Genomic DNA, 72,089 nt, shown 5'->3' on the forward strand with positions numbered 1-72,089 from the left:
GTGTTGGTATTATTCTTTATATATGAATTCTGCTTTCTATCCCATACTATCATTTTATATTTTTCCTTTTGTCTACATGAGTATTCAGTTATAGAAGCTTTATTATGTCAACACCTTGGAGTATAGGATAAGACAGCCCATGACAATCCCTTTATATTCTTTTCCTGAATAATAATAACAATAATAATACAATGCATTTTAAAGTGAAGCTATATTTTTCTCAATACATCAAACCGTCCATTATCATATCCTCATTCTGTGCATTCTCACTAAATAGTAGAGTGTTCAATTCAGAGTCATGAAGGAAATTTGCAATAGGATATTTAGTTAAGATGTAGAATTTTTGATTACTGGTATATAATACATCATAATACTATGAAGTTTCTTGCTCTTTTTTTCCCCTTACATGTCTGAGTTCTCTTTTCACTCACTTCACACTGTTTAGCAAACAAATATTGCTGTTGGTTATTTAAGGCAAATTCCAATGCTACTGGGAAAGCTTGTGAAAGTCACAGGAATGAATATTTCTTTTGCTATTTCTCAGGACTGGAGGAAGCAGGCTGAAGAGCTTTTAAACAGACATCACAGTGACACATTTTGTAATCAAACTTATGGCAAGTCTAGTGTATGATCGATATTTCAATCATAAAAGTCATTGTTCTCAATAAACAATCCTCTATAATTAACACTGTGTGTACACTCTTTGATCTGTAAGTTTTTTCTTCTTCTGATGTTTTTGGTTAGAGTGATGAAAATATATCCAAGACTCTAAAACATCATTTCAAGCTTTCCTTCCTAACTACTTATCCACGTTTATTTTACCCAGTCACATTTAACTTATGTTCACAAGATTTGTAGTCCCATTTGCTCCTTTCTTTTCAATGAATTCCACTCTGTCATGGATATCTAATTGTTGAATAGAGTGTGTCTTTCACTGAAAGTGAAAATTAACATATTGTATAAACAGCTACTTGCTATTTTATTAAATAAAATACTGGAAATGATTTTTAGGACACTTCTGCCATTCCATATACGTTTTGAAAAAAGAACAATAGCATTCCCCAGATTGTCCAATTTAAAAAAACAAGAATTTTTAAAACCTACTAAAGATGAAGAGATTGTTTTCTTACTTTGTAACAATTAGAAGAAGAGTAGTAAAAGCACCATGATTCCACAATATAATTGGAAACTAACTTTATCATCCTGCACTCTCCCTTTAAAGAAAGTTGTGAACACATATATTCAAGGAAATTTTCACCCACAAATTAGTACACAATTTTCCAATTCTCTTTCTCTCTCACTTGACACTCCTTTTCTTGGTGTTAGATTCAGATGTGAGGCTAATTTGTCAAAGAAGAGAACAAAATATTGGTTTAATGTGGTATCTTGAGTAACAATTCGGTTTTATAACAACCACTAACTTTTTTTTCTGGAATGATTCACTCCATTCCTGACCATGTTTGCTGACAGCTAATGTCATGCAAGAACGTCATGGTGACTGAATATAAAAAATCTCAAGAAGAACCAATTTAGGGTTTTTTTTTCAGATTATTAGTTTAGTAATGTCTCAGAATATTCCTCAAATTGGTTCAGGATCTTGTTTCCCTGAGTCCCGTGGAAAAAAAAAAAAAGAATCACCTTGTTTTTTTCCTAATAGAAAGGGAGAATTTGGATCCCAATCAGATCAAAGCATCAACCAGTATGAATAGGAATAATGAAGGAAAGCAGTAATCATATAAATTACTCTCAAAATCTGTGGGTTTTCATAGAGATATTCTACATATATCCTGATTATCTCAATTTGTTAACTAGGTATCTATATTTGGGGATAATTTTTAATGTAAAGAAGGAAAGGGATTCTTAAAAAACATAAAGTATTAGAACTTAATATGTGCTTATAATAAGTGATATTGTTGGGGCATTTGTGGGCTTTGCCTTCAAAGAGAAATGGATTAAAAATGCAACTTAGTCACATGATAGTATTGTGACTTTGGACAAGTTACTTAATCTCTCTGAATTTTACTTTTTCCTTCATTTAAAAGTGGGAATAATATGTCATGGAATAATCATGAGGGCTAATTTAAGAAAAAGTAAAATTAAATTATACAAAATTTGTATAAAATGTACTCCCAGATAGTGGTTAATATTATCTTTATTCTCCGAAAAATAAAGTCAATGAACATATTTGAGGAATACAGTCCCACTTTAAACACCAAAACTGGGGCACCTGGGTGGCTCAGTGGGTTAAAGCCTCTGCCTTCAGCTCAGGTCATGATCCCAGGGTCCTGGGATCGAGCCCTGCATCGGGCTCTCTGCTCAGCAGAGAGCCTGCCTCCCCCCTTCTCTCTGCCTGCATCTCTGCCTACTTGTGATCTCTGTCTGTCAAATAAATAAATAAACAACAACAACAACAACAACAAAAAACAAACGAAGAAAACCCACCAAAACCATTTTTGAGATTGAAAGACTATATGTGCTTATCTCATTTACTCAGTATGAGTTATCTCTGTTAATTTGAAGACACTGACAATGAAAGAGATTAAGTATAATAAGCAAGATCAGACATCAGATGTTAATTGATAGTAGAATTGTAATTCCTAAGTCTTTCTGCCTGAAACCAGAGCATTTACTATTTATTAAACATGTATTCAATGAGGAAGATCAAATTGAGTGACAATAGTTTTATGAAAATTAATAGAGGAATAAATTATTATGACAAGCAGGAAAGGTAACCTACTCATTTTTCATAATCGTTGATAAATACAGCTGATATAAGAAACCCAAATTATTCTATGAATTCCAATGAAAAGTTAAGATAAACATTAATGAGTCCATACTAAGAAAAGAAACTTTCCATTGGCTACATCTTTACAATCTTACCTCTATTTGTCACAAAAATGACATCATCAGCTGGTTGAAATGGTTAAAAAAAAAGGAAATTGATAACTATTTCAGTTTTAGGTTAAGAGATTCGGTATTTTAAAAATCAGTCTTTCTCAATACATTGAAGTTACTTTATTTCTATAGCCAATATTCTTTTACACATTTTTCACTGTAGCTATGGGAGCAAAAATAGTGAAGAGAAGTTAGATTTGGAGTTACTTTGGGCCTTTCTGGAAGAAGATTCTATGTGGATTTTCCCCTGCATAAAGCACATGTTTTATTTACCATATATGCCTATGTCTCAGAGCTAATACTCCAGTGAATTAAATGTGCCAACAAGGACCTAGGGGAAATACACTAAGGATTGTACAAATGTTATCAACAGTTGCACCAATATTGGAACAAAAAACTTTTGGGATAATGCCCAAAGAGATAGAAAGCACATAAGAAATCAGCCAGAAGAACATGGAATATTTTGCATATATTTCAAATGAGAAAATAACTAAATGTGCAAAGCTTTTGGAGGATGTTTCCTGAATTTACTAAATCAGGATTTCTCTCAAGAATAGAATCTTCCATTTCTTCTTTTGCTGAGTAAAATACTGAGACAACTTAATCTTATATGAAAACATTACATTTTTATCATATACTAAAACATCTCCATAAAAGTGGCTCTCCAAGCTAGTAGGTATCAAATAAATTATTCAAAAGCACTGAATATAAAATGATAACAAGAATGGGAAAAGAATATGCAGGGAATGATCCCAGTCTTTTGGTACCAGTTGAAAACTGATTTGTGACCCAAGATGTGATCTATTCTGGAGAATGTTCCATGTTCACTAGAGAAGAATGTGTATTCTGTTGTTTTGGGATGGAATGTTCTGAATATACCTATGATGTCCATCCAGTGTGTCATCCAGTGTGTCAATAAAAGGCCTTTATTTCCTTGTTGATATTTTGCTGGGATGATCTGTCCATTTCAGTGAGGGGGGTGTTAAAGTGCCCTTCTATTATTGTATTATTGTTGAGTGTTTCTTTGATTTTGTTATTTATTGGTTTATTTAGTTGGCTGCTCCCATTTTAGGAGCACAGATATTTAAAATTGTTAGATCCTCTTGTTGGACAGAGCTTTGAGTATGATATAGTGCCCTTTCTCACCTCTTATTACTGTCTTTAGCTTAAAATCTAATTTATCTGATAAACGGATTGCCACCTCAGCTTTCTTTGATGTCCATTAGCATGGTACATTGTGTTTCACCCCCTCACTTTAAATCTGGAGGTGTCTTTGGGTCTAAAGTGAGTTTCTTGTAGAGAGCATACTGATGCATTTTGGTGTTTTTATCCATTCTGATACCCTGTGTCTTTTGATTGGGGTATTTAGGCCATTTACATTCAGGGTAATGATTGAAAGATATGAATTTAGACATGCTATGCCATTGTATTGCCTGTAAGGCGACTGTTACTGTATATTGTCTCTGTTCCTTTCTGGTCTACTACTTTTAGGCTCTCTCTTTGCTTAAAGGACCTCTTTCACTATTTCCTATAGAGCTCATTTGGTGTTTACAAATTCTTTTAGTTTTGTTTGTCCTGAAAGCTTTTTATCTCTCCTTCTATTTTCAATGATAGCCTAGCTGGATATAGTATTCTTAGCTGCATGTTTTTCTCATTTAGTGCTCTGATATATCATGCCAGTCCTTTGTGGCCTGTCAGATCTCTGTAGATAAGTCTCCTACCAACCTAATATTTTTACCATTGTTTGTTACAGACTTCTGTCCTGGGCTGCTTTCAGGATTTTCTCTTTGTCACTAAGACTTGTAAGTTTTACCATTAGATGATGGGCTGTGGACCTATTCTTATTGATTTTGAGGGGGAATCTCTGTGACTCCTGGATTTTGATGCTTGTTCCCTTTGCCAAATTAGGGAAATTCTTTGCTATAATTTGCTCCAATATACCTTCTACCCCCCTCTCTCTCTCTTCTTCTTCTGGAAACCCAATTATTCTAGTATTGTTTCATCTTATGGTATCATTTAACTCTCAAATTCTCCCCCCGTGGTCCAGTAGTAGTTTGTCTCTCTTTTGCTCAGCTTCATTATTCTCCATCACTTGGTCTTCTATATGACTAATTCTCTCTTCTGCCTCATTTATTCTAGCAGCAAGAGCCTCTATTTTTTATTGCACCTCATTAATAGCTTTTTTAATTTCAACTTCATTAGATTTTAGTTCTTTTATTACTCCTGAAAGGGATTTTATTTCTCCAGAAAGGGATTCTCTAATATTTTCCATGCTTTTTTCAAGCCCAGCTAGCACCTTGATAATCCTCAATCTGTGCTCTAGTTCTGACATATTACTAATGTCCATATTGATTAGGTTCCTAGCATATAATACTGACTCTTGTTCTTACTTTTTTTTTTTTGTGGTGCATTTTTCTGCCTTGTCATTTTATCCAGATAAGAATAGTTGAATGAGAGAAGAGAACAAAATACTAAATAGTATAGCAATGACTCCAGAAAAATATACACTAACCGAATCAGAAGAGACCGAACGTTGGGGCGGGGGAAGAAAGGGGGAAAAAAAGAAAAAAAATATATTTATTACTGCTGAATAGAACAGAATCACACATTTGATTTTAGTGTGTTTTTTTTCTGTTAGAAGAAACTACCTCCCAAAATTAAAAAAAAAAAAAACAAAACATATAAATACATATATATATATATACACAACACATATATATATGTATATGTATATATATATATATATATATATATATATATATATATATAGAAAAGGGTATGCATGATGAAGGGATGGAATATGACTATAAAGATGAAAATTTAAAAAGATTCTAGGGGAGGAGTCAAGATGGCAGAGGAGTAGCAGGCTGTTCAGGTTGAAGGAGTTCAGTTAGATAGTTATCAAACCAGGTTGCAGGAGTTCAATTAGATAGTTATCAAACCATCCAAAAACCTACAAATCCAACAGGAGATCAAGAGAAGAAGAAAGAAAATTCTAGAAACAGAAAATTGACTCCTTTCTGGAAGGTAGGAACTGTGGTAGAAGTGAATCCAAAATGATAGGAAGATAGACCGTGGGGGGAGGGGCCAGCTCCTGGCAAGTAGCAGAGCAACAGAGCACAAAATCAGAACTTTTAAAACTCTATTCTACTGAGGGACATCACTCCAGAGGCTAAGTGAGAGTAGAGCCCTCGTGAGGACAGTGTGGTCTCAGGTCCCACGGGGTCACAGAAAGATCGGGGGTATCTGACTGTAGCAGAGTGTGCAGGTGTTAGAGCAGGGAAGCCAGCTATAGAGACAGAGCCAAAGAGTGAGCTCTCAGCTCAGGGTTACCTTAAATTGTGATCTGTGGCATGGTCAGGCCACTGTTCTTTGAGCAGGGCCTCCACAAGTGGCAGATCCAGGGAGACCCCCCTGGAAGAGCAGAGTGGCAGGAATCTGCTGGGTTTGGAGACTCCAAATGGGGTTGTGTGTCAGAGACAGAAACACTCGGTCACAGGTTGGGTGAGCCCTGAGATGGATGGAGGACCGTGGAGACGGCAGTGATTGAGTGCTTTTCTCTGAGGGCACACTGAGGAGTGGGGCCCCAAGCTCTTGGCTCCCTCCAGGCTAAAGATTGGTTGGCTGCCATTTTCATTCCATTCTCCAGAGCTCTACGGAAAGCATTCAGGGAACAAAAGCCTCCCAAGAGTGAACCCGAGCAGATTATTTAACCCAGCCCCTGGCAAGGGTGGTGCAATTCCACCTTGGGCAAAGACACTGTGAGAATCACTACAACAGGCCCCTCACCCAGAACATCAGCAAGAACATCCAGCCAAGAAAAAGCTCACTGATCAAGGAGAACAATGGATTCCAGAGGAAGGGAAAGTAAAACATGGAATTCATGGCTTTCTCCCCATGATACTTTAGTCATGCAAAGTTAATTAATTTTTTTTAATTTTATTTTTTCTTATTCCAGTTTTTACTTTTATTCTTTCCTCTTTTAACATTTTTAACTAGTTTATCTTAATAATACCTTTCTTAAAAAAATCTTTTGAACATTTATTATTATAGTCATATTTTATCCTTCACTGTATCTAACTTTACTTTTGGTATACATATAGAGTTTTTCTTCCAAAAAATTTTGGGATACAACTTCTTCTAATAGATCAAAATATACCCTAAAATCTAGCACAGGGCTTTGTTTTAGTCTCCAGCCTGAGTAAATTCTCTCCACTTTCTTTTTCTTTCCTTTCCAACCAACTTATCCTATGAACTCCTTTTTTTTTTTTTTTAAATTTTTTTTATTTTTTTCAGCATAACAGTCTTCATTATTTTGCACCACACCCAGTGCTCCATGCAATCCGTGCCCTCTACAATACCCACCACCTGGTGCCCCCAACCTCCCACCCCCCACCCCTTCAAAATTCTCAGATCGTTTTTCAGAGTCCATAGTCTCTCATGGTTCACCTCCCCTTCCAATTTCCCTCAACTCCCTTCTCCTCTCCATCTCCCCTTGTCCTCCATGCTATTTGTTATGCTCCACAAATAAGTGAAACCATATGATAATTGACTCTCTCTGCTTGACTTATTTCACTCAGCATAATCTCTTCCAGTCCCGTCCATGTTGCTACAAAACTTGGGTATTCATCCTTTCTTTTTTCTTATTTCTTTTTTTTTTTTTTTACAGCTTTATAAACATATATTTTTATCCCCAGGGGTACAGGTCTGCGAATCGCCAGGTTTACACACTTCACAGCACTCACCATAGCACATACCCTCCCCAATATCCATAACCGCACCCCCTCTCCCAACCCCCTCCCCCCATCAACCCTCAGTTTGTTTTGTGAGATTAAGAGTCACTTATGGTTTGTCTCCCTCACCATTCCCATCTTGTTTCATTTACTCTTCTCCTACCCCCTCGAACCCCCCATGTTGCATCTCCTCTCCCTCATATCAGGGAGATCATATGATAGTTGTCTTTCTCCGATTGACTTATTTCAGCTAGCATGATACCCTCTAGTTCCATCCACGTCGTCGCAAATGGCAAGATTTCATTTCTTTTGATGGCTGCATAGTATTCCATTGTGTATATATACCACTTCTTCTTTATCCATTCGTCTGTTGATGGACATCTAGGTTCTTTCCATAGTTTGGCTATTGTAGACATTGCTGCTATAAACATTCGGGTGCACGTGCCCCTTCAGATCACTACGTTTGTATCTTTAGGGTAATACCCAGCAGGGCAATTGCAGGGTCATAGGGTAGTTCTATTTTCAACATTTTGAGGAATCTCCATGCTGTTTTCCAGAGTGGTTGCACCACTTGCATTCCCACCAACAGTGTAGGAGGGTTCCCCTTTCTCCGCATCCTCGCCAGCATCTGTCATTTCCTGACTTGTTAATTTTAGCCATTCTGACTGGTGTGAGGTGATATCTCATGGTGGTTTTGATTTGTATTTCCCTGATGACGAGTGATATGGAGCACTTTTTCATGTGTCTGTTGGCCATCTGGATGTCTTCTTTGCAGAAATGTCTGTTCATGTCCTCTGCCCATTTCTTGATTGGATTATTTGTTCTTTGGGTGTTGAGTTTGCTAAGTTCTTTATAGATTTTGGACACTAGCCCTTTATCTGATATGTCATTTGCAAATATCTTCTCCCATTCTGTCAGTTGTCTTTTGGTTTTGTTCACTGTTTCCTTTGCTGTGCAAAAGCTTTTGATCTTGATAAAATCCCAAAAGTTCATTTTTGCCCTTGCTTCCCTTGCCTTTGGTGATGTTCCTAGGAAGATGTTGCTGCGGCTGACGTCGAAGAGGTTGCTGCCTGTGTTCTCCTCGAGGATTTTGATGGATTCCTTTCTCACATTGAGATCCTTCATCCATTTTGAGTCTATTTTCGTGTGTGGTGTAAGGAAATGATCCAATTTCATTTTTCTGCATGTGGCTGTCCAATTTTCCCAACACCATTTATTGAAGAGGCTGTCTTTGTTTCCATTGGACATTCTTTCCTGCTTTGTCGAAGATGAGTTGACCATAGAGTTGAGGGTCCATTTCTGGGCTCTCTATTCTGTTCCATTGATCTATGTGTCTGTTTTTGTGCCAGTACCATGCTGTCTTGATGATGACAGCTTTGTAATAGAGCTTGAAGTCCGGAATTGTGATGCCACCAACTTTGGCTTTCTTTTTCAATATTCCTTTGGCTATTCCGAGGTCTTTTCTGGTTCCATATAATTGTAGGATTATTTGTTCCATTTCTTTGAAAAAAATGGATGGTACTTTGATAGGAATTGCATTAAATGTGTAGATTGCTTTAGGTAGCATAGACATTTTCACAATATTTATTCTTCCAATCCAGGAGCATGGAACATTTTTCCATTTCTTTGTGTCTTCCTCAATTTCTTTCATGAGTACTTTATAGTTTTCTGAGTATAGATTCTTAGTCTCTTTGGTTAGGTTTATTCCTAGGTATCTTATAGTTTTGGGTGCAATTGTAAATGGGATGGACTCCTTAATTTCTCTTTCTTCTGTCTTGTTGTTGGTGTAGAGAAATGCAACTGATTTCTGTGCGTTGATTTTATATCCTGACACTTTACTGAATTCCTGTACAAGTTCTAGCAGTTTTGGAGTGGAGTCTTTTGGGTTTTCCACATAGAGTATCATATCATCTGCAAAGAGTGATAGTTTGACTTCTTCTTTGCCGATTTGGATGCCTTTAATTTCCTTTTGTTGTCTGATTGCTGAGGCTAGGACTTCTAGTACTATGTTGAATAGCAGTGGTGATAACGGACATCCCTGCCGTGTTCCTGACCTAGCGGAAAAGCTTTCAGTTTTTCTCCATTGAGAATGATATTTGCGGTGGGTTTTTCATAGATGGCTTTGATAATATTGAGGTATGTGCCGTCTATCCCTACACTTTGAAGAGTTTTGATCAGGAAGGGATGCTGTACTTTGTCAAATGCTTTTTCAGCATCTATGGAGAGTATCATATGGTTCTTGTTCTTTCTTTTTTTAATGTGTTGTATCACATTGATTGATTTGCGGATGTTGAACCAACCTTGCAGCCCTGGAATAAATCCCACTTGGTCGTGGTGAATAATCCTTTTAACGTACTGTTGAATCCTATTGGCTAGTATTTTGGCGAGAATTTTGCATCTGTGTTCATCAAGGATATTGGTCTGTAGTTCTCTTTTTTGTTGGGATCCTTGTCTGGTTTTGGGATCAAGGTGATGCTGGCCTCATAAAATGAGTTTGGAAGTTTTCCTTCTATTGCTATTTTTTGGAACAGTTTCAGGAGAATAGGAATTAGTTCTTCTTTAAATGTTTGGTAGAATTCCCCCGGGAAGCCGTCTGGCCCTGGGCTTTTGTTTGTTTGGAGATTTTTGATGACTGTTTCAATCTCCTTACTGCTTATGGGTCTGTTCAGGCTTTCTATTTCTTCCTGATTCAGTTGTGGTAGTTTATATGTCTCTAGGAATGCATCCATTTCTTCCAGATTGTCAAATTTGTTGGCGTAGAGTTGCTCATAGTATGTTCTTATAATTGTCTGTATTTCTTTGGTGTTCGTTGTGATCTCTCCTCTTTCATTCATGATTTTATTTATTTGGGTCCTCTCTCTTTTCTTTTTGATAAGTCTGGCCAGGGGTTTATCAATCTTATTAATTCTTTCAAAGAACCAGCTCCTAGTTTCGTTGATTTGTTCTATTGTTTTTTGGTTTCTATTTCATTGATTTCTGCTCTGATCTTTATGATTTCTCTTCTCCTACTGAGTTTAGGGTTTCTTTCTTGTTCTTTCTCCAGCTCCTTTAGGTGTAGGGTTAGGTTGTGTACCTGAGACCTTTCTTGTTTCTTGAGAAAGGCTTGTACCGCTATATATTTTCCTCTCAGGACTGCCTTTGTTGTGTCCCACAGATTCTGAACTGTTGTGTTTTCATTATCATTTGTTTCCATAAATTTTTTCAATTATTCTTTGATTTCCTGGTTGACCCATTCATTCTTTAGAAGGATGCTGTTTAGTCTCCATGTATTTGGGTTCTTTCCAAATTTCCTCTTGTGATTGAGTTCTAGCTTTAGAGCATTGTGGTCTGAAAATATGCAGGGAATGATCCCAATCTTTTGATACCGGTTGAGACTTGATTTAGGACCAAGAATGTGATCTATTCTGGAGAATGTTCCATGTGCACTAGAGAAGAATGTGTATTCTGTTGCTTTGGGATGAAATGTTCTGAATATATCTGTGATGTCCATCTGGTCCAGTGTGTCATTTAAGGCCTTGATTTCCTTGTTGATCTTTTGCTTGGATGATCTGTCCATTTCAGTGAGGGGAGTGTTAAAATCCCCTACTATTATTGTATTCTTGTCGATGTGTTTTCTTTGATTTTGTTATTAATTGGTTTATATAGTTGGCTGCTCCCACGTTAGGGGCATAGATATTTAAAATTGTTAGATCTTCTTGTTGGACAGTTCCTTTGAGTATGATATAGTGTCCTTCCTCATCTCTTATTATAGTCTTTGGCTTAAAATCTAATTGATCTGATATAAGGATTGCCACTCCTGCTTTCTTCTGATGTCCATTAGCATGGTAAATTCTTTTCCACCCCCTCACTTTAAACCTGGAGGTGTCTTCAGGTGTAAGATGAGTTTCTTGTAGGCAACATATAGATGGTTTTTGTTTTTTTATCCATTCTGATACCCTGTGTCTTTTGATTGGGGCATTTAGCCCATTAACATTCAGGGTAAGTATTGAGAGATATGAATTTAGTGCCATTGTATTGCCTGTAAGGTGACTGTTATTGTATATTGTCTCTGTTTCTTTCTGATCTACTACTTTGAGGGTCTCTCTTTGCTTAGAGGACCCCTTTCAATATTTCCTGTAGAGCTGGTTTGGTATTTGCAAATTCTTTCAGTTTGTTTGTCCTGGAAGCTTTTAATCTCTCCGTCTATTTTCAATGATAGCCTAGCTGGATATAGTATTCTTGGCTGCATGTTTTTCTCATTTAGTACTCTGAATATATCATGCCAGCTCTTTCTGGCCTGCCAGGTCTCTGTGGATAAGTCTGCTGCCAATCTAATATTTTTACCATTGTACGTTACAGACTTCTTTTCCCGGGCTGCTTCAGGATCTTTTCTTTGTCACTAAGACTTGTCAATTTTACTATTAGGTGACGGGGTGTGGAACCTATTCTTATTGATTTTGAGGGGGGTTCTCTGCACCTCCTGGATTTTGATGCTTGTTCCCTTTGCCATATTGGGGAAATTCTCTCCAATAATTCTCTCCAATATACCTTCTTCTCCCCTCTCTGTTTCCTCTTCTTCTGGAATCCCAATTATTCTAATAGTTGTTTCGTCTTATGGTGTCACTTATCTCTCGAATTCTCCCCTCGTGGTCCAGTAGCTGTTTGTCCCTCTTTTGCTCAGCTTCTTTATTCTCTGTCATTATGGTCTTCTATATCGCTAATTCTTTCTTCTGCCTCATTTATCCTAGCAGTGAGAGCCTCCATTTTTGATTGCACCTCATTAATAGCTTTTTTGATTTCAACTTGGTTAGATTTTAGTTCTTTTATTTCTCCAGAGAGGGCTTTTATATCTCCCGAGAGGGTTGCTTTAATATCTTCCATGCCTTTTTCAAGCCCGGCTAGAACCTTGAGAATCATCATTCTGAACTCTATATCTGACATATTACCAATGTCTGTATTGATTAGGTCCCTAGCCTTTGGTATTGCCTCTTGTTCTTTTTTTTGTTGTGAATTTTTCCGCCTTGTCATTTTGTCCAGATAAGAGTTATGAAGGAGCAAGTAAAATACTAAAACGGTGGCAACAACCCCAGGAAAATATGCTTTAGCCAAATCAGAAGAGATCCTGAATTGTGAGGGGGGAGAAAGGGGATAAAAAGGGGTTCAGAAAGAAAGAAAAAAAAAACTATTAAAAAAAAGCAAAGCCGATAAAGAAAAAATATAAAAAGAGGAAAAAATATATATATATTAGATAAACTATTTAAAAAACGTTAAAAAAAGAAAACTGGTAAAAGTTAAAAAAAATTTAGCAGAAGAAGAGAAAAAGAAAAAAAAATTGAAAAAGAAAAAAAATTAAATTAACTGCAAGGCTAAAAAATCATGGGGAGAAAGCCATGAGTTCCGTGCTTTGCTTTCTTCTCCTCTGGAATTCCGCCGTTCTCCTTGGTAGGTGAACTTGGTCCTGGCTGGGTTTCCCGTAGATTTTCTGGGGGAGGGGCCCGTTGTAGTGATTCTCAAGCGTCTTTGCCCCAGGCGGAGTTGCACCGCCCTTACCCGGGGCGTGCTGAGTCATCTGCTCAGGTTCGCTTTCGGGAGCTTTTGTTCCCTGAGCGCTTTCCGTAGAGTCCGGAGGACAGGAATAAAGATGGCGGCCTCCCGGTCTCCGGCCCGGAGGAGCCGAGAGCCCGGGGCCCCACTCCTCAGTGCGCCCTCAGAGAACAGCGCCAAATGACTCCCGTCACCCTGGCCTCCGGCCGCGCTCCGAGCTGACCGAGCCTGCGACCGCTTCAAGGCAACCCTGAGCTGAGAGTCACTCCTCGGCTCTGTCTCTGCAGCTGGCTTCCCCGTTCTAATACCAGGTAAGCTCTGCGACACTGAGACACCCCCGATCCTTCTGCGACCCTGCGGGACCTGAGGCCGCGCTTACCCAGCCTGGGCTTCACCCCAGTTAAGCCTCTGGAGCGATGTCCCTCAGCGGAACAGACTTTTAAAAGTCCTGATTTGCTCCGTTGCTCTGCCGCTCGCCGGGACCGGCCCCTCCCCCCGCGGTCTATCTTCCCGTCGCTTTGGATTCACTTCTCCGCCAGTCCTACCTTGCAGAAAGTGGTTGATTTTCTGTTTCTGGAATTGCTGTTCTTCTTCTCTTCAATCTCCCGTTGGATTTGTAGGTGTTTGCAATCTTTAGATAAGCTATTTAGCTGATCTCCCGCTACCCGAAGTAGTCTCAGCCTGCTACTTCTCCGCCATCTTGACTCCTCCTCTGAACTCCTTTTTTTGAGTTTTTAAAAAATTTTCATCTTTACAGTTTTATTCCATCCCTTCATCATGTTTACCCTAATTTTTGTGTATATATACACACACACGCGTGCACACACACACACACACATATATATATATATATGTGTATATATATATATTTTTTTTTTCTTTCTTTAAAATTTTGGGAGGCAATTTCTTCTAACAGACCAAAATCACCCAAAATCAAGTGTGTAGCTCTGTTTTATTCACCAGTCTAATATATATGTGTATATATATATGTGTGTGTGTGTGTATGTAAACAAATGAAAATGAAAATGAAAGCACAACTGTTCAAAATCTTTGAGACACAGCAAAGGCATTCCTGAGAGGAAATTATGTAGCAATATAGGCCTTTCTCAAGAAACAAGAAATTTTCTCAAGTATACAACCTAACCTTACACCTAAAGGAGCTGGAGAGAGAACAGCAAAGAAAGCATAAACACAGCAGGGAGAGAGAAATATTAAAGATCAGAGCAGAAATCAATGAAATAGAAACCAAAAAAAACAATAGAACAACCAACAAAACTAGGAGCTGGTTCTTTGAAAGAATTAATAAGATTGAAAAACCCCTGGCCAGACTTATCAAAAAGAAAAGAGAAAGGGACCAGAATAAATGAAATCATTAATGAAAGAGGAGAGATCACAACCAACACCAAAGAAATACAAACAATTATAAGAACATATTATGAGCAACTATACGCCAGCAGATTTGATAACCTGGAAGAAACGGATGCATTTGTAGAGACATATAAACTACTACAACTGAACCAGGAAGAAATAGAAAACCTGAACAGACCCATAGCCAGTAAGGAGATTGAAGCAGTCATCAAGAATCTTTCAACAAACAAGAGCCCAGGGCCAGACAGCTTCCCAGGGGAATTCTACAAAGCATTTAAAGAATTAATTAATTTGTATTCTCCTGAAACTGTTCCAGAAAATACAAATAGACGGAAACCCTCCAAACTCATTTTATGAGGCCAGCATTACCTTGATCCCCAAACCAGACAAAGATCCCATCAAAAAAGAGAATTATAGACCAATATCCTTAATGAATACAGATGCAAAAATTCTCACCAAAATATTAGCCAATAGGATCCATTAAAAGGATTATTTACCACGACCAAGTGGGATTTATTCCAGGGTTGCAAGGTTGGTTCAACATCTGCAAATCAATCAATGTGATACAATACATTAATAAAAGAAACAACAAGAACATATGATACTCTCATAGATGCTGAAAAAGCATTTGACAAAGTACAGCATCCTTTCTTGATCAAAACTCTTCAAAGTGTAGGGATAGAGGTATATTCCTCAATATCATCCATGCATCTATGAAAAACCCACAGTGAATATCATTCTCAATAGAGAAAAACACAGCTTTTTGCTAAGTTCAGGAACACGTCAGGGATGTCCATTATCACCCATATTCAACTGCTATTCAACATAATACTAGAAGTCCTAGCCTCAGCAATCAAACAAGAAAAAGTAATTAAAGGCATCCAAATTAGCAAAGAAGAAGCCAAACTCTCACCCTTTGCAGATGATATGATACTTTCTGTGGAAAACCCAAAAGACTCCACTCCAAATCTGCTAGAACTTGTATAGGAATTCAGTAAAAAGTGTCAGATATAAAATCAATGAACAGAAATCAGTTGCATTTCTATACACCAACACAAGGACAGAAGAAAGAGAAATTAAGGAGTCAATTCCATTTACATTGCACCCCAAACCATAAGATACCTAGGAATAAACCTAACCAAAGAGGCAAAAAATCTGTACTCAGAAAATATAAAGTACTCATGAAAGAAATTGAGAAGACACAAAGAAATGAAAAATGTTCCATGCTCATGGATGGAAGAACAAATATTGTGAAAATGTCTATGCTACCAAGAGTGAGCTACAAGTTTAATGCAATCCCTATCAAAAGACCATCATTTTTTTTTTCAAAGAAATGGAACAAATAATCCTAAAACTTGTATGGAACCACAAAGGCCTCAAATAGCCAGAGGAATGTTGAAAAAGCAAGCCAAAGTTGGTGGCATCACAATTCCAGACTTCAAGTTCTGTTACAAAGCTGTCATCATCAACACAGTATGGTACTGGCACAAAAACAGACACATAGATCAATGGAACAGAATAGAGAGTCCAGAGATTGATCTTTCAACTCTATGGTCAACTAATCTTTGACAAAGCAGGAAAGAATGTCCAATGGAAAAAAGACAGTCTCTTCAACAAATGGTGTTGGGAAAATTGGACAGCCACATGTGGAAAAATGAAACTGGACATGTCCTTACACCACACACAATAATAGACTCCAAATGGATGAAAGACCTCAATGTGAGAAAGGAATCCATCAAAATTCCTGAGGAGAACACAGGCAGCAACTCTTCAACCTCAGCCGCAGTAACTTCTTCCTAGAAACATCACCAAAGGCAAGAAAAGGAAGGGCAAAAATAAACTATTGGGACTTTATCAAGATCAAAACTTCTGCACAGCTTAGCCTCTGGAACAATGTCCCTCAGTGGAATAGACTTCTAAAATTCCAATTTTGTGTTCTGTTGCTGTCTCACTTGTCGGGGGCTGGCCCCTCCCCCCATGGTCTATCTTCCTGTATGTTCCCTTGGATTCACTTCTCTGCACCTCCTACCTTCTGGAAGGTGGTTGATTTTCTGCTCCTAGAACTGCTGATCTTTTTCTCTTCTTTCTCCTGTTGAGTTTGTAGGTGTTCAGAATGGTTTGATGACTATCTACCTGAACTCCTGGGACCTGATGATATTTTGGTCTCTTACTCCTCCACCATCTTCTCCTCCCCTCCTATATGCCAAGTATTATACTCAGAGTTAGTACCCTCCCTGACTATACTATAATCCTATAATCATATAATTATGTACAGATAAGATAAGATAAGTTTAGTAAAAATACCAGTAAAACCGTGCTTATTATAGTAAAGCTATGCAAAATTTGCAGATCTTACAGCGTTTCATATATATATATATATATATATATATATATATATACACATAAACACACACACACACACACATATATATGTATGTATGAGAGCAAACACAAAATTTTGTGTTGTTTTTTAAGTTGGACTATTATATTGACTGTTATAGCTCAAGACCTTAGGAAAATCATTCAACATATCTAACATCAATTTCACATTGGTAAAAAGGGGTAATCATGTCCTAATTTGTCATACAGCTGTGAAGATTAAATATGATATGGTATGGAACATACCTTCGTCTTGCATAGACACAAATATATGTTCTCTATAGAAGACTTGCTATTTATGAAATTCCTAGCAAACTTTAGTTGGCATAAGAGTGGTTGCCTTGGGGTGTCTGGGTGGCTCAGGTGGTTAAGTGGGGTAACTCTTCATTTCTGCTTGGGTCATGATCTCAGTCTTGAGATCAAGCCCTGTGTCAGGCTCCATGCCCAGAGCAGAGTCTGCTTGTCCCCTCTCCCTCTGCTCCTCTCCTCGACCTGCACATCCTCTCTCTCTCTGTCTCTTTTCTCTGTCTCTAAACATAAATAAATAAATAAATAAATAACATTTTTTTAAAAATAAAAAAATAGTGGCTGCCTAAATATTTATCTGTTATATATTTTTATAAAAAAATAATGCAGAAAATAAGACCTATAAAACAAGATGTAATTACCTGACTTCATATCTAGAAAACATAGGATATATGACCTTCAGATAATTCGTAAGTCGTAACATATGTATCCAAGTTTACTAACCCAAATGGGAAGAATTGGACAGACACTACAGATAGTGTGCAAAAACAGTGGTGATGTAGATATTTATTTCATGATTCAGGTAACTTTTTAAAGGAAAATAATTTTATATCAATGAGAGAAAATAATTTAAAATAAATTGAAACAAATCTACTTTAAGTCATTACAGTATAAAAATATTTTTTACTGAAGTTTATTTGACACACAGTATTACATTAGTTTCAGTTGTACAACATAACATTTCAAGAAGTCCATACATTATGCTGTGCTCACCACAAGTGCAGCTGCCATCTGTCACCATTCAGAGCTATTAAAATAGCACTGACTACATTCCTTATGTGGTACCTTCTATTCCTGTGACTTATTTATTCCATAATTGAAAGTCTGTACATTCTACTCCCCTTCACACATTTTGCCCCATCACCCCCCCCTTCCTTCCTGGCAAACCGTCGGTTTGTCTATGTATTTATGGATCTCTTTCAGTTTCGTTGCTTCTTTACTCAATGCTTTGTTTTATTTTTGCAATTCCAAATATAAGTGAAATCATATGGTATCTGTCTTTCTCTTCTGACTTACTTCATTTAGACAAAACACCCTCTAGATCAATCCACATGGTTGCTAGTGGCAGTTTTGTATGCTTTTTTAATGGCTGAGTAATATTCTGTTATATATGGTCGCAACATCTTTATCCTTTCCTCTGTCAATATACAGTTGGATTGCTTCTGTATCTTGACTATGTGAATAATGTGGCACAAAATACAGGGGCTATATATTTTTGGAATTAGTGTTTTGATAGAATATTTTGATTAATCAAAATAGTTAGCAAATGATTTATGTTCCATATCTACTGGTTTTATATTCATAATTCATAAATCCCTGACATGGAACATACAGAGAGTTTTAAAGGAAGACACAATACATGTTATCATGTTAACACAATTCATTGTTAATATTATTAACACATCTATTTATCAGAGTGTTTAGCAAATGAGCTCAGCATTTCCTGTAGCTGTGACATGAATATAGGAAGATAATAGAAATTAGTTTAAATTTCATTTCTTTTATTGAATCTTCATGATAACATTCATTCATACTACCCAAAACTTGATTTGTTTGTGTGAAATGGTACTTCAAGGACAAATCTTTGAAGGGTCTGTGTACTTTTTGGTCCCTTAGGGTGTAAATAAAAGTGTTTAACATGAGGGCAACAGAATTATTGAGAATAGCTACTTCTTTTGTCACTAATGCCTTTTTTTTGGCAGAAAAATTAACAATATATGGAAATAGAAATGGCAATCATGTGAGTTGAACAAAGTAGAGAAAAACAATGTTTTTCTCTGACTAGGAGATGTGGTGTATATGTAAGACAAAATCACCAACACCAAAGTAAATAGCAAAGTACCCCAATCAAGCACAAAGCCAGTTACTACAAGGAGCCATGTATCTGAAGTGAGACGTTGCACAAAAAGAAAGATAGCCACATGCAAAGTGTTCAATGACATTGGAAACAGATAATCCAGCTGAGTAATCCAGTATAAGTGGTGGGAAAATGTTCAGAAACTTGCCCAGCAATGCACATAGCATAAACAGGTTACAGAGTTTCCTGTTCTTGATGGTTGTATAATGAAGGGCTTGCAAATGGCAATAATAGTGATCAAAGGACATGGCAATTAGAATTTGAATTCAGTTACTCCCATGAAAATAAAGAATAGTTGGGCGACAAAACTGTTATTGGAAATGATATTATCCCTGGTGATAATTACCCCCAGAAATCAAGGAATACATGTAATTGTAAATGAGATTTCTAAGAAACAGAAGTTCTAGCTAAGAAATACAGAGGCCTCTGTAGATGAGAGCTCACCCAAGTTAGGGTGATGATAGTCAGGTTTCCATTGACACTTAACATGTTTGTGATAAATAGGCAGAGTAAAATCAGAATCAGAAATCAGGATAATCAGAAAGACATCATCGTGTGGTGGTTTATTTCTTTCTTTTCCATTTTTATTTCTTTTAAAGATATGAGACAACACTGATGAATCTGGAGGACATTACCCTAAGTGAAACAAGTGGAAGCACAACAAAATGCATGATTCCACTTATATGAGGTGTTAAAATCAGTCTATCTCTTGGAAATGGAGTAGAATGGTGACTGTCTTAGGATGGAGCAGGGTCAGCAATGGGGAGTTGCTATTAGCTGGTATAAAGTTCAGTTTTGTAAGAAGGATAGGTTTTCAAGATGTTGAAGATGAATACTGTTGAAGAACATTGTTTGCTGTACACATTTTGCCTACAGTTAACAATACTATATTGTGCCTTTAAAAATACAAGTGGGTAAATCTTGAGTTAAGTGTTCTTACCACTTTATAAATATAATTTGTGCTTATTCACAACCATAGCAGTTAACTATACAGACCAATGTTAATAATAATAACTACTATGTATTGATAGCTAATTATGCTATGTGCTTGAAAGTTTCATTCCCATCCCTAGGGTACATTTTATATGCCAGATTTATCTGACACCTGATTTACCATTGGGAAAAATATGTTGAGAGGTCATAGAAACCCTAACTTTGTCAACTATTTGCCTTCTTTCACATACAAAATATACTTCAGATAGAATGCAATTGAGAAACCATTCATAAGTTTTCTATTACATTTTGAATACCCTCCAATTTTCTATTACTTATTTTATTTTTTCTCTATAATTCCTATGCTGTATTTCTCAGTTGAATATTTTACACAGAAATCATTAGGAATGGTACAGCATGAATTAGGATTATAGTTATTTTTCTATTACTAAATAGTGGTTTATATTATTTAGAATACTTTATTGTATCCATAATTTTCTTTCATTTTCTCTCTCACCACACATACAGAACACACTTACATCTTTCCAAAATACTTTAGGCACTTAACACCTTAAGTAGAGTGAGTGGAGGAGTATTTTAACAGGTGAAATTCTAACTTTATATGAAATGGAAAATTTGCTCTGTTATGAAGATTTTATTTTATATAAAACTTAAATGATTTTGCTTTTAGGCATCAAATAATTTAGACACATGCCCAGTTTCAACCTAGTCCAAAACTAGAAAGGAGCTATACATATGATTTCAGCATCATCAGAAAGCAAAGCTTACACCATGGAATTAGAGAAATTGAACTTATTCTACATATCTAAGACAGTATTTCTTCACTATTTTCTACAGTAGGTGTATGTGTGTGTATGTATGTATGATGGTATGTATGTATGTATGTCTGCATCTACTTGTATATCTACCTATATCTGGTGAGTCATAATGGATTTTGGAAATATGGAGATGTATTTAGCAGCATAGCTACAAAGTATATATGTTAAATATCTATTCTAATGAACACACCCTATGTAGTGAGCAATGTTTCATGGTTTTTAAATGAAAGCTTTCACATTTTTCAAAAAATCATGGCATTTCAAGAATTTTTTTCCTAGAGAAACTGCAAGATGGTGAAAGGATTTCTGACAAAGATCACTGAAAATCACAAATTATATTTTCTGTATAGAGTAAGGAAAATATCACATCAATAATTACAGTGCCTCCTCCATTCTGTGATAATCATTTTCCTAAACAAAATGCAAAGTAGAACTTTACAAATTAAAACAATTAATAATCAAGATGTTGCAACTAATCAAAGTTTCAGAAGAATGGGAACCAGAAAAAATTGCAAAGTTATTTCATCTGAATGGGAAATATATTAAATGTGCTTATAAACTCTTAGAAAGAAAGAATGAATAAGATAGCAGGAAGACCACTGTGATTTAAAGGTAGCTCAAATTTCGTGTTTGTATATTTTAAATTGCCCTGTAATGTGTCTAATTTGTAAAACCATAACATTTCATTTGCTTGAGAAAAATACAATCTTCCTTGCCCTGTCCATGAAGGCTCGCTTGACTTGCTCGATTCCTTAGGCTGTAAATAAAGGGGTTCAGCATGGGGGCTACTGAGGTGTTTAGCACAGCAACACCCTTGCTAAGAGACTCTCTGTCTTTTGCTGAGGGTTTAATATACATGGAAACTGCAGCTTCCATAGGAGATGGAGATGACAATCATGTGGGATGAACAGTTGGAAAAGGCCTTTGTCCTCTGACTAGCAGAAGGAAGCCTCAAAATTGTTCTGATGATATATATGTAGGACAGAAATTATTATTACCAAGGTGAACATTAAAGTAACAGAGACCAGGAAAACCCCATTATCTCTAGGAATTTTGTGTCTGAACAAGAAAGTTGCAGCAGGGGGTAAAAATCACAGGTAAAATGGTCAATAATATAGACCTACAGTAATTAAGGTTAAGAGCAACATGAGTGCAGGGAATACAATTAAGAATGAAATCAGCCATGAGGAGAAGGCAAGAAGTATGCAGACTCTGGGATTCATGATGGTCATGTAATGCAGAGGTTTGCAGATGGCAATATAACGGTCATAGGACATGGCAGCCAGGAGGTAAAATTCAGTGACTCCCAACAGAATGAAAAAAAATAACTGAGCAATGCAATCAATTAATGGAAATGGTTTTATCTCCTGTAATCAGGGTGCCCTAGGAACTGGGTATGCTAACAGTGGTGATGAAACCTCTAATAAGGAGAAGTTTCTGAGGAAGAAATACATGGGTGTCTGGAGGTGAGCATCCAGCAGGGTAAGAGTGATAATGGTCAGGTTCCCAGTGATGCTGAGCATGTAGGTGATGAACAGAAAGAGGAAGATCACTCCCTGAAGCTGCGGGTCATCTGACAATCCCAGGAGGATGAACTCTGTTAGTTCTGTGTGGTTTCTCATTCTCCAGTTGCTTATTTGTTGTTCTCCTGCCAGACTTCTACGAGAAAACACAAGGAAGAAATCCTCAAGAGAGGATTAGCAGAGGTACCAAGTTTGGAGACAGAATTTGGCAAAAAACCTATATGCTTTCATCTACAGGGGAGATTTATGAATCTTTGACTGATTCTTCCCAAACCACAAACATCTGTGCTGAAATCTGTGAACTCCCCCTACTATGCTGTGCATGTCTGAAAGTTAGGAAGAGTCTGACCTTCAAAGCCTTCCAACACAGTCCAGTGCCTGGAAGTCACAGGGAGCTAAATAAACACTTGTCTACTTAATTCACTCATTCATTCTGAGTTTGTTCTTGCATCACAAACACCCATCAGGTGAAGTTCTCTAATGTATGCCCAATTCCTGGCTGCATATTACATAGGTGTGTCTTGTTTTACAAGATGTTTTCCCCTTTCTTTTATAAGAACGGACATGTAGAAGCAGCCCCAACTTTTTGATATATAATTAAAAAAACTCATTAAACATTATTTCAAAATAGGTTTCATTAATTTTTTTAGAATGCGTTCTTTAGTTAACTTTACTCCTGTTCAGTAACAATACTCTTCCTTCATCAGGGTTAGCTTTTCCTAGGAAGCACTAGTTTCTCATAACACCTGGGAGCCTCCATATGCATTCTCATCAAATAGGCAATATTTGGTTTCATTAGAATTGAATTTCAATTCAATCCCCAAATTGAAATTTCTGCACTAAATTTACTGGCTTATGGAGATACGTTTTAAAAAGGCATATTATTACTCTTCCATAGGTAATAATGTGTCAATGCACTGCATTTTTAACCTTATTTCAAGTTTTTTTGCATATTCTTTATTTTCTTCACTTTCCTACCAATTTTAACACTTTCTGAAAAGAATAACTTGACTGAATTACACATTTTGGCTACTGATGAAACATACGAGGGAATGTATGAAGAGCTGTGAAAGAAGGTATTAATATATATAGAAACGTTTATGTGACCATTACTGAAAAGGAGTACTTAAAGGCCAATTTTCTAGCATCCAGGAATATAGGCTTAAAACAACTCTACCAAGAGATGATCTAATATCACAGACCTGGGGGAAGCATACTATACTATTATGTAAAAATATTAATGAAATCAATGGACTATATTCATTACCAACATCACCTAATGTTTACCAACATTACCAACACAGATGTTATTCATTCATTCATTCATTCATTCATTTATTTGTTCATTAATTCAGTCAGGCTGTGGGGAGAAAAAAACCTCAATGTTAACAAGGTGCATATGATTCCTCAAGCCTGAAGCCACACCAAGGATGTACTCATGCAGAGTATGAAGGATATCTCTAAGAATTTAGCCCATCTTTTTATTTCTGAACACACATCCGTATTTCCCCTGGAAGAACATGGGTTAGGTTCAACAAATTATTTTCCCCTGATTTGGTTAAAATCAAGAACCCCTTTTGGCATACTCTTTGAGCTATTCAATATGAAAGTTAGCAATAATACTTCATATTTGTTAAGTAAGAGGCCACAAAGTACCTTCAAGTTTCATTCTGAAAATATCACTGTTCCACTCTATATTTAGTCATCAAATAATCAAATAAAAAAGGAAAAATGCATAAACTCATAACAAGATCATGGTATAAAAATCCTATTAATTTCTTACTTGGGATACTCTAAGGTAAATTGTTATTACAGAAAATTTATGGGCTCTGCAGTTAGAGAAACATGGGCTAAAAATTCAATGGGGCTGTTTAATGGATTTATGACTTAGATGGTACTTAATTTCTCTAAGCATCTGTTTTCTCGGTTTACCATGTATGTAAAATTTCAAGGCATTTGGGAATTAATTGAAATAATATAAATGAAAGTGCTGTATAAACCATGTGGCACTAAATATGCTTTAAGAAGAGTCTGGTTTATTTATCTTCTTTTAGTCGGAATTGTTTTCCAACTTGGACAGAATATTCATAGTAACTGTGATTGTACAAAGGCATTATTTATTCAAATGAAATATTAAGGACTTTTATATTCTGTCTCACTAACTTTTATGACACCCTGATAGAACTTATCTTGTTCCCAATGAAGCACTAGGTTACTGTGGTTTTGTAACTTAGATATATTGTGTAGCTAACAAGTGTTCAATTATATCAGAGACTACCTAAAATTAAAGTCTGTTCTCTCTTTTTTTTTTTAAAGATTTTATTTTATTTATTTGACAGAGAGATCACAAGTCAGGCAGAGAGGCAGGCAGAGAGAGGAGGGAAGCAAGCTCCCGCTGAGCAGAGAGCCCGATGCGGGGCTCGATCCCAGACTCTGAGATCATGACCTGAGCCGAAGGCAGCGGCTTAACCCACTGAGCCACCCAGGCGCCCCTAAAGTCTGTTCTCTTAAAGAAAGTATTACATAACCTATATTCCATTAGAAACACAGCCACAGAGATGATAATTTCTTCCTTTATTTGAGAATGAATAAATTATATAATAAGACAAATATACTAACACCCTTTTACATTTTAAAAAATAAATCCAGTTGAAAATGAAATTACAATATATCCTATTTAATTTGATTTAAAGTTGAGCTGATAAGTAATGAAGCAATGACACAGTTTGGGAGGACTCCATTGCCTTCTATATGTCTGACTTACCTCTGATTTCATACAGGCTCACTAATATGCAGAATGGCCAGAACATAAAAAATACTAACAGTTGCCATTGTTGCAATCCAGGGAACCAGCATTCCTGACCACATTTCCTGTTAGTGTACTCTTTGCTTTCTATTGTTAATGTTTTTGTCCTAAGTTTCCTCTTATTTCTTGAGTATAGAGAGTGAGAGAGGAGCAGCTGTATGAAAGAGAAAAAAACATCAGAAAGTATTTTAAAACTGATGTGGTTTCTACACAGATCTTATGTATCATGAGTTATGTAATGTTTTATCTGTTCTCTCTGCGGATGCTCACAGGGAATAATTCAGTGAATCAAAATTGCCAGAACAGGACTTCACACAAAATACTAAGAAATATAAAACATAATACACATTAGAATTGAGATTTGACAAAGAAGCTTGGGGGAGAGTGTCCAATGAGACAGAAAAAATGACAATGAACAAACAACCATTTTAAATGTGATCTTTTTCTCTTGAGAAACAAACATACTGACAGAAATTATTTTTCACACAGAGATTACCAAAAATGTATCTCAATTCATACTTCAGAACTCTACCAAAAGTGCCTTTACAGCATGACATTTTTAAAACTGGTAATCTACCACATTGTACTAAGTCTTTCATTGCCTCTATTAACTTATTTTTTAAAATATTTTATTTATTTGACAGACAGAGATCACAAGTAGGCAGAGAAGCAGGCAAGAGAGAGAGAGAGAGAGAGAGGAGGAAGCAGGCTCCCTGCCGAACAGAGAGCCCGATGTGGGGCTCGATCCCAGGACCCTTGGATCATGACCTGAGCCAAAGGCAGAGCCTTAACCCACTGAGCCACCCAGGCACCCCACGTCTATTAACTTTAATCTGCCTTCCAAGAAGAATTTTTGCTACTCTAATACTGCTAGTGCTTTATACTTTTTTCCTTCTCACTCTGTTGTTCACCAGCAATGTCAGTTGAGGAGGTTCTTGTTTTGATTGGTTAATGTTCCAGTGTATATTGGCACCTTCCTTGACGGGACCATGATAATATAATCATCCCCAAATGTTATGATGTGAGTGTAAAACACCAATAAAAGTTGTGCCTGTCTTTAGTAAAAGCTAAGCAATATATGCAGGTCCATAAGAGTTTAGAAAATGTAAAATAGAACAAGTATAAGTTTTTAGTCATTTTATTTTGTTTCATTTTCAAATCAGGTTATTATATTGGCTGTTATAGCCCAAGACCTCAGGCAAAAAACAACCTCTCAATTTACACATTTGTGAAAAAGAGATAATCACTCTAATTTGCCATATAGATTTGAAAACTAAATACGGTATGATTGAGGACATATCTGGTTGAGTATATGGCATAGAATAAATGCTCTCTACAAAAGAGATATTATTATTTGTGAAATTCCTATTAGTCTTCCAGGTGGCATGAGTGTAATGGTGACTGCCTAAATACTCATTTATCTCATATTTTTAAATATAATACAGATAAACAAGGAGAATATATAAAGTAAGACATAACATATACCTTAAGCATAACTACAAAATAGAAGAATATGACCTTCAAATAATTTATAAGCAGTAAAGTAAACATTCAAGCCTATACCTGAAGGGAGGAATTGGACAAACACTGCAGATATTATGTAAAAAAATATAGTTGTTGCAGATAATATATTTCATTTTTTATAACTTTAAGAGAGAAATTGCAATATCAGTAACAAAATAACATGTAAGAGTAAATTGATTAAACTGTTTATTCCTTTAGCTATTACCATATACAATATTTGTATTATTCATAGCAATCAGCAAAATTAGGTGTGTTATTAGCCACTGCCTTTTTGTATAGAATTGTAACTAAATAAGGAAATGGAACCTACAGACGGTTTGAAAGAAAGACATAACATAGCTACTTTTGGTTTAAAAGAAAAATTAAAGTGCTTTGCCTTGCAAGTATCTTGGAGATGGATATTGGAGGATACTATAGAAGTTGAAATTTTATTTGTCCATTATTGGATCTTTACAATGACATCTATTCATGTTAATACATCTTTTCATTTTTTTCTAGAAAGCAGTACTTTATGAAGCAAGTTTCTGAAAGCTTGTTTTACTTGCTGATTCCTCAGGGTATAAATAGAAGGGTTCAACATGGGAGCAATTGAGGAGTTGAGAATAGCTACTCCTTTGGTCAGTGATGCTCTTTCTCTTGCTGAAGGCTTGACATACATGAATATATAGCTCCCATAAGAGATGGAAATGACAATCAATTGAGAGGAGCACGTGGAGAAAGCCTTTTTCCTCTGACTAGAAGATGGGATTCTCAGGATGGTGCTAAGGATGCACAGGTAGGAGACAATCACTAATGCCAAAGTGAACAGCAGAGTGACAAAAGCAGAGTAAAACCAATCATCTCCAAAAGCCATGTATCTGAGCACGAGAGTTGTAAGATGGGGAAATAGTCACAAGAGAAATGATCAATTACATTGGAAGCACAGAAATCTAGCTGGAGGATGAGCATGAGTGGTGGGAAAATGGTAAGAAATCCTCCTAGCCAGGACCCAAAGACAAGCAGGGTACAGACTTTTTTGCTCATGATGGTGGTGTAATGAAGAGGCCTTGCAGATGGCAATATAATGATCAAAAGACATGGCAGTGAGAAGAAAAAAGTTCAGAAACACCCATGAAGATGAAGAAAAATAGTTGAGCTAAACAATTCTTATAGGAAATGGTCTTGATATTCAGTCATGATTGCCCCCAAAAATCTGGGGAGAGAGACACTGGTGAGTGTAATTTCTAAGAAGTAGAAATTCTGCAGGACGTAATACATAGGAGTTTTGAGATGACAGTCTATCAAGGTGAGGATGATGATGGTTAGGTTTCCAGTGACTCTTAATGCATAAGCCATAAATAAAAAGATAAAGATTACAACCTGAAGCTGTGGGTCATGTGAGATGCCCAAGAGTATAAACTCTGTAATCACTGTAGGGTTTCTCGTGCTGCTTTTTATTTTCTTTAAGCAAAATCTACTGTTGGAAAACAAGACAAAAAGAAAGAGTATGTGAATAGTAAAGGGAATTGAGGATTTAAAAATTTTAATGTTCATATTATTAGCTGCAATGAAATGAAGCAATGGAACTTTTTTCCTGGCTGCAGTTTTGCAATATCCACTCAGTCTGTTAAAGTACATGTATTTTACACATCCTCTCTTGAAAAGGAAAACATATTCATAGGTCTATGTTAAAAGTCCCCTCATGAGTGACTTTACATAACACCTGTACCTGTAAGCAAACTGTCTATATATGCAACATATTTCTTTTTTTTTAAGATTTTATTTGTTTATTTGACAGACAGAGATCTCAAGTAGGCAGAGAGAGAGATAGGAGGAAGCAGGTTCTCTGCTGAGCAGAGAGCCCTATGTGGGGCTCCATCTCAGGACTCTGGATCATGACCTAGCTGAAGGCCGAGGCTTTAACCCACTGAGCCACTCAGGTGCCCCAATGCAACATATTTCTTAATTTTTATTTCTTAATTCTTATTTTATTTTATTCCAGTGTTGGTAACACACACTGTTATATTCAATTCACTTGTACAATATAGTGATTCAACAATTGCATACATCACCCAGTGCTCATCAGGACCCTTGTACTCCTTCCTTAATCCCCATCCCCTATTTCTCATGTTCCCCCACCCATCTCCCCTCTGGTAATCATCAGTTTGTTCTCTACAGTTAAGAGTGTCGTCATTCCATAAAGAGGAAGAACATCCAGTTGGGAAGAAAGAGAGTCTCTCCAACAAATTGTGGTGTAAACTGGCCAGCTACATGCAGAAGAATGAAAATATACCACTCTCTTACACCATCCACAATACTAAACTCAAAATAGATTAAAGATCTAAATGTGAGACCTGAAAGCATAAAAATCCTAGCAGAGGGCACAGGCAGTAATCTCTCTGAAATTGGCCACAGTAACATTTTTCTAGATATGTCTCCAGAGGCAAAGGAAATTCGTTCCTGCAATACTAGGTATCACATCTGTAATTTAGCTATTGAAGCATTGTTTTCCAGTTTCCAAGATTGTGTGTTCTTAGGACTGAAATACCTAATTCTGAGTTTTAACTTTGATGCCACTTAGAAACTTCATCTTCTGATTTTGGTGGAAGCTGATGTCTTTGTTATAATTCCTGAGCTTAATAAGAACACAATTATTGTTATTCTTAACATATATACTTTTTAAATGTGACCAGAAGAAATAAATGTATTTCCTGTCTTAGTAATATGAGACTAGAATTGCCTTGGCTGTAAATGAGAGTAAAATTCTTTATTTGTGTGAAAGAACAGAAGCCAGAAATATCATTTAATACATAAAAGAAGTCATATAAATAACATAGTTTTCACAACATAGTGATCCATTCATATCATCTCAATGTTCTTTATTTAAATTAACAATTGAGGAGGGGGAGACAAGATGGCGGGGAAGTAGGAGGAGGCGCCCTTTCACCTGTACCCTAAAGTGGGCTGATACCTTCCAAAGAACTCTGATCACCCATGAAATCAGCCTAAGATCAGAATTATACATGTCTGGATCTCTACAGGAGCAGAAGATGCCAGTGGGCAGGTAAAGTGGAGTGGGAATGTCAGACTGATAATAGAAGATAAACAAAAGGGGGAGGGAGCCACCAGAGGCGACCCACTGGAAAGTCGTATCCCAATAAGAGAGTGCCCTGCATCTGGGGACCAGCATTAACTTGGAGTCTGGTAGAAAGCACTCAAAAAGAGCAAAGGATCGTGAGGGGGGTAAATTGTGGGAATCAGGGAAGCTAGGGACAGGGGCTTAAGTCCCCAGACCCAGGACAGTCACCCCTGGCACAGAGCCAGAAAGAGTGCAGCGGAGAAACCCCGTCTTGGTCCCTGAGCTACCAGTGTGCCTGAAAGCGAGTGGGGTCTGGCTCCCATGAAGGGCTGGGACCCTTGCCAGCATGAAGAAGCACAGCCTTTTTGTAGTCCCAACGTGAGTGCCATGCCATGCTATCCGAGCCTGAATCGTGCCCCACACCCTCCCCTGAGAGAGGTGCACACAGGCTCCAGCCCTGCACTCTCAGGCCCAGAAAGACCAGGCACTCCCAGCCCAGGCCAGCCTGAAAATCTCAGTGTGCGATCGCTGCTTGGAACCTCTCTGGCAGTCTGGAGCTGCCCAGACAGCTGCCGCTACTGTGGTTTTGGGTACAAGCAAAAAATCCTGCAACATACAAAAACCATCAAAAGCCGTCAAGGCGAGAGAAAAAAAAAAAAAGTGAACAAACATAAAAACCTCCAGAGAACAAAAGCCTGAAAAAACCAGTTTCCTCAGAGCCCACCCCTGAGGGGGGCGGGAGGACTTAACTCAGAGAACATCATTGAATGAAAACCCACGTGGCAGGCCCCTCCCCCAGAAAACCAACCAGAAAAGAAAAAAAAAAAAAAAAAAGAGAGAACCACCACCACTACTCATAGGACTTTTATTTTTAATTCGTTCCCACTATTCTGGGTCATCTTTTTTATATAGATAATTTTTTAACCTATTTACCATCACAATGAGATGTCCAGTACATCAAATTCCATAATAACATTCTAACCTGAACTTTTTGATACATACACCTGTGTTTTTCTTTTGCATTTCTATTTTTAAAATTTTTTTTTAAATTTTAGTTTAGTCTAGTTTATTCCTTTTTTACTTTCATTTTCTAATATTCATATAGAGTTAAACTTCAAGGTAATCCCCTTTCCCCAATCAATGCTACCCCTATAGGTAAACCAATTTTAATCCCCCTTTATTTTAGGAAAGTTGAGTCCTTTAACAAAGATATCAAGATACATCCAGGAAGAATCAAAACAAACTTCCTCGCCCACACTGAGAATTTATAACCACTCTCACATCTTTTTCTTCCACCAGTGTTTCTGTGTTTTGTGTTTGTCCTGATAGTATATAATTTTACACTTGGGGTTCTTTTTGACGAGGTTCTTCCTTATTTGCATATATATATATATATATATATATATATATATATATATATAATTTTTTTTCTCTTGTCATATACTTTATCAGTCTTTTTGTTTGTCTGTTTTTGTTTGTATACTTTAAAAATCTCACCTTGGGGCCCATTTGGGCTGAACCTTCTCTTTTATCTTCCCTTTCTTTCCTGTCTCTTTCTCTCTCATTTTTCTTTTTCTTTTCTTTTTTCTCTCATTTGGGTGGGGAATCCTGATTGCCCAGAAGCGTTCCAGGGTGCACCTTGAGGGCACCACGGTCGATACATCCAGCTACATCCGTTTAGAGCCATCTCTCACCAAAATGACTAGGAGGAGGAATGCCCAACAGAAGAAAAACACAGAGGATGGGCCTTCTGCAACAGAGCTAATGGCTATCCACATAGACAATATGTCAGAAAGAGAATTCAGGCTAACAATTATCCAGGCAATAGCTAGGTTGGAGAAAGCATGGATGACCAAATGGAATTGATTAGGGCCGAACTGAAAGCGACCAGAGTTGATGTTCACAATGTTAGGGCAGAGCTGAAAGCTACCAGGGATGAGGTTCACAATGCTCTCAATGAGTTCCAATCTAATCTAAATCACAATTACATAAGAATACTGTTAATCAAGATTAAGAGTCATATTGATATGAATACTTTAATAGTAGGAGATCTTAACACGCCTCTCTCAGAAATAGACAGATCATTGAAGCAGAAAATCAATAAAGAAACAAGAGCATGAATGACACATTGGACCAGATGGACCTCATAGATATATACAGAACATTCCACCCTAAAACAACAGAATACTCATTCTTCTCAAGTGCACATGGAACCTTCTCAAGAATAGACCACATACTGGGTCACAAATCAGGACTCAACCGATACCAAAAGACTGAGATTATTCCCTGTATATTCTCAGATCACAATGCTTTGAAAGTGGAGCTCAATCACAAGGAAAATGTAGGAAGGAAATCAAACACCTGGAAGCTAAAGGCCACCTTGCTTAAGAATGCTTGGATCAACCAGGAGATCAAAGAAGAACTGAAACAATTCATGGAAACCAATGAGAATGAAGACACTTTGGTCCAAACCCATGGGATACAGCAAAGGCGGTCCTAAGGGGGAAATACATAGCCATCCAAGCCTCCCTCAAAAAAATTGAAAATCCAGAGCACACCAGCTGTCTCTACACCTTAAAGAACTGGAGAATCAACAACAAATCAAACCAACTCCACACATAAGAAGGGAAATAATCAAGATTAGAACTGAGATCAATGAGGTAGAAACCAGAGATACAGTAAAATGTATCAATGAAACTAGAAGCTGGTTTTTTGAAAGAATCAATAAGATCGATAAACCATTGGTCACATTAATCCAAAAGAAAAGAGAGAAAGCCCAAATTCATAAAATTATGAATGAAAAGGGAGAGATCACAACTAACACCAAGGAAGTGTAAACAATCATCAAAAGTTATTATCAACAGTTATATGCCAATAAGCTAAGCAACCTAGATGAAATGGATGCATTCTTGGAAAACTATAAACTCCCAAAATTGAACCAGGAAGAAATTGACAACCTGAATAGACTGATATCTAGTAATGAGATTGAAGCAGTGATCAAAAACCTCCCAAAAAACAAGAGCCCAGGGCCTGATGGATTCCCTGGGGAATTCTACCAAACTTTCAAAGAAGAAATAACACTATTCTCCTGAAGCTGTTTCAAAAAATTGAAGCAGAAGGAAAATTTCCAGACTCTTTCTATGAAGCCAGCATTACCCTGATCCCCAAAGCAGGCAAAGACCCTACCAAAAAGGAGAATTTCAGACCAATATCACTGATGAATATGGATGCTAAGATTCTCAACAAGATCCTAGGAAACAGGATCCAACAGCACATTAAAAAGATTACCCACCATGACCAGGTGGGATTCATTCCGGGCTACAAGGATGGTTCATCATTTGCAAATCAATCAATGTGATAGAACAAATTAATAAGAGAAGAGAGAAGAACCACATGTTCCTCTCAATTGATGCAGAAAAAGCATTTGGCAAAATCCAGCATCTGTTCCTGATGAAAATGCTTCAAAGTAGGGATAGAGGGAACATTCCTGAACTTCATAAAATCTATCTGTGATAGACCCAGAGCAATATCATCCTCAATGGGAAAAAGCTTGCAGCCTTCCTGTTGAGATCAGGAACACAACAAGGATGCCCACTCTCACCACTCTTGTTCAACATAGTATTAGAAGTCCAAGCAACAGCAATCAGACAACAAAGAGAAATAAAAGGTATCCAAATTGGCAATGAAGAAGTCAAACTCTCTCTCTTCGCAGATGACATGATTCTTATATCGAAAACCAAAAAGACTCCACCCCCAAACTACTAGAACTCATACAACAATTCAGCAACATGGCAGGATACAAAGTCAATGTATAGAAATCAGTGGCTTTCTTATACACTAACAATGAAAATACAGAAAGGGAATTAGAGAATCGATTCCATTTACTATAGCACCAAGAACCATAAAGTACCTGGGAATAAACCTAACCAAAGAGGTAAAGGGTCTGTACTCGAGGAACTACAGAACACTCATGAAAGAAATTGAAGAAGATACAAAAAGATGGAAGACCATTCCTTGCTCTTGGATCGGAAGAATAAACATTGTTAAAATGTCTATACTGCCTAGAGCAATCTATACTTTTAATGCCTTTCTGATCAAATTCCACTGGTATTCTTCAAAGAGCTGGAGCAAATAATCCAAAAATTTGTATGGAATCAGAATCGCTAAGGAAATGTTGAAAAACAAAAATAAAACTGGGGGCATCACGTTACCTGATTTCAAGCTTTACTACAAAGCTGTGATCACCAAGACAGCATGGTACTGGCATAAAAACAGACACATGGACCAGTGGAACAGAGTAGAGAGCCCAGATATGGACCCTCAACTCTGTGGTCAAATAATCTTCGACAAGACAGGAAAAAATATACAGTGGAAAAAAGACAGTCTCTTCAATAAATGGTGCTGGGAAAACTGGACAGCTATATGTAGAAGAACGAACTTGACCATTCTCTTACACTGTACACAAAAATAAACTGAAAATGGATAAAAGACTTCAACGTGAGACAGGAATCCATCAGAATCCTAGAAGAGAATATAGGCAGTAACCTCTTCGATATCAGCCACAGCAACTTCATTCAAGATATGTCTCCAAAGGCAAAGGAAACATGTGTTGGAGGGGATGCGGAGAAAGGGGAACCCTCTTACACTGTTGGTGGGAATGAAAGTTGGTGCAGCCTCTTTGGAGAACAGTGTCGAGATTCCTCAAGAAATTAAAAATAGAGCTTCCCTATGACCCTGCAATTGCACTACTGGGGATTTACCCCAAAGATACAGATGTAGTGAAAAGAAGGGCCATCTGTACTTTAATGTTTATAGCAGCAATGGCCATGGTCACCAAACTACGGAAAGAACCAATATGCCCTTCAATGGACGAATGGATAAGGAAGATATGGTCCATATACACTATGGAATATTATGCCTCCATCAGAAAGGATGAATACCCAACTTTTGTAGCAACATGGACGGGACTGGAAGAGATTATGCTGAGCGAAATAAGTCAAGCAGAGAGAGTTAATTATCATATGGTTTCACTTATTTGTGGAGCCTAACAAATAGCATGGAGGACAAGGAGAGTTAGAGAGGAGAAGGGAGTTGAGGGAAATTGGAAGGGGAGGTGAACCATGAGAGACTATGGACTCTGAAAAACAATCTGAGGGTCTTGAAAGGGCAGGGGGTGGGAGGTTGGGGGAACCAGGTGGTCGGTATTGGAGAGGGCACAGATTGCATGGAGCACTGGGGTGGTGCAAAAACAATGAATACTGTTATGCTGAAAATAAATTAAAAAAATTAAAAAATAGCCAAAAAAATTAAAAAATAAATAAATTAATAATTGACTTCCTTTTTTTTTTCGTTTTAAACTATGTTCACTTTGTTTTGTTACTCTCCATATTTGAGGACAAGAGGAGTTCATAAGGGAATTTTTTGATCACAAAATGTCTCATTATCTTCTTTCCAGAAGAGCAAATAAGTAGAATTAATAAAATTCTCTGTAAAATTTACTTTATAGAAAATATAAATTATTAAAATGTAATCAATATGGGGTACCTGGGTGGCTCAGTTAGTTATACATCTGCCTGCGGCTCAGGCCATGCTCCCAGGGTCCTAGGATCTAGTCTGGCATCTGGCTCCCTGCTCAGTGAGGAACCTACTCCTCCCTCTGCCTCCAGCTCCCCCTGCTGTGCTCTCTCTCCTGTCAAATAAATAAATAAAATCCTTAAAAAAATGTAATCTATATGTTGGCTAACTGAACATAGTAAGAAAATTTAAAAAAATTATTAAAAAATAAAGCTCATTTTGTTTCAATTAAAAAAAAAACCAGTTAACCAAAATAAGTTTCTTTTTTACTAAATTCAATTAATTTGGCTTTGGAGAAATGTTCAATGCAGAAAACTGTAAAGTCTTTTTATGATTAAAAAAATGTAATCTTATATGACTTTCATCCATCATGTTCTGCCTTTATTCTTAGAAACCAGCATTTTATCTATGCTGTAAGTTCTCAATAATATTTGCTGTATTATATTCTTTCTGTAGGGGATAAGTGTCAAGCTTATATTGTTTCTCTTTTTTTCTTTTAATACTTCCTGACAATCAATGTTCTCTTTCTTAGGAATAAACACATTTTTGTTATAAGACACCAGCAAAACTGTCAGATCAAAAGACAGAGACTGCTACCATAGTTTGAAAAATGACCAAATATTAAATCATAAAATTCGTAATTATAAATATACTAATGTGATAACTTGGGGATCCCTGCAATTTATTTCAACAAAATAACCTCTGGAATGGGAGATAAGCACATTCACTGACAAGTATGGAACATACTTAATTTTTGTTATGTCTAATGATTCAAGTCATAAATATAACCCCAGATTTTCTTAATTTACTTAAAATGTGAGAGGCAGTGCACTCATAATCTACTTCAGGAGGTTTTTGTCATGAGTTTACCCTTGCCTCTGTCATGTAAAAGCCTCTCACACAGAAAATGCAGACTTGATTGCACACAAGCTTTCTATAACCTCTGCTCTAAGCAAAGGAATTTCTTTTTATCATTTTTATCTTTCCATATTACCATAAACATTGTTCTGAACTGAACTCCAAGAAGTACTATTGTAAGCCTGTGAGTTCTTTAAGAGATTTCCAGGGGGCAAAACCCTATGACTGGAAGGTAAGATATTTCACAGCTCCCTGGATAAGATGAAGATTGACTGAATACTATCCAAATACTAAACAATCTTACCTTCTCTGGTCATTGTATAAACCCCTGAAAGACCAGAGTAAAGAAAGGAAAAGTTTCAAAAAGAGATAAACTCAAGAAGTAAAGTGATGGCATGACATGTATCTTCCTAGAAAGCTAGCAATATAGTGACATAAAAGCAAAAGTGTACTTACGAGCAGCACAATCAGGCTAGTTTCCCTTTGTACTTAATTTTCCTGATATGCCCATGGAGCTCAGTCTACATTCAGGAGATAGTTTATTCTCAGTTCCTTTGGGACTGGTTAAATATAGGGCTGAGCTACACAGTAGTGAACCCTTCACCAAAAGTAGCAGCCAGACTTTATTAATTGATATACCTCCACCTGTAAAAAGTAGATGAATAAGTAAATTATTTTATTTATTATTTTGGTTGTGTATTTTTGTTACTAACTTAAAGTGAAATAAGGCTTTGAAATGAAAATGTCTCCAATTACCAAATTCATGTAAAAAAACCCAAAAACTCAAAACAAAAACCAAACCCCAAAAACATTTTCAGACTTTAGTGTTAGGCTATTGCCCACGTTCTTTCAAAAACTATTCAGGATTAAATCCTCTGCCAGATCTAAAAGCCTCTCTAGAAATCCTTTATCTTGTCAACTCTCAGCCCCACACTGCTTACTATATTCACAAATCCACTGCGACCAGTCTGGAATCTCATTATTCCCTTGAAATGTCTGATCTGTGCTCAACAAACATACCTCTTCTTTCCTTTTTTTGTTATTATTATTTTTTTTTAAAACATGAGTATAGTTGACTTACACTGTTAAGTTAGTTTCAGGTACACACTTAGTGATTTTGACAGTTTATACATTACGTTAGTTCATCACAAGTCTAGCTACCATGTGTCCCCTTACACGGTATTACAGTATCATTGATTGTATCCCTTATGTTGTGTGTTTTACTACCATGACTTACTTATTCCATAACGAAAGCCTGATTCTCCCTCTCCCCTTCACCCCATTTTACCCAACCGCCAACCCACCTCTCCTCTGACAACCATCAGTTTGTTCTCCATATTTACATGTTTGGTTCTGCTTTTTTTTGTTGTTTTATTTATTTATTTAAAATATTTTATTATTTATTTGAGAGAGAGATCGTGAGAGAAAGCATGAGCAGGGCAGAGGCAGGCGGAGAGGGAGAAACAAACTCCCCACTGAGCAGGGAGTCTCATGTGGGCCTCCATCCAGGTTCTTCAGATTATGACCGGAGCTGAAGGCAGACACTTAACCGACTGAGCCATCCAGGTGCCCTGTTTATTCATTTTTTTAAAAAAGTAGTCACTATGAGGAGAATCATATGGTATTTGTCTTTCTCAGTCTGAGCTATTTCACTTATGATAATACCTTCTACATCCATCCATGTTATTTCAAATGCAGGATCCCACCGTTTTTATGGCTGTGTATTATTCCATTATATATGTGTGTATACATATACATATATACAGAATATACACACAAAATATATGTATATCACCTTATTTTATATATATGTATATACATACACACAATTGTATATATATATGTATATAATTATATATAATATATATAATTATATGTATATAATTTTTATATATATATATATATATATATATATATATATATAAAATCATGTCTTCCCTATCCATTCATCTATTGTGTCTATTGACAGATACTTAAGTTGTCTCATATCCTGGCTATTGTAAATAATGTTGCAATAAACATAGAGGTGAGTATATTATTGAAATTAGTGGGTTTTTGGGGGGCTGGTAAATACCCAATAATAAAATCATTAGGTCAAAAAGTACTTTTGACCTAAATTCCTTAAATTCTTAATTTTTTGAGGAAACTTCATGTTTCCCACAGTAGGTGTAACAATTTACATGCTCACCAACAGTGCACGTGGGGTCCTTTTTCTCTGCATCTTATCAGCATGTTATTTTTTGTCATTTTGACTTCAGCAATTCTAACTGGTATAAGGTAACATCTCAGTGTGGTTTTGATTTGTATTTCCCTATTGATTCATGATGTTGAGCATCTTTTCATGTGTCTGTTGGCTACTTATATGTCTTTGGGGAAATGTCTGTTCAGGTCTTCTGCCCATTTTTTAAACAGATTGTTTGCTTTTTTGGTGTAGAGTTCATAAGTTCTTTAATGTATTTTGGAATTAAACCCTTATCAGATATATTGTTTGCAAATATTTTCTGTCATTCAGTAGGTAAAGTTATTGTTTTGTTGATGGTTTCATTTTTTGTGTAACAACTTTTTATTTTGCTGCAGTCCCAATAGTTTGTTTTTGTTTTTGTTTCCTTTATCTTAGGGGATATATCTAGAAAATTGTTGTTACAGTCAATGCCAGATAAATTACTGCCTGTGATTTCTTCTAAGATTACTTATGGTTCCAGGTCTCACATTTAGGTTTTTAATCCATTTTGAGTTTATTTTTTTTAGATTTTTTTTTTAATTTGAGTACATGGTATTGGAAAGTGGCCGTTTTCATTCATTTACATGTAACTGTCCAGCACTGCTTATTGAAAATTCTCCACTGTATTTTCCTATCTCCTTTCCATAGATTAATTGACCCTATGATCACAGGTTTATTTCTTGGATCTGTAGTCTGTTGTATTGATCTAATGATCTATGTGTCTACTTTTGTACCATACTGTTTTTATTACTATACCTTTTTAATATATCTTGAAATCTGGGATTGGGATACCTCCAGCTTTGTTCTTTCTCAGGATTGCTTTGGCTATTGGGGTCTTCTGTGGTTCCATACACATTTTATGATTATCTGTTCTTGTGAAAAATGCTATTGGTATTTTGATAGGGATTGCTCACTAAGGTCTCAGGCCACTGGATGCAGATCCTAGTCCAGTCTGGGCTTTTAAGGTAGATGAGAGATAGCAACACTGCAGCTCTTTGGTGTTTTTAAATTACATCTTTTTTTGTTGTTGTTGTTGCCCAAGGACAGAGGAGTCTATTCCCAGTCCCTCAGTACTATCCCTCCCACTTATGTTACCAGTAAAGGGGTGGGGGATCCCTTTGTTACTGTGTCTCCCTGTTTATTTTGTGATCTTGCCTTTGTCTTTGTCTTGGTTGCTCAGAAACTGTTCAGTCAGCCCTAGTTGTTCAGGAGGAATTGTACTACTAATAGGCATAATTTGGTGTGGTTGGGGAGGAGGCATGTTCAGGGTCTTCCCACCACACCATCTTCTCCTATCAAAGAAGCATTTTAAAATCTTCAAAACTCAGAAGAGTATTTGAAACTTTAACTTTTCATTTTTAATTATAAGAGTGAATTGCAGAGAATACCAGAGGAGACTTGTATATAACTTGGCAGTTTCATTGTTAGTTAAGTTTTAGGAAATCAGTTGCTACCAATATCACATCATTAGCTGCAATGCTAAATCCATTTGCATGCATTTCCTTGCATATGTACAAGTACTGCTAGAACATATATGTGAGTACTAAATTCTGATAGATATTTCAAAATTTCCCTCCCACACACAAGAATAAACACCATTGCAAGCCAAGCGTCACAGATATTAGAAATCACTTACATATTTTGCAAATGGAAAGATGAAATGAAGCCACAATACACTTACTACTAAAGACAGTCATGTAAAGAGCAGATCACAGAGCCCAGATATTAAGGGTAAAGAGACACAATATATTTGTAAACTTGGAAAAATTAATTAACCTTTCTGAGCATTAATTACTCTACTCATAAAATGAGAAGACTAATAGTCTTAACTCCTAGGATATCCTAAAGATTAAATGAAATAATGAATGAAAGTGCTTACAGACTAGTTAGGACATAGGAAGTTCTTAACAGAAAAATGTTTACTGTTGAAAATTCTTTTAAAAAGATATTATTTATTTATTTGAGAGAAAGAGACAGAGAGGGGCACCTGGGTGGCTCAATCATTAAGCATCTGCCTTCGGCTCAGGTCATGAACCTAGGGTCCTGGGATCGAGCCCCACATAGGGTTCCCTGCTGAGCAAGGAGCCTGCTTCTCCCTCTCCCACTCCCCCTGCTTGTGTTCCCTTTCAATTTGTGTCTCTACTCTGCTTGACTTATTTGTGTCTCTATTAAATAAATAAATAAAAATAAAATCTTAAGGAAAAAAAAAAAAAAAGGAAGAGATGGAGATAGCAGGAGAGAGCACCAGCAAGGAGTTGAGAGAGAAACAGACTCTGCTGAAAAGGGAGTCCTAGATGGGGATCTATTCCAGGACCCTGAGATTATGATCTCAGCCAAACTGAGACACTTAGCCAAACTGAGACACTGACTGAGCCACCCAGGCTCACCCAAGGTTGAACATTTTTTGTACCTAATGTAGCTTTAGTGAGTTAAGTACAGGGGTAATCCACATGTTCCTACAGATATGTTTACAAACACATATATTATAATGAAAGTAGATTTTACTTGAACAATTGATCAAACATAGAGCCATTTCAATTAGTTAAGCATGAGGCAATCTCCATATGCTTACACACTTAAGTTTACAGACATTTATATCTTAATGAAAGACATGCTACTTGAAAGAATGAGTATAGGGTGTATAATAAGCACAGGGCTATTCCCATATGTGTCTACACTTAAGTTTACAGACACTTATAGCATAATTAAAGAAGATGCTGCTTGAGAGAAAGATTATAAACAGTGGAGTTTCGATGGCTAAAACACAGCAAAATCCCCATATGCTTCTATACTTAAGTTTATAATCACATTTTTTAAAACTTTTTATTTAAATTCCAGTTAGTTAACATACAGTGCAGTTTTAGTTTCAGGTGTACACTATAGTAACTCAAAACTTCCCTACAACAGCTGGTGCTCATTCCAAGGAGTGTTCCCCTTAATCTGCATTAACTATTTCACCCATTCCCCTACCCACCTCTCCTTTAGTAAAATCAGTTTGTTCTCTAAAGTTTAAGAGTCTCTTTCTTGGTTTGTCTCTCTCTATTTTGTTTACTTTTGCACATTTGCTTTGTTTCTTAAATTCCACTTAGGAGTTGAAATCATATGGTATTTGTCTTTCTCTGACACACTTATTTCAGTTCGCATACTTTACTATACTTTACATACATACATACATACTTTACATACTTTTTTTTTACATACTTTTACATACTTTACTATTTCTCATTCATGAATTGTCTATTCCTATCTCATGTTCACTTTTTGGGGATTATGTCTTATTTAATAGTAGGAGATATTTATGTACTTGGATATAAACCCATGGTGAATTTCTTTTGTTGAATCAAGTTTTCAGAACCTCTCCTTAACTTATTTATGAATTGCTTCTACTCAAAAAAAAAAAAAGTATCATGAATTCTTGGTGACCTATTCTTCTTAGAGCACCTTTCCACACATTCATGTGCTCACTGTTTCTATGGTTCTGCTGTTACCATTTGCTTCCTAATTCATCCAGAATTTATTCATATGTAAGATATGAATCTGGTTTTTTTTTTTTTTTTTTGCTTTTTAAAACAAATGGTCAACTTCTCTAATATCATTAGGCTAGGGACAACATGGGAGGTTGGACAGTGAGTCACTTAAAGCACCAAAGCCATGGTATCCCCTGCAAATAATGTTTCTAGCTCAGAGAACATGGGTCTGAGAAATTCATACTTCTCATTTTTCAGGAAAAGAAGAAAGGTTTCTTAGTATCCTCAATATAAGTGTCTAATTTCAGCAAGGCCAAAGCACAGTAGTATTTGACTCTTTTCTGCAATTTCACTTCACCCCATCCACCCTCACCTTTTCCATTCCAGAATACCTGTGGTTTTCTTTCCTTATTGTTTTAATAATCTTACTTTTACTTCTCCTTTAGGATGTTCACAGTCACATAAGGTGTTTCCCCTTTGGCACCTCAGTTCACTTCTACTCATTCATCAATGATGCTTTATTTGTTTGTTTGTTTTTATTGAGTATTGCTGACACACAATGTTACATTAGCTTCAGGTGTACAACATTGCAGTTCAGCAAGTCTATACATTCTGCTATGCTCACCATAAGAGTAGTTATCACCTGTAACCATACAACAGGATTACAATAGCATTGACTACATTCCCTCCACTGTACATTTTATTCCTGTGACTTATTTATTCCATAACTAGAAGCCTGTACCTCCCACTCTTCTTCCCCCATTGTGCCCATCGCTCCAACATCTTTCACCTGGCATTTGAGATTTTGTCGTCATATGTGTTCTCTGTATTGTTCTCTGTATTGATGGGTCTGTTTCTGCTTTGTTTTCTGGTTTAGTTGTTCGTTTTGCTTTTTGGATTCTACATTTAAGTGAAAGTATATGGTGTTCGTCTTTCTCTATCTGGCATATTTAACTTGGCAGAGTATACTCTGTGTTGCTTGATGCTGTAAATGGCAAGATCTCATTCTTTTTTTTTATAGCTGAGTAATATCTTATTGTGTGTATATGTATATGTATAGGTATATATATTTTTTTTTCTTTCTCTATTCATCTATAAACATACACTTAGGCTGCTTACATATTTTGAGCATTTTGAATACTGTAAAAATGTGGGGGTGCATATATCTTTTGGAATTAGTGTTTTTATATAATATTTTATTATTATAATAGTAAGCAAAATGATTGATGTTTCATAACCTCTGACTTTATATTCATAATTATAAATCACTTACATGAAACCTACAGATACTTTAAAGGAAGACACAACTCAGGCATGATGTAAAGAATGTTTAACAAATAATCTCAGCATTTCCTGTAGCTGTGACATTGATATAAGAAGATAGCAGATTAGAAATTTTAAACTTCACTTTTCTCTTGTTAAATCTTCATAATAACATTAGTTCATATTAATCAGAACTTTGATTTCTTTGTATGAGACAGTACTATAAGGGTCAAATCTTTGAAGGTTTGTATCATTCCAGCTCCTTAGGGAGTAAATGAAGGAGGTCAGCATGGGGTCAACAGAGTTATTGAGAATAGCTACTTCTTTGGTCAATGAAGGCCCTTTTCTCCCTGCTGAGTAAATTAGCATATATGGAAATGGCAATGACAATCAGGTGAGAAATATAAGTGGAATAAAATTTTTTTCTCTCACTGGCATGTGTGATGTATATTAGGACAAAATCACAGTGCTAAAGTAAATAGCGAAGTAACCAAAACAAGGGAAAAACAGATTACTTCTAGGAAACATGTATCTGACAAGATAGTTATACAAGCAAAAGATACGCATAGGCAGTTATCCATGATATTGGATGCTCTCTTCTCCAGCTGGAGCAGAAAAATAACACCTGGAGAAATGGTCAGGAACCTGCCCAGCCATGCATAGAGCACAAACAGGATGTACAGTTTCCTGCTAATGATGGTGGTGTAATGAAGAGGTTTACAAATAGCAACAGAGGGATCAAGGGACATGGCAATTAGAATGGGAAATTCATTCACCTCCATGAAGATAAAGAAAAATTATTGGACGGTACAACTCTTATGAGAAAGGATTTTATGCTTGGTGATGATTGTCCCCAGAAATCTACAAATACATACAGCATACAGTGGTAAATGAGATTTCTAAGATAGAGTAGTTTCAGCTAAGAAACACATAGGGGGCTATAGATGGAAGTCTACCAAGTAATGATAGCCAGGTTGCCAGTGACACATAATATGTATGTGATAAATAAGAAAGGTAAAACCTCAACCAGAAGATCAGGATCATCAGAAAGGCTCAGCAGGACAAGCTCTGACCATTTTATCATTGTTCATTTCTCTCTTTCTCTTTTTTTCTTTTGTAAGGATATGCGACAACATTGATGAGTATAAACATATTGATAATATACAACAATCATAGGGAATTTTAAAACCCCACTGATTGCAATGGATAGATCATCTAGTAGGTAGCAAAGGTTTTGAATGACAGATGGGGCCAAATGGACTTCACAATATACTCAGAGCATTCATCCTAAAACATCAGAATACACACTCTTCTTGAGTGCACATGGAACATTCTCCAGAACAGATCATATACTGATTCACAAATCAGGTCTCAGCTGGTGGGATTTATTCTTGGGCTGCAAGGGTGGTTCAACATCCACCTATCAATCAACGTGATATACTACATTAATAAAAGAAAGGACAAGAGCCATATGATCTTCTCAGTAGATGCAGAAAAAGCAGTTGACAAAGTACAGCATTCTTTCTTGATTAAAACTCTTCACAGTATAGGGATAGAGGGAATATACCTCAATACTCATAAAAGCCATATACGAAAAGCCCAGGCAAAAATCATTTTCAATGGGGAAAACTGAGAGATTTTCCCCTAGGGTCAGGAACATGGCAGGGATGTCCACTTTTACCACTGTTGTTAAACATACACTTAGAAGTACTAGCATCAGCAATCAGACAATGAAATGAAATAAAAGAACATTCATATTGAAAAGGAGTAAGTCAAACTTTCTCTCTTCACAGATGACATGATACTTTACATGGAAAAGACAAAAGACTCTACCCTCAAATTACTAGAACTCAAACAGGAATTCAGCAAAGTGGCAGGACAGAAAATCAATGCACATAATCAGTTGTTTTTTCTATACACTAACAATGAGATAAGAAAGAGAAATTAAGGAGTTGATCCTATTTACAAACGCACCAAAAATAGTAAGATATCTAGGAATAAACCTAACCAAAGAGGCAAAGTGTCTATATTCACAGATTTATAGAACACTCATGAAGAAATTGAGGAAGACACAAAGAAAAGGAAAACCACTCTGTTCATGGAATGGAAGAATAACTACTGTTAAAATGTGTATGCTACCTAGAGCAATCTATACGTTCAACACAATCCATGTCAGAATACCATCAGCTTTTTTCACAGAGCTGGAACAAAAAATCCTAAAATTTGTATGGAACCAGAAACGTCCTTGACTAGCCAACAGGAATGTTGAAAAAGAGAACCAAAGCTGTGACATCACAATTCCAGACTTCAAGTTTTATTACAAATCTGTACTCAGCAACATGGTATGGAACTGGCACAAAAACAGATGCATAGATCAAGGAACAGAATAGAGGACCCAGAACCCCGAATAGAGACCCTCAACTCTATGGTCAACTAATCATTGACAAAGCAGGAAAAAATATGCAGTGGGCAAAAACACAGTCTTTTCAACAAATGTGTTGAGGAATTGGACGACATATGCAGAAGAATTAAACTCGACCATTTCCTTACATCACACACAAAAATAGACTGAAAATGGATGAAAGACCTCAATGTGAGTCAGGAATCCATCAAATCCAGGGGAGAAACACAGGCAGCAACCTCTGTGACCTCGGCCACAGCAACTTCTTGTCTTCAAAGGCAGGGGAAACAGGCAAAAATGAACTATTGGGACTTCATCAAGATAAAAAGCTTTGCACAACAAACGAAACATTCAACAAAACCAAAAGACAAGCAACATAATTGAAGAAGATATTTGTAAATGACATATCAGATAAGGGCTAGTATCCAAAATCTATAAAGAACTTATCAAACTCGACACCCCAAAGAACAAATAATCCCATTAAGAAATGGGCAGAAAACATGAACAGACGCTTCTCCAAAGAAGACATACAAATGTACAAAAGACACATGAAAAAATGCTCAACATCCCTTGGCATCAGGGAAATAAAAATGAAACCACAATGTGATACCACTACACTGGTCAGAATGGCTAAAATTAACCACTCAGGAAATGAGAGTTGTTGGTGAGGTGGCAGAGAAAGGGTAACCCTCTTACCCTCTTAGTGGGAATGCTAGGCGGTGTAGTCACTCTGGAAAACAGTATGGAGGTTTCTCAAAAAGTCAAAAATTGCACTACTGATGACCCAGCAATTGCACTATTAGGCACTTAGCCAAAGATACAAAGGTAAGGATCTGAAGGGGTACTTAGACCCCAATGACCACAATAGTGAAACTATGGAAAGAGCCCAGCTCAATAAGTCCTGTGCTATATTTCTCAGTTGAATATATTGCATAAAGATCATTAGGAATGGTGCAGCACTAATTAGGATTATAGTATATATTATATTACTAAATAATAGTTTATTTAGAATACTTCATTCTATCCATAATCTTCTTTCACTTTCTCAAACCCACACACCCACACACACACATGCATATACACACATCGTCCAAAATACCTTGGGCACCTAATACTTAAAGCTGAATGAGTGGACGAGTATTTTAACTGCTGAAATTCTAAGTTTTGCTCTGTTATGAAGTATTTATTTTCTACAAAACTTAAATGATTTTGCAGTTTAAGCATTAAAAATTTAGATACATGCCCAGTTTCAAACTAGTCCAAAACTAAAAAAAGCTATACATATATATTCCATTGTATATGAACTCAGAGCTGACATTCCATGGAAATAGAGAAAGTGAACTTATCCTACACATCTAAAACAGCTATTTCTTCACTAATTTCTACAGTATTTTTGTATCTGTGGATGTATGCATGCATGTATCTACCCTGTATATCTGTCCATATCTACTGAGTCATTATGGGATTTGGAAATATGGAGGTCTATTTATGTTCTTAAAGATCTATGCTTTTTTTAATTTTAGCAATAGGTTGATTATATGGACATACTCTTAGGTAAGCAATATTTTTTGGTTTTTAAATGAAAACATTCACAATTTTCAGAAAATCATATGGCATTTGAAAAATTTTTCCTAGAGGAACTGCAAGATGGCGAAGGGATTTCTGACAAAGATCAATGAAAATGAAAGATTATATTGTTTGTATAGAATAAGGAAAATATCATATCAATAATTATACAACATCCCTTCCATTCTGGGTGATAGTTGTTTTCCCAAATAAATCTCAAAGTACACCTTTCTGAATTAAAATAATTAGTGTTCAAGAAGTTTCAACTAACAATGGGTTCAGAAGAACAAAAACCAGACAGGCATATGAAGTTATACCAATTGAATGGGAAATATATTAAATGTACTTGTAAACTGTGAGAAAGAAGTAATGAATAGGATGACAGGAAGGTCATTGTAAATTGAAGAAGTTGCTCAGACTTCATTTTTGCATATTTTAGTATATGTGCTGCCACAACGAACACATCATTTTTGTATATTTTACACTGCCTGCAATGGGTGTGACTAATTCATGTACCATAGTATTTCATTTGCTTGAGAAAAATACAATCTTCCTTGTCCTGTCCCATGAAGGCTCGCTTGACTTGCTCATTCCTTAGACTGTAGATAAAAGGGTTTAACATGGGGGCTACTCAGGTGTTTAGCACAGCAACTCCCTTGCTCAGAGACACTCTTGTCTTTTGCTGAGGGTTTAATTACATAAAAATGCAGCTGCCATAGGAGATGGAGATGACAATCATGTGGGATGAACAGGTGGAAAAGCCCTTTGTCCTCTGATTATTAGAAGAAATTCTTAAAATTGTTCTGATGATATATATGTAGGATAGAAATATTAATGCCAAAGTGAACATTAAAGTAAACACAGCACAGGAAAACCCCATTATCTCTAGGAATTTTGTGTTTGAACAAGAAAGTTGCATGGGGGAAAATAGTCACAGATAAAATGGTCAATAATATTAGACCTACAGTAGTTAAGGTTTAAGAGCAACATGAGTGCAGGGAATACAATTAAGAATGAAATCAGCCATGAAGAGAAGACAAGGAGTATGCAGACTCTGGGATTCGTGATGGTCATGTAATGCAGAGGTTTGCAGATGGCAATATAACGGTCATAGGACATGGCAGCCAGGAGGTACAATTCAGTGACTCCCAAAGAATGAAAAAACAACTGAGGAATACGATCAATAAAGGAAATGGTTTTATCTCCTGTAATCAGGGTGCCCAGGAACTTGGGTATGCTGACAGTGGTGAATGAAATCTCCAATAAGGAGAAGTTTCTGAGGAAGAAATACATGGGTGTCTGGAAGTGAGCATCCAGCAGGGTAAGGGTGATAATGGTCAGGTTCCCAGTGATGCTGAGCACATAGGTGATGAACAGAAAGACGAAGATCACTCCCTGAAGCTGCGGGTCATATGACAGACCCAGGAGGATGAACTCTGTTAGTTCTGTGTGGTTTTTCATTCTGCAGTTGTTTATTTGTTGTTCTCCTGCCAGACTTGTAGGAGAAAACACAAGGAACAAATTTGAAGAGAGGATTAGCAAAGGTCTAAGTGTGGAGCCAGAATTTGGCTGAAATAACTACATGTTTCTATCTACAGATGAGAATTTAATTGAACTGATAATAACAAGGATCCATTAATTTCTTCTCTTTTACCAGTGAAATCTCCAGTTAAGGAAAGTTTGAAAATATTCAATACCACAGAGCTAAAAGGGCTAGAGCAAAGAGTTTTCTCAGGCTTTTCTGACTCCAAGTAACACGTGGTAGCTTTCAAAGATGTGCCCATGAGGTTTTTTTTCTCAGCAAAGACCATCTTTGTGCTCTTGCTCTGATTATTTACTTGTTTCCCACTCTCTGTAAGTTAAAGCTTAATTACATTGAGAATCCTCAGAAATGGGAAAGAGCCTGTATTTTTTAATGACTTCTGAGTGTTTTGTCCTTAGACATTGATCAACTTTTGCTAACACTCAGCTTTTCCAACTCTTCCTATTTCACTGGTCAGATATACTTGTCATTGCCACCAGCAACCTTAGAATTTAGAGATAGAGGGGGGAAAGAGGCAGGAAATAATTTAAGCTGGAGAGTTTAGAACTGAGTTTAATCCCATCTGAATCCCTTGCCATAGTTTTTGATGTTTCAGCCCATATATAATTATTATGACCTGTATTCGTATACAAATGACTTCTCTTTCTATTGAAAATAATAATTATTACTATTATTATTGAAGTATGTCCCCCAACTAAAGAGTTAGGTAAACATTCCCCAATAAAACTCAGGTAAATAGTTTAATTTCTTTACTTGTATGTGGTTTTAAGATAGTACATTTTAATTTCTTTTTTTATATTAAATGATATTACCATAGTTATTTCCATAAGGAAGAGTGAGGATATCTAGTCATGAGTCCAAGCTAATTACTAGGCCTGAAACTATGTCTGCATTTCTTCTATAAATACAATTTATTCTTCTGTATGCAGGCCTTTCTTTCTTTTTTTTTTTTTAATTAACATATAATGTAATATTTTCTGCAGGGGTACAGGTCTGTGAATCATCAGATTTACAAACTCCTCAGCACTCACCATAGCACATACCCTCCCCAATGTCCATAACCCAGCCACCCTATCCCTACCTCTCCACTGCCCCAGCAACCTTCAGTTGTTTCATTAGATCAAGAGTCTTTTATGGTTTGTCTCCCTCCCAATCCCATCTGGTTTCATTTTTTCCTTCCCTGCCCCCCACAACCTCCCTCCCTGCCTCTTAAATTCCTCATATCAAAGAGATCAAATGATAATTGTCTTTCTCTGATTCACTTATTTCGCTCAGCATAATACCCTCTCGTTCTATCCATGTCTTTGCAAATGGCAAGATTGCATTTCTCTTGATGGCTGCATAGTATTCCATTGTATATAGTATTCCATTGTATATATATACCACTTCTTCTTTATCCATTCATCTGTTGCTGGACATCTAGCCTCTTCCCATAGTTTGGCTATTGTGGACATTGCTGCTATAAACATTTGGGTGCATGTGCCCTTTCGGATCATTACCTTTGTATCTTTAGGGTAAATACCCAGTAGTGCAATTGCTGGGTCATAGGGTAGCTCTATTTTTCAACTTTTTGAGGTACCTCTATACTGTTTTCCAGAGTGACTGCACCAGCTTGCATTCCCACCAACAGTGTAGGAGGGTTCCCCTTTCTCCTCATCCTCGCCAACATCTGTCATTTCCTGACTTGTTAATTTTAGCCATTCTGACTGGTGTGAGGTGGTATCTCATTGTGGTTTTGATTTGCATTTCCCTGATGCCAAAGTGATGTTGAGCACTTTCCATGTGTCTGTTGGCCATCTGAATGTCTTCTTTGCAGAAATGTCTGTTCATGTCTTCTATGCAGGCCTTTCTTATAAAGTTATTGTGAGTATTAAATGAGTTAATATGTGAAGCATTTGGAAAAATGCTTTACATGAAAAAAAGCTATATAAAGATTAGGACACCTGGGTGGCTCAGTCAGTTAAGCAGCTGCCTTCAGCTCAGCCATGACCCAGGGTCCTGGGGTTGAGCCCCACATCAGGCTTCTTGCTCAATGGGGAGCCTGCTTCTCTCTCTCCCTTTGCCTCTCCCCCTGCTTGTGCTCTCTCTCTCTCTTCCTCTCTTTCTCTGTGTCAAATATATAAAGAAAGAAATATTTTTTAAAAAAAGCTATATAAGCATTGCTCAATGGAGAAATCCCTTGGTGAAAAGCTTTAGGATTAAGATGTTGTCCTATATTAAAAGCTTTGTCTTAAAGTAATAGTAATGAATAAAGTAACAGCAAGAAAATCACATAGGAGCAATGACAACAACAAAAAAGTCAGGTGGAATCATCTGGTTGTACAGTATCTGGGAGGCTCTAGGCAAATGAATTTTAGCTTTGCTTTTCCACTTTGTGTACATGGTGACCTCTCCTCACCATGGTTTATCTGTCTCCTGCACTCCATCACACCTTCAACAATTCACTGCTTTCACTCAACTAAGATATGGTCATCACATTTGAGGCATGTTAGATATTTGTAACACTTCATCATTGCTACTAAAGGCTACTGATACCCACTTTGATTCTCTGCTATTCCTCGGTAAGAGTAGACTTTCTGACAATGACTGTGAAACTTGCGTTAAATAGAATATGTGTATGTAGGTAGCCTTGTTGGTAGCAGATTTCAGTGACACTTCAAATCATCTTCTTCCTTATTCCCACAACAACAGGTTTATTACTCTTTGTGTGAGTCTCATAAAAATCTTTCAGTGATTCTTCCTAGTCCATGACACATCTGTGCTGAAATATCCTGTGAATACCTCCACTATGTTGCGTATGTCTGAAAATAAGGACAGAGTCTGACCTTCAAGGCCTTTGCAACACAGTCCAGTGTCTGGAAGAGTCATATCATAGGAGGCTTAAAATAAACATTTGTCTTCTTCATTCATTCATGCATTCATTTTGAGTTTGTTCTTGCATCACAGACACCCATCAGGTGAAGTTCTCTATTGTATGCCCAATTCTTGGCTGTGTAGTATGTAGGTTGAATCTTTGTTTTACAAGATGTGTTCATATACACAATGAAATATTACTCAGTCATCAGAAGGGATGAATACCCAATTTTTACATCAACATGGATGGGACTGGAGGAGATTATGCTAAGTGAAATAAGTCATCAGAGAAATTAAATTAAATTAAATTATCATATGGTTTCACTTATTTGTGGATCATAAGGAATAGCATGGAGGACATTAAGAGGAGGAAGGGAAAAATGAAGAGGGAGAAAATGGAGTGGGGGTATGAACCATGAGAGACTATGGACTCCAGGAAACAAACTGAGGGTTTTAGAAAGGACAAGGGTAGGAGGATGGATGGGCCTGGTGATGGGTATTAAGGAGGGCACAGATTGCATGGAGCACTGGGTGTTATACGAAAGTAATAAATCATGGAACACTACATCAAAACCTAATGATGTACTATATGGTGACTAACAAAACACAATAATAATAAAAAAAAATCAAACCAAGATGTGTTTTCTTAGTTTACCTACTTTTCAAGATGTAAATATTCACTGGGCCTAAAATCCCCATATCAAGTAAATTATGACAAAGGACATATAGAAGAAGCCATTATTTTTGGTATATAATTAAAAAAAATTATAAGACATTATTTTAAAATTACTTTCATTAAATTTCTTTAGCATTCATTCCTTTAATTAACTGTATTTTGCTCACCAGCATCTCTCTTCCTTCATCAGGGTTTTTCATTGATAGCACTAGCTTTTCATAACACCTGGAATGCATTTTCAATAAATAGGCTGTATTTGCTTTAAATCACAAGATTGAAATTTCTGAACTACTTTATTGAAATTGGAGATCCAAGGTAAAAAAAAAAAATTATATTATTAATCTTCCATAGGTAATAATGTAAATCTGCACTGTATTTTTACCCTTATTTCATTTTTTTGCATATTCTTTTTTCCTTTTAGATTTCCTATCAATTTTAAGACTGTTATGAAAAATAATACCATGACTGCCTTACATATTTTGGTTACTGATTAAAACTTTGAGGGAATATATGAAAAGCTAAGAAAGAAGGTATTAATAGATAAGGAAGGGTTCATGTGAACAACACTGCAAATCAGTATTAATAGGTCAATTTTGTAAGAGCACAGAACATAGTTAAAGAAACTGCCAGAGAAAATGATCCAATATTACAGAATTGAGGGAGGTATACTATACTACTTGTGTAAAAATGTTAATGAAAATTCAATGGACAGTATTCATTTACCAACATCAACTAAGCCTGATGGATGTTATTCATTCATTCATTCTTTCATTCAGCAGGTTTTGGGGAGAAAAAACCTCAATGTTTAAGGAGGTGCATATGATTCCCCAAGCCTGAAGCCATCCCAAGGATGTACTCATGCAGAGTATGAAGGATATCTCTAAGAATTTAGCCCATCTTTTTACTTCTGAACAGAGATCCATATTTCCCTTAGAAGAACATGGTTTAGGTTCAGCTTAAATTATCTTCCACCCATTTGGTCAAAATCAAGAACTGCTTCTAAGAACCCCTGAGGCATACTCTTTGAGCTATTCAAAATGAAAGTTAGCAATAATACTTCGTATTTGTTAAATAAGATGGCCACGAAGTACCTTCAAGGTTTCATTCTGAAAACACCACTGTTCCATTCTCTATTTAGTCATCAATAATCAAATAAAAAAGGAAAAATACATAAACTCATAATAAGATCATGATATAAAAATCCTATTAATTTCTTACTTATGACACTCTAAGATAAATTGCTATTGCAGAAAGTATATGGGCTCTGCAGTTAGAAAAATGTGGGTTAAAAATATAAATGGGCCACTTAATAGATTTGTGATTTTGAATGGTACTTCATTTCCTTAGGCATCCATTTTCTCTCTTTACCTTGTACATGAAATTTCAAGCATATTTTGGGAATTAATTGAAATAATATAAATGAAAGTGCTGTATAAACCATGTGGTACTAAATATGCTTTAAGAAGACCTGGTTTATTTATCTTCTTATAGTTAGAATTGATTTCCAACTTTGGGCAGAATATTCTTAGTAACTGTGTTTAAAGAAAGGCATTATGTATTCTAATGGCATACTAAAGATTTATATATTCTATCTCATTCAGTCTTCATCATGACACACTTATGCAACTTTATCTTTATTCCCAAATGAAGAACTGGGGTCAGTTTGGTTTTGTACCTTAGATATATTCATATAACTAACAACTGTTCGATGTAATCAGGGACTACCTAAAATTAAAGTCTATTCTCTTAAAGAAGGTACTACCTAGCCTGTTTAGAAAAACAGGCACAGAGATGGTAATATCCTGCTTTTTATTTAATAGAGAATGAAAAATTGATTAATAAAACAAAACATGGACTTCTATACCCACTTGCAAAATAGAACTCCAGTATACTCTATTTAATCTAGTTAAAGGTTGAGCTGATAAGTAATGATGCAATGATATAGTTTGGAGATTCCATTGCTTTCTATATATCAGACTTACCTCTGATTTTCATACAGGCTCACGGACATGCAGAATGGCTGGAACATAAAAAAATATTAGCAGCTGTCATTGTTGTAATCCAGGGAAACCCAGCATTCCCAGACACACTTCCTCTCAGTGAACCATTTTGCTTTCTGCTGCTAATGTTTTTGTCTTAAATTTTCCATTTTATTTAGAGGAAGTATATTTCTTAGAGTACAGAGAATGAGAAAGGAGCAAATAGATGAGGAAAAAAAATATCAAAAGGTGTTTTAAAACTGTCTGGCATGGTTTCTACATAGATTTTATGTAGCATAAACTACTTATTGTTTTATCTGTTTTCTCTGCTGCTGGCTCACTGGGAATAATTCAGTGAATCAAAATTGCCAGAATAGGACTATACACAAAACACTAAAGAATATAAAACATCATACACAATAATATTGAATTTGAAAATGAAGCTTGTGGGACAGTGTCCCATGAGGCAGAAAAAGAAAAAAGCAAACAAACAACCACACTAGGTAAAGTTTGTTTCCCTTGATATTATTTTTCAGAGATTAATAGATAAAACCTAGTTCCTAATGCATATCTCTACTGAATGCATATCTACCCCATGCCATTTTTTAAAACAGATCATCTATTGCATAGTACTAAGTCCATTTTTTACTCCATATTTTTCATCTGCCTTCCAATAAGAATGTTTAGTATTACTACTAATACTTTATATATTTTCTCCTTGCTCTGTTGCTCACCAGCAATAGATGTTGAAGAGTTTCTTGTTTTGATTGATTAAAATTCTAATGTAGGGGTGCCTGGGTGGATCAGTCGGTTAAGTGTCTGCCTTCAGCTCAGGTTATGATCCCAGAGTCCCAGGATCAAACCCTGCATCTGGCTCTCCTGCTCAGTGTAGAGCCTAGTTTTCCCTCTGTGCCTCATCCACTCATTACTCTTTCTTTCAAATAAATAAATAAAATCTTAAAATAAAATAAAACAAAATAAAATTCTAATTTATATGCCAAGTATAATATTAGGAATTAGTACCTTCCCTGACATGACTATAATAATATAATCATGCCTAAATGATATAATGTGAGTGTAAAACACCAATAAAATTGTGCAGGTCCTAAGTAAAAGCTATAGATATTTTCAGGTTCCCACAATTTTAAATATGCATGAAAGAAACACAAACTTTTGTCTCTTTGTTTTGTTTTACAAGCCAGTTATCACATTGGCTGTTATACCTCAAGACCCCTGGAAAATTACTCAAACTTTCCAATTATCACTTTGCACACCTGTAACAGGGATAATAAATCTATGTTGCCATATATCTGTGAAGTTTAAACATGATATATTTTTTAAAGATTTTATTTATTTATTTGACAAACAGAGATCACAAGTAGGCAGAGAGGCAGGCAGAGAGAGAGAGAGAGAAGATGAAGCAGGCTCCCTGCGGAGCAGACAGCCCGATGTGGGGCTTGATCCCAGGACCCTGGGATCATGACCCGGGCCGAAGGCAGAGGCTTTAACCCACTGAGCCACCGAGGCACCCCTAAACATGATATTTTTAAGGACATAAATGGTTGAGCATATGGCACAGAATAATTGTTCTCTATAGAAGAGATATTATTATTTAAAAATTCCTATCAAACACTCACGTGGCATAGGTGTAATGGTGACTGCCTCTCTCTTCATCTGTTGCATATTTAAACAAATTACACAGAAATGGGGTGTCTGGTGGCTCAGTTGGTTAGGCATCTGGCTTCAGTTCAGGTGATGATCTTAGGGTCCTAGAATTCAGCCCAACATCAGGTTCCCCACTCAGCAGAGAGTCTGCTTGTCCCTCTCCCTCTGTCTCTCTTCTTCTCCCTGCTCATGTTCTCTCTCTCTCTCTCAAATAAATAAATCTTTAAAAAATAATAATAACACAGTTAAACAAGGGTAGTACATAAAAAGGACATAACACATGCCCTAAGCATAACTAGAAAGCAAAAGATGTGTGACTATAAAATAACCTGTAAGCTGTGAAATAAACACTCAACTGAGTGGGAAGAACTGGCCAGATATGCATCTAGTGTGCACAAAATATAGTTGTTACATAATTTATTTCATACCTTTTATAACTTTAAGAAAAAAATGTAAGAAATATAAGAAAATGTGATATTAGGAACAACAAAAAATTTAAGAATACATCAATGAAATGAGCATTTACTCAAGTCTTTACAGTAAAAATAAGTATTTTTATTATTTGGAACACTCAGGAAAGTGATTCTTGCTTTATAGCCACTAATGCTCTATTTGGTATTGTAAATCAATGAGGAAATGGAACCTATAGAGTGTTTGAAAGAAAGACACAGCAAAGTTACTTCAGGTTTAACAGTAAGCTTAAGGAAATGAACACAACATTGCAGGTATCTTTGAGATGGATATTGGAGGATACTCTAGAAGTTGAAATCTTATTTGCCCTTTATTGGATCTTCACAATAACATCTATTCATGTTAATACATGCTTTCATTAGGTTCTAGAAAACAGTACTTTATGCAGCAAGTTTTGGAAAACTAGTTTTACTTGCTGGTTCCTCAGGGTATAAATAAAAGGGTTCAACATGGGGGCAATTGAGGTGTTGAGAATAGCTGCTCCTTTGGTCAATGATGCTCTTTCTTTTGCTGAAGGCTTGACATGCATGAATATACAGCTCCCATAAGAGATGGAAATGACAATCAAGTGAGAGGAGAACGTGGAGAAAGCCCTTTTCTTCTGACTAGTGGGTGGGATTCTCAGGATTGTGCTAAGGATGCACAGGTAGGAGAGAATCACGAATGCTAAAGTAAAGAGCAGAGTGACAAAAGCAAAGTAAAACCAATCATCTCTAAAAGCCATGTCTCTGAGCATGAGAGTTGTAAGATAGGGAAAGAGTCACAAGAGAAATGATCAATTACATTGGAAGCACAGAAATCTAGCTGGAGGATGAAGATGTGTGGTGGGAAAATGGTAAGAAATCCTGCTAGCCAGGACCCAAAGACAAGCAGGGTACAGATTTTTTTGCTCATGATGGTGGTGTAATGAAGAGGCTTGCAGATGGCAACGTAATGATCAAAAGACATGGCAGTGAGAAGAAAAAATTCAGAAACACCCATGAAGATGAAGAAAAATAGTTGAGCTAAACAATTGTTATAGGAAATGGTCTTGGCATTTGTAATGATTGCCCCCCAAATCTGGGGATAGAGAAATTGATAAATGTGATTTCTAAGAAGAAGAAATTCTGCAGGAAGTGAAACTTAGGAGTCTCGAGATGTCATTCTATCCAGGTGAGGATGATGATGGTTTTTTTTTTTTTTACAGTGACACTTAATACATAAGCCATAAATAAAAAGATAAAGACTACAACCTGAAGCTGTGGGTCATGTGAGATGCCCAAGAGTATGAACTCTGTAATCATTGTATGGTTTCTCATGCTGCTTTTATTTTCTTTAAGCAAAATCTACTCTACCATTGAGAAACAAGACCAAAAAAAAAAAGAGTATTTTAATAGTAGAGGAATTGAAGATTTAAAAATTTTAATATTCATATTAGTAGTCCCAATAAATGAAGCAATGGAACTTTTTCCTATGTGCATTTTTGCAATATACACTCAGTCTGTCACAAATAATTTACACAACTTCTCTTGATAAGGAAAATTGTATTCACAGTTCTTTGTTAAAATTCCCCTCTTGAGTGCCTATATGTAAGACCCGTACCTGTACCCAAATTGTCAATATGTGCAGTAGCTCTCTTAATTATGTTTCTAAGCAACACAGTAATTATATTTGGATTTACATATTGAGACACCATGTTCCAGTTTCCAAGATTGTGTGCTCTTAGGAGTGAAATATCTAATTTTGAGTTTTAGTTTTGAGGTCTTTAAAATACTTTTTTGTTTGGTAAGGCTTTGATGGAAATTAAAGACCCAACACAATTAGAGACCTTAAGAATAGCTTAATTATTTTATTCTTAAGGTGCATTATTTTAAATATGCTCTGCAGAAATAAATGTGTTTCCAATCATGAAAATATAAGACTAGAATTATCTTGGTGGTAAATAAAAGTAAACATCCTAATTTATGGGAAACACTAGTGAAGCCAGAGACACTAATTACTACTCACATAGATAGACCTATATCAATAATATAGTTCATATTACATATTGATCTATTTTTATCATTTTAATGTTCTTTTTGTAAATTAACAATTAATTTTGTTTTGCAACTATGTTCACTTGGTCTTTTCAATCTTAAATTTGTTTGAGAACAAGAAGGAATTCCTAAAGGAGTTTTTAAATTCCAACATTTCTCATTGCCTTCTTTCTAGAATAAATAGGTAGAATAAAGAAAATTCTAAGATTTACTTTATAGAAAACACAAATTGCAAAACTAGTCTATATGGCTTTCACCTGTGTTGTTCTCTTTTTATCTTGGTAACCAGAATTTCCTTTGTCCTATAGGTTCCTAATATTTGCTGATCTTTATTTTATAACATGAACTGGTCAAGTGAGTAGGTGATAAGTGTCAGTGCTGTGTTGTGCCTTATTTTGCTGTGTTGTGCCTTATTTTCCTGTTTTAATTTTTTTTTCCTGATGATCAGCATTTTCTTCCTTTAGAAATAGACACATGGGGCGCCTGGGTGGCTCAGTGGGTTAAAGCCTCTGCCTTCGGCTCAGGTCATGATCTCAGGATCCTGGGATTGAGTCCCACATCGGGCTCTCTGCTCAGCAGGGAGCCTGCTTCCTCCTCTCTCTGCCTACTTCTGATCTATCTCTGTCAAAGAAATAAATAAAATCTTAAAAAAAAAAGAAATAGACACATATTTTGAACAAAGTGAAATATCAAAATGCTCACTCTTTTGGGTTTTCCACATAGAGTATCATGTCATCTGCAAAGACTCCACCCCAAAATTGCTGCAATTCATACAGTAATTCACCAATGTGGCAGGATATAAAATTAATGTACAGAAATCAGTTCCATTTCTACATAGCAGTAATGAGACAGGAGAGAGAGAAAGTAAGGAATTGATCCCATTTACAACTGTACCCCAAGCCATAAGATACCTAGGAATAAACCTAACCAAAGAGGCAAAGAATCTGTACTCGGAAAACTATAGAATACTCCTGAAAGAAATTGAGAAAGACACAAAGAATGGAAAAACATTCCCTGCTCACAGATTGGAAGAACAGATGATGTTAAAATGCCTGTGCTACCTAGAGTAATCTACACAGTCAATGAAATCCCTATCAAAATACCACAACTTTTTTCACAGAGTTGGAGTAAATAATCCAAAAATTTGTATGAAACCAGAAAAGACCCCAAATAGCCAAAGGAATGTTGAAAAAGAAAACCACAGCTCTGGCAAAACAATTCTTGATGTCAAACTCTATTACAAAGCTGTAATCATCAAAAAAGTATGGTACTGGCAGAAAATAGATCAAGGAACATGCTGGAGAACCCAGAAATGAACCCCCAACTCTATGGTCAACTAATCTTTGACAAAACAGGAAAGAATATCCAATCAAAAAACAAATGGTGCTGGGAAAATTGGACAACCACATGGAGAAGAATGAAAATGGACCCTTTCCTTACACCATACACAAAAATGGACTCAAAATGGATGAAAGATCTCAGTGTGAGAGAGAAGTCCATCAAAATCCTAGAGGAGAACACAGGCAGCAAGCTCTTCAACCTTGACAGCAACAACTTCTTGCTAGACATCTCTCCAAAGGCAAGGGAAACAAAAGCAAAAATGAACTATTGGGACTTCATCAAGATCAGAAGCTTAAATGTTTATAGCAGCAATGTCCACAATAGCCAAACTATGGAAATAGCCCAGATGTCCTCAACAGATGAATGGATAAAGAAGATGTGGAATATTATATAGTGGAATATTACAAAACCATCAAAAAATGAAATCTTTCCATTTGCAGCAACATGAATGGAACTAGATGGTATTATGCTAAATGAAATAAGTCAGTCAGAGAGAGACAACCATCACATGATCTCACTGATATGTGGAATTTAAGAAACAAGACAGAGGGTCATAGGAGAAGAGAGGAAAAAATGAAACAAGATGAAACCAGAGAGGGAGACAAACCATAAGAGGCTGTTAATCTTAAGGAAACAAACTAGGGGTTGCTGGAGAGGAGAGGATTACTTGGTGGAGGGTTACAGGATGGGGTTACTTGGTGATGGACACTGGGGAGAATATATGTTGTAATGAGCACAGGGTATTATATAAGACTGATGAATCACAGACCTGTATCCCTGAAACAAATAATACATTATATGTTAACTAATTGAATTTAAATAAAACAAAAAAAATCAAAAGAAGAAAAACAAAACAACAAAAATAAACAAAAAATTAGAAATAGTAAATATGTTAAAGTGATAATTTGGGGATCATTGCAATGTATTCCAAAAAATAACCTCTCGAATGGGAGAAAGATAAAAATATATTTATTAGCAAATACAAAACATACTTAATTTATGATATGTCAATGATTCCAGACAGAAATATAATCCCATATTTTCTCAATTTACTCAAAATGTGAGAAGAAATGCATTCATAAGCTACTTCTGGAAACTTTTTGTCAGGAATTCACCCTTCCTCTCTTACATAAATGCCTCTCACACAGAGAAAATGCAGGTTTGATTGCGTCAATTCGTTGTTGTTGAGTTTTCTACAGCCTCTCCTATAATTAAAGAATTTTTCTTTATCTCTTTTATCTTTCCATATAATCATAACCATTGTTGACCTAAATTCTAAAAAGCTACTATTGTAACCCTGAGATTTCTTTATGTAAATATCCAGGGAATACTGCTTCATGACTGAAATGTAAACCACTTCAAAGTTCTCTGGGTAAGATGAGGATTGAAAACTATCAAAAGATGAAACAAATTTACCTTCTCTATTCACTATATAAATGAATGAAAGGCCAGAATAAAAAAAGGCCACGTGTAGGAGAGATGGGCCCAAGAGGTATAGTGATGTCATGATGTACACATTCCAGAAAGCAAAGCAATATAGTGGGATAAAAGCAAAAGTATACCTACCAACGTATCCAATCAACTTAGTTGCCCCTTGGCTATATTAAATTTTTCTAGTATGCCTGTAGCACTTAGTCTTCACTCAGGAGATAATTTATTCTCAATTCCTTTTGGGTTCATTAAATACAGAGCTAAGCTCCAAAATTTCATTGAGGGTAGCACTCAGGTTTTATTCATTTATACATCCCTATCAGCACAAAGAAGAATGAATGATTCAAGAAAAAATTGTAATATTTTTAAAAATCAGAAGGGTATTTGAAACTTAGTTTTTAAATGTTTAGTGTTAAGAGTTATATAGACTTAATGCCATGAGAAGTAAGTGTCAGAGAATCAATTACCGTATCAGTGGTATATAATGACAAATGGAATGACTCTTATGATTCTAAGTCATCCTCCATTTGCCCTCAAATCTTCAAATTAACAGGTATCAAATATTTATAGTGCATTCTATCAGAAATTTCATACACACTCAATATCCACAGAATGGGAGCACAAATTTTTTTTAATACAGTAATACAATTTTGCTACAGAAAATATTCAGCAATTTTTCTCCCCACAACCCCCCCCTTTTTTTTTCAGTTAACAATATGTAATGGGTATCATTCTTTGTCAACTTATACAGCTGGGACTCATTTTTTTAAAGATTAAGTGAAATCATAAATGAAAGTCATTCACTCTCACATATGTTATTTTCCTTGCTGGAAGTTGTTTCCTTGGCATCTCAACTCACTTCTAATCACTCATCAATGCTAATTTATTTGTTTATACTGAGGTTAACTGACACACAACTATTAATTACATTAATACATTAGTTACATTGTTATATTAGTTTCAGGAGGAAAGCAAAAGGAATAGACAAGCTTATACATTATGCTATGTTGACCACAGTGTAGTTATGATCTGTTACCAATCCTATTACAATAGGATTGGCTGTATTCTTTGTGCTGTATGTTTTATTCCTGTGACTCATTTATTCCATAACTGGAAGCCTGTACCTCTAAATTTTCTTCAGCCATTTTGTCCCCTCTCCCATCTAGCAACCACATGTTTGTTGTCTGTATTTATGGTCTGTTTCTGCTTTTTGTCTGTTTGTTCATTTGTTTTTGTTAATATTAGTTAAATTGTAACCCTTAATGCAGTCTTCTTGATTCTCTGGTTTTCTCAAATGTATGTAAATCCCTGTGTTACATCTTCATAATAGTAAGTGTATTTTAATTGTTAATGAGTGTCATTCTTGCTAGAATAAGTTTCATGTTATGCATGTGGTTATTTAATTTTAAGTGTGAATCCAAAAAATGATGTTTAAAGGGAACATATCTCAACTTAATAAAGGCCATATATGAAAAACCTACAGCTAATATCATCCTAAATGGGGAAAAACTGAGAGCTTTTCCTCTACGGTTAGGAGCAAGAAGGAATGTCCACTCTCACCACTTTTATTTATCATAGTACTGGAAATCCTATCCACAGGAATCAGACAACAAGAGAAATAAAATGAGTTGAAATCTGCAAGGAAGACATAAAACTTTCTCTATTCACAGATGACAAGATGCTCTATGTACAAAACCTGAAGGACCCTGTGAAAAACTTCCTGGAACTGATACACAGATTCCTAGAACTGATACACAAAGTCACAGGATTAAAAAAAAAAAAATCGATGTCCAAAAATCTGTTGCATTTCTCGAAACCAATAATGCATCAGCAGAAAGAGAAATCAAGGGATAAGTCCCAGTTACACTACTTATTAATATTATAATTTGTTACCAACGTTTTCACTTTTCTTCTTCTTTCCTTCAAGAGAAGCTCTTGAATATATCCTATAGATAGGATATATTTTATCCTGTAATGTAATGTAATTTTCAACCAGGTTGCCAAATGTATTAGAAATAACATGAGGGGGTTACATGCATTTAAGCATTCATAATGTCAGGATCTTGACATAGTGTCCTACATAGTGGGGGTAAATTGAACAAAAGGGTGCAAGACTAATCTCTTCTCTTCATCTTTTTTTTCTTTTTAAAGATTTATTTAATTTAGAAAGAGGGAGAGGAAGAGAGAGCACAATTGGGGGGAGGCACAGACAGGGAGGATCTTCAAGCAGTCTCCCCACTGAGAGCAATCCTGTGGGGATTGATCCCAAGACCCATTGGATCATGACCTGAGCTAAAACCAAGAGTTGGATGCTTAATTGATTGAGACACCAGGGGCCTGCATCTCATTTCTGCTACATTGCCCCCAATATTGATATCACACTTTGGTAGAGCCAGTGAAAAAAAACACTCATTTGCAATTTCTGAGACTCCTTTTTTGGTTATTTTCAAAGTATCTGCATTGAACTGTCTGTTGCCAACTCAACATCACATTATATTCTCTCAGTTGTTCTCAGTGCTGTGGAGAAAACTGGGATGCTATTTCTGAGAGTTCCCCTCCCTCTATTTTTCTAATTTATGATTTGTCAGTGATAGGACTTGGTGAAAAATTTGGAGGTTGGAAGGGAAGCAGAGGATATTGCTTTCCACTTTGTACCCAGATTGGTGCATATAACCTAGATTCATAGTGGATTTTCAAAAGACTTGAAAACTACCAACTTTATTGCTAACACTATTAGTAGATGCTTTCTCAGAAATAACTGAGTCACTATGATTTCCCATTAAGCTTTTTTGAAGCATTCTCTCAGGGCTTCAACATACTTTGGTATTAGTTTCCTCAACATTCTCTCTGGTGCTCAATGTTTTCCTTCCATAGCTATCTCTTTCATTATTTTTAAAAGCTAAAATTCCTCCAATATCTTCTTTCTTTCCAAAGGACTTACAGAAATCCTACCTTCACCTGAATCCTGGCTGACAAGAGATCCATGCTGTAAGAATTTGCAAATTTATGATTTCTTATAATTACAACATTTTGTGATTCCATATATAACTGGCAGTATAGCCTTAAACCAAATACACTGATTCATGAGATGTTAGCAAAGACAGGAGGTAAGACAATGTATTATTCCACAGCAATTCTTTGTGGGTGTAAACCCAAAAAGATCAAGTAGCTCCTAGCACAAAGGAGAAAAGTAGGTTGAGTCTTGCAACATGCTGCATCAAAAAGAAGAGCAGAAGATGTTAATTAGCAGTTGGGATAAACAAAATGGTGAATGGTGTTCCTCTTCATGTATCCTTCTTAATTTTCTCTAAAGACAATTCCTGTAATTCTGTAATTCCAACTGCCATGGAGAATGGGAATTGAGGAATAGAGTCACCAAGGCATAGGGGACGAACCTCCCTGCCCCAATTAATTTTCCTTTGGCAGACACTTATTTCAGAAGGACAATTTGGGAGGATACAGGCTTTTAGGGATTGGCATTTCAGAATATGGTGTGTACTTGATATTACACTGATCAAATCAAATGATTCTGTCTTCTGGAGAGATTCCTCAGAGAATAAGAACACCAATGTGTGGGAACTGGGGAGGGAAAGTTGGCTAAGACAGAAGGATGCCAGAGATTCTGAATTTGCTAATCCAAATTTGATAAATGTAGATTTGGTCAAATTGCATGAGCAAAAAGGAAAGAACTTAAGGATGCACACAATAAAATGGGTGAATCTCCAAAATATGGCTGAGCAAGGGAAACCAAACTTCAACATTCACAACTTGTTATTTCTTTTATAAGAAATTCCAGAAAAGGAAAAGTGATTTCTGTGGCCAAAAGACATTTGTGTTTATCTGAATCCACTAGCTGGGATGGAGACCAGAGGGAATGGCTGGGAGGAGGCCAAAGAAATTATTAAGTATGATGCAGATATTCTATATATGCTTTGTCAATAAAGAAATTTGTTGTATTTAAATGATTATATTTGCTTTTATGTAAGACATACTTTATACATTTGTTTACATTGACACGACTAGAATGTATCAGAAATCTTTAATTTATAAATGGTTTAAAATATGAAAAGATTCCCCAAACACAGAAATAAATAAATCATACCTTGAATTTCGTCCAAGAATCACTTTCATTATTATAATATAAATGAATCTAAGCAAAGTCTGGGGTTCAATTATTTCTACACAGAACAATAACTGACAAAATTTATAAATATTACATGTTGCAATCAACTTCTTCCAAAGTCCTGTTCATATTGACTCTTTTTGACCTCTTCCTATGATTCAAAAAATGTTCTATATGGTATGTAGAGTGATAAATCCTTTCTGGGAAAATTTTCTGTTTACTTTGCCCAGAACCATCAGAGAAATCCGTATCCATGGCATCTCTAGCCTTATGAAATGTGTTTCTAAAAGTATAAGACTTGAAAGTCAGGATTACTCCTTAATTCATGGCCTGCAGAATAGTGGTGTTAGGAGTCATGAAAACAACATTAACCATATTGTACATCTCCATCAGAGCTCTGGAATGGTCAGGTGCATTATCAATGAACAACAATATTTTGAAAGGAATCTTTTACTGAGCAATAAGTCTCAACAGTGAGCTTAAAATCTTTAAAAAAACCATGTTATAAACAGAATTGCTGCCATCCAGGCTCTGTTATTCCATTTATAGAACTCCAGAAGAGTAGATTTAGTATAATGCTTAGACCTAGGTTTTTCAAAATGGTCAGTGAACATTGGCTTCAATTTAGAGTAACTAGCTGCCTTAGCCTTAACAAAAGAGTTAGCCTAGACTTTGAAGCTTTGAAGCCAGGCATTCGCTACTCTTCTCTAGCTATAAAAGTGGTAGATAGAATCTTCATCCACTATAAATCTTTTTCATCTACATTGAAGGTATGTGGTTTAGTGTAGTCACCTTCTTTAATTGTCTTAGCTAGATCTTCTGGATAATTCACTTCAGGTACTACATCAGTCCTTGCTGCTTCACCTTTTACTTTTGTGTTAGGTAGATGGCTTCTTTCCTTAAACCTCATGAGCAAACCTCTGCTTGCTTTGACTTTTTTTCTATAGCTTCCTCACCACTCTTAGTCTTGATAGAATGGAAGAGAATTAGGTCCTTGGTTTGCATTACGCTTTGGTTTAATGAAATACTGTGGCTTGTTTGATCTTCTATCTAGTAGACTAAAACATTCTCCCTATCAGCAATAAGGCTGCTTCTGCCTTTCTTATCACTCAAGTGTTCACTGGAATAGCACATTTAATTTCCTTCAAGAGCTTTTTCTTATCTCTTTTTTTTTCTCTTTCTAAAGATTATTTATTTGTTTGAGAGAGTGATCAGGAGAGAGAAAGGGAAAAAGAATCTGAAGTAGGTTCTACACTGAGCTGGAGAGCCAGACACAGGGCTCAATCCCACAACCACAAGATCATGCCCTGATCAGGAACCAAGAGTCAGATACTTAGCCAACTGAGCACCCAGAACCCCAAGAACTTTATCTTTGTATTCACAGCTTGGCTAACTAGTGCAAGAGAACCAGGTTTTGTCCTATCCTGGCTTTTTGTATGCTTTCCTCATTAAGCTTAATCATTTCTAGCTTTTGACTTAAAGTGTGAGACAGGTGATTCTTCCTTTCACTTGTACACTTACAGGTCCTGTGGGGTCATTAATTAGTCCAATTTCAATATTGGTGTGTGTGTGTCAAGGAATACTGAGGCCAGAAGAGAAGGAAAGGGAAGGGGAAACAGCTGGCCAGTGGAGCAGTAGGAACACACAGAGCATTTGGTGATTAGAGTTGCTGTGTTATGTGGGCAGTGTTTATGGTGTCCCAAAATAATAACAATGGCAACATCAAAGATCACAATCACAGATCACCATAACAAATATACTAATAATGAAAAATCTTGAAATTTTGTGAGCATTACCACAATATAATACAGAGGTGAGCAAATGCTGTTGGAAAATGGTACTAATAGACTTGCTTAATGTAAGATTATCACAAACCCTCAATTTAGGAAACATAGTATATGGATAGTGCAGCAAAGCAAAACATAATAAAATGAAAATGAATAAAATTTACCTGTATCACATTTTGTTTATACATTCATCACTTGAAGTTTACTTGTTTTTCTTTTTTCTATTTTTTTACTCTTTTGCATGATGTGTCTATGAAAATGTGTGTTGAAGTTCTTGTGTGAACATATATTTTCAGTTCCTAGAAGTAGAATTTCTGGGTCCTATAGTAACTCTCTATTTATGTTCTTGATGAGTTGCCTAATTTTCCAAGTGGCTGCACATTTTACATATGCACTAGCAGTGTATGAAGGTTTCAAATTCTATATATCACCACTTGTTATTCTGTATAGTAGCACTTGTTATTTTTTATGATATTTATAACCAAGATATATGTACACACACACACACACAAGCAGACACCTATACAAATACATATTATAACTGTCTTACTGGCTGTAAAGTGGTATGTCTTACTGGCTGTAAATTGGTAGTAATGTTCTTGGACATCTTTTCATGTGCTTTTTTTTTCCTTTTGTATATTTTCCTTAAGTCCCTTGTCTATGTTTTGTTGAGTGTTTGTTCTTTTTTATTGTTCAGTTGTAGGAGTTGTTTTATGTGATTTTTACCAGGGTAGTGAAACATTGTATCAAGAAATTAACAAAATTTTTAAAAATTAAAGAAATCCTAAATAAATAACGACAAACTATGTATGGATTGGAGAGTAGACCTGACATTGAATTAGATGGTAATAGTTCCCAAACTAATCCACAGATTCAACATAATCGTTATTAAATTTTCAGCTGCTTTTTTTATGTAAGTGAGCAATTTGATCCTAAAATTCATATGGAATTGCAAGGGACCCTGAATAGCCAAAACAATAGTGAAAAAGGAAGAAAGTTGAAAGAGTCATCTTTTCCAATTTCATAACTTATTATAAAAGTACAATGATAGAGAGAGTGTGGTACTGGCATAGCAATTGACCAATAGCACAAAGGAATAAAACTGAGAGTCCTATAATAACCTATACATTTATGATCAATTGATTTTTAACAAGTGTCCCAAGATTATTGAATGGGGAAATGATAGCCTTTTCAGCAAATCATGTTGTGATAACTATTTTCATGCAAATGTGACTTTAATCTCTACCTGAAACTGTACAGAAACATTAACTCAATAGAAACCAAAGACCTAATCGTCAGATACAAAACTAGAAATTTCTTAGAATAAATGGTAGGTGTACCTCCTTGCAACTTTGGGTTAAGCAATGGTGTTTTAAATATGATACCAAAAGCACATGAAACAAATAAAAACTAAAAAAAAATTGACTTCATCAAAATTAAAAATTCTGTAACCAAAGGACACTGTAAGGAAAATGAAAAAACGACACAAAAAATGAGGAAAATATTCTCAAACAATATCTAATAACGGTCTAATAGTTTTTAAAGAGCTTACTGGAAAGCTCTGGGGGCTTGAATATCATAATATGAACTTATTCCCTTGTAGTTACCTTAGAAAAGAAGGTGCTTAGCAGTGTTGGCTTAAAATAGTAAAATAAATCAGAACACAAACGTGAACTTAGATTGTTTTCTTCTCAGAGTCACATGGATAGGAGTTACGGCATTAAATACCTTAATGATTTTTGCACTTATAATTCTCAGGTGGCATAATATACCCAATATGGAACTCTATATATTTCATATATTTCTTTGTAGGTACCTTTTTTTTTTTAATCTGACTAGATACCAATAGTACTGGCCTTCTTTAAAAATATTGAATATATAAGGGAGTATGTGCAGGAATGGGTAGAATGAAGGTTTAAGGAAGCTACATTTTAGTTTTTAAAATCTTTTTCTATTTATCCCATATAGCCAAATGTTCAACCATTCCTCACAGTTTGTTTTCCTAATATCTATGGAACCATTTCCCAGAGCTTCAGATTCATTGACACTATTGCATTTCAATTCTCAAGTAACTCATTTAGTTTGAAGTATTAGCCATTTAACCTGTCTTCCTGACTTTAACATCCAAAAACCCATCCTCAATAAATTTAACATAATAATCTTAATAAAATAAAAATCTGCTCACATAGGTTTTTATATCAAAAAAGAAAACTCTCATAGGAACCACCGACAACAGAAAATCCTGTAGTCCATGTTTCTATACTTTACTCCAGCTAAGTTAAAAAGACATTTTACGGGGGCACCTGGGTGGCTCACATGGTCAAGCATCTGCCTTCAGCTTAGGTCATGATCTCCTGGTCCTGGCATCCGGCCCAATGTCCTGCTCAGAAGTGAGTTTGTTTTTCCCTCTCCCTCTGCTTTTGCTCATTTTGTCTCTCTCTCTTTCTCTCTCTCTGTCAAAGGAATAAATAAAATCTTTAAAAAAAAGACATTTTAAGGATGAGAATATTGTTTTTGCTATTAAATAAGCCAACCAGGTGTGTGATTGTTACTCACTCCAAATTTTCAGGTCTACTGACATACCAGATAAAGTTCTGTTACATTTTAGAACATATGAGCTATTTGTGACTTGAAGCCTACCTTCTTTTCTTGCTTTGTTGAAAATATTGTGTGACATTTGAAGAACTTCCTAGAGTTCCAATAGTAGTGCATGTTATTATATTGATGTCTGTATACTTATTTAAAATTTTTATAATGAATATCTATTTAAAATCATGTTTTTGAGGAGGTCAGAACCATGTTTTGTAGAGTGAAAGAAATTTCACATTTGTGTTGATAACTCAAGTGAATGCTCATACTTTAGCACAGGACTGTAAATCATAGAGTAGGAGGAAAAGATGAATTGTGGCGACAGGTGTGGTTAAATATTATGAGGTATAAATATTAGATGGACTATTTGAAGAATAGATTAAGTAAGCTTATAAAATGAGTCAAAATTTTTATTTAGTTTTTAGCTAAGGTTTTAAAATTAAATTTCCTCTTCATTTTTTGAAAAAAGAGAAAATCTTTTGGAGTGTATCCTTGAAGGCTTCTTTCACTTGCTGGTTTCTGAGAGCATAAATGAAAGGGTTTAATAAAGGGGCAACTGAGGTGTAAATAACAGTTACACCTTTGGATAAAGTCACCCTTTCCTTTGCTGTTGGTTTTATGTAATTAAAGATACAGCTACCATAAGTAAGGGAGACTACAATCATATGAGAAGAACAAGTAGAAAAAGCCTTTGTTCTTTTCTGAGCAGAGGGGAGTTTTAGAATGGTCTTGATAATGTATGTGTAGGAAAGAATTACTAAAGGCAATATGATCAGGAGTATTCCAATAGCTACAGCAAATGAAAGCAATTCCAGTAAATGAGTGTCAGTACAGGAAAGCTGCAGCACGGGGGAAGTGTCACACATGAAATGATCAATTACTTTGGAAGCACAGAAATCCAGTGTCAATCCCAAGGCCACTGGTGGAAATGTAAGCAGAAAGCCAATTGTCCATGAGCTGAATAGTAGTTGGTAACACACTTTGTTGTTCATAATGATGGGGTAATGGAGGGGTTTGCAGATTGCTACATACCGGTCAAAACACATGGCAGCCAGCAGGTAAAATTCTGTAATTTCTAACAAAAGGAAAAAGAATAACTGAGATACACAACTATTGTAGGAAATTATTTTGTTTTTAGTCATGAGGCTTATCAGGTATCTGGGAATACAGACTGTTGTCAATGAGGCTTCCAAGAAGGAGAAATTTCGGAGGAAAAAATACATGGGAGACTTGAGGCGGGATCTAGCAAGGTAAGAAGGATGATGGTTAAGTTCCCAATCACACTCAACACATAGTTTAGGAAGAAAAATATAAAAATCACAATTTGCAATTGTGGGTCATCAGTCAATCCTAGGAGAATGAACTTGATCTCTCTTGACTGATTCCTCATTTCTGATTTGAATATTATGAAAATAGATATAGGAAAACAACTCCAAAAGTGGAAATAGGAGGAGTTTTTAAGAAGGTACAGACAGAAAAAAAACAAAAAGCAAAAAACCAAAAATAATAGTCAGAAATATAAATAAGTTAAAAAAAATGATCTGATTTCACAAGACAGTTGATACTTAAAACTATAGCATAGATCAAACTAGGAACCTCTAACAGATGATTCCATTTAAACCTTAGTTATGGTAACAAAACTACTTAATTTTTTCTTTTTTCTATTGGAACTTAAAAGATAAATTTTAGCTGGTCAGTTCCAAATGAGCTGATTTCTGTTTCGGTGTTCTAAATAGAACATAAGCTTGACTTTAAATTTATTTTCTATGTATATCTTAAAAATTATTGAAAAAATTCTTGTAACATTTAGAAAATTAATATGTAATATTCTTCAAAAGTTCTTAGCTCATTAAAACACTTAAAAATTTGTAATATATAGAAATAATCACAGTTACATATTTTCTCTATGGTTGAAATATTCTGATATATATTATTATTTTGTTCTGGTGCAGTACTTCTGCATTGTTCCCTTATTTCATTTCACTTAATTATTCTTTTTCTTTGGTTTCAAATGCATCAGTCTTCTCATATCAGTTGCATTTAATCATGAAGCTTTGACTATTGCATCTACATAAAAACAGAAAAGTAAATGACAGTTCAGAAGTCAGTAGATTACCTGATTTTTACGTGTGAGAATGCTTTCATTTATGAGCTAGATATTTATTGCAAATTTTAAGTGACTTACCATATCTCAAATACAGTCATATAATTTCCCCCTTATAGGAATATGGTAGAAATAGTGGTCAAAAATAAAGGATGATGACTATTCTCTCTCAAGAAGGATTCTAAAAACATATGCATTCTCAAAATTATATGCATCTGTTAATTACTTTCACTTCCACTGCTACTCATTAAAATGACAGAATCCAGATATTACATATAATTAGAATCCTCTTTCAGGCTAGGTAAGATTCATTTTCTGTCTTCTTTTCTTATATATTGAAATGAAGCTGAATGCCTCCATAAAAATTCTAAATGGAAATGTAATGCTATAAATGAAAAGACGTTTTGGAAAATCCCT

The 72,089-nt window shown here is 35.9% G+C and overlaps 4 pseudogenes; all 4 read right to left on the reverse strand.

Moving 5' to 3' along the window:
* Nucleotides 1–21,517: 21,517 nt before the first annotated feature.
* Nucleotides 21,518–42,838, reverse strand: LOC125106091 (olfactory receptor 6C1-like; annotated as a pseudogene).
* A 4,782-nt stretch (nucleotides 42,839–47,620) lies between these two features.
* On the reverse strand, nucleotides 47,621–48,556 carry LOC125107844 (olfactory receptor 6C1-like; annotated as a pseudogene).
* Nucleotides 48,557–56,640: 8,084 nt separating this feature from the next.
* LOC125106877 (olfactory receptor 6C3-like) lies at nucleotides 56,641–57,230 on the reverse strand (annotated as a pseudogene).
* A 12,790-nt stretch (nucleotides 57,231–70,020) lies between these two features.
* On the reverse strand, nucleotides 70,021–70,961 carry LOC125107360 (olfactory receptor 6C6-like; annotated as a pseudogene).
* Between the last annotated feature and the right edge of the window lie 1,128 nt (nucleotides 70,962–72,089).

The sequence above is a fragment of the Lutra lutra genome, chromosome 8, assembly GCF_902655055.1.
Source record: "Lutra lutra chromosome 8, mLutLut1.2, whole genome shotgun sequence".
Taxonomy (NCBI): domain Eukaryota; kingdom Metazoa; phylum Chordata; class Mammalia; order Carnivora; family Mustelidae; genus Lutra; species Lutra lutra.